The sequence below is a fragment of the Chiloscyllium plagiosum genome, unplaced genomic scaffold (assembly GCF_037043375.1).
Source record: "Chiloscyllium plagiosum isolate Xiang-an unplaced genomic scaffold, Cpla_swu_hap1 HiC_scaffold_42, whole genome shotgun sequence".
In the NCBI taxonomy this organism is placed as follows: Eukaryota; Metazoa; Chordata; class Chondrichthyes; order Orectolobiformes; family Hemiscylliidae; genus Chiloscyllium; species Chiloscyllium plagiosum.
In genome coordinates, this window is record NW_028270180.1 from 45,818,090 (window position 1) to 45,890,178 (window position 72,089).

The 72,089-nt window shown below is 43.1% G+C and overlaps 1 long non-coding RNA gene and 1 gene segment (V, D, J or C); both read right to left on the bottom strand.

Moving 5' to 3' along the window:
* Positions 1-6,675: 6,675 nt before the first annotated feature.
* LOC148137663 (uncharacterized) lies at positions 6,676-7,567 on the bottom strand. The gene is made up of 2 exons (XR_015754113.1): positions 7,280-7,567; positions 6,676-7,140 (listed from the first exon to the last, which is right to left on the bottom strand). It is a non-coding gene; the product is annotated as an uncharacterized LOC148137663 (long non-coding RNA).
* Positions 7,568-10,110: 2,543 nt separating this feature from the next.
* On the bottom strand, positions 10,111-27,827 carry LOC122546063 (Ig heavy chain C region-like). The segment is given in 5 exon segments: positions 10,111-10,536; positions 10,992-11,300; positions 13,247-13,558; positions 16,651-16,956; positions 27,276-27,827. Coding segments are annotated over 5 exon segments (1,338 nt in total).
* Positions 27,828-72,089: the final 44,262 nt, after the last annotated feature.

Genomic DNA, 72,089 nt, shown 5'->3' on the forward strand with positions numbered 1-72,089 from the left:
GTTCATGCAGATCCTCTTTGAATATTGTATCAGTCTGGCTGTTGAAAGACAGCTTTGGAAAGTTGTTTACTTTGGTCAATTTCTATTTAATGAATTGCTGAAACGGTGCAAAATGCATTCTATTGCATTGACAAAACTAAGATATCTTGTGAAATCAGGAGATGTGCACAGTGCAAATAAAAATCCCATTTACTGCTGGCCTGGACAAGACTGGTAAACTTAAACTTGTGCTTGTAGAGAAAGGACTGAGATCTGAAGTGGCTCATTATCATCTAATGTATTGAGTTTAAACTTATGTCTATCTCTAAATTCTTCAAAGCCTTGATCCACGCTGTCTCTGGTACCCCTTATATACACACTCTGTTCTTTGGATCTCTGATTGCTTTATATCTTTTTGTCCATGAGTATGGCCAAGCCCCTTAATTAGCTGTACTTTACTGATAAACTTCCTCAGATGCCCTCTGGTACTCATTCTCTCTTTGAAAGCTTGCTTAAAAACCGCTTTCATGTTTTTGGTACCGGTCCGAACTCTTCTGATACATGCCAATAAACTTCTCCTGTTTGGCATTTGGTGCATCCTTTTCTAGTTTGGAAGGTCGGACTCGAATAAATATAGGGTTAAAGACAGGATTCTTGGCAGTGTGGAGGAACAGAGGGATCTGGGTGTGCAGTACATAGATCCCTCAAAGTTACCACCCAAATGGATAGGGTTGTTAAGAAAGCATTTGGTGTTTTGGTTTTCATTAACAGGGGGATCGAGTTTGAGAGCCGCGAGGTTTTGCGAAAGCTCTACAAGTCCCTGGTGACACCACACTTGGAATATTGTGTCCAGTTCTGGTCGCCCTACTGTAAGAAAGATGTAGAGGCTTTGGAGAGCATTCAAAGAAGGTTTACCAGGATTCTGCCTGGACTGAGGGCTTGCCTTATGAAGAAAGTTGGAATAAGCTCAGACGTTTCTCTCTGGAGAGAAGGAGGAAGAGAGGAGACCTGATTGAGGTATACAAGATAATGAGAGAAATAGATAAAGTAAATAGCTAGACACTTTTCCCCAGGGCAGGATTGACTGGTACAAGGGGTCATATTTTTAAGATATTAGTAGAAAGGTATAGAGGAGACGTCAGAGGTAGATTCTTTACGTGGAGAGTTGTGAATGCATGGAATGTATTGCCAGTGGTGGTGGTGGAAGCAGAGTCATTCGGGACTTATAAGCGACTGCTGGACATGCCACATATTTAGCAGTGAGTTGAGGGGTGTGTAGGTTGTTATTATATTTTACATTAGGATTAAACCTCGGCACACCATCGTGGGCCAATGGGCCTGTTCTGTGCTATACTTTTCTATGTTCTATGTTAAAGCATCTCATAAATGTGAGTATTTAATGTCCACTTTGGCAGATTTAATTGATTCTAATTGGAATGTATCTGCCAAAGCTTAAGCAAAACTGAATCAGCAAACAGCTTCAAACTGTGCACACATCCATCATATAACATTGCTGCTCCTCATTAACTTTTCAAATGCACTGCTCCATTCCAAATAGCGGACCACCCGTTCCCATTCATAGAAATTTGTTTCTGATGGACGGAAGTGGTTGTTTCGGTACTTCTGCCATTTTTATTGAACTCATCTCAAGATACACTTTAGAATTTAACACTCAGGACAAGACTGTTTGTGTTAAGCTTTATCAGTTTTGATCAGTTTTCCAGCTCTTCATGTTCTTGAATATTGGAATGGGACTGGGTTCTATCAGCCCTCTAGGGACAGGCTGCAAGGTCATTAGGTGGATAATAATAAGGGAAGGAAGGAGTTTCAGTGGCTCTCATATTTCCACCTCCGTAATATTTTATTGATCCCAATTTAGGGAAAGGATGACCACTCAGGTGGTCAATGTAGAGTCTGTTCCCGCCAATGCTGGCAGTTTGTTAGCAGTCGGTGGGTCCTCCAATGTGTGGGAGACCTCCTCCTGCATCCTTGAGACATGCTTGCAGGATGTCCCTCCTAATGAAGTACCTTATGGCTCATAACAGGGTATCCCATCTGCATACTGGAACAGTCTCCTGTCCATGGTGGCGATCATTACGGGAACTGGAAATCAGAGTAAGTGAGTGAAAGAAGCTGTGAGGGCTAGAGTGTTCACAACATTCCCAGGACCAGGTTGGCAGGTCCTACTGAGACCATTAATAAGTCATTAAGATCCCCCAATTGGTGCATGGACACTGGGTTGCTCCTACTCCTAGTAAGAGTACTGTGATTACTGCTGTTTCAGTGCTAGCAAGCAAATAGTGACGTGTGGCCATGTGATAAAATCATTTACATTCAGTGCTGAATACTTGAGACTTTTTTGTGAGAAACTTTATAATTCTTCTCGATGTTCTTAATACACTTTTTGTTTCATACAATGGTGATTTTGTCCATAGGATTACAGAGGAAAAACAGACCATTTGGCACAATCAGTTCATGCCAGCGCTTATGTTCCACTCAAGGTGTTTCACATCTTTTCTCATCTAAATCGCCCATTGTAATTCTCTATTCCCATCCCTTCCAAGTGTTCGCCTAGTTTCCTTGAAATACATCTAAATTATTGATTTCTACTATTCCGTCTGGTCACATATTCCCCGTTCTCATCATTCTTTCAGTGAAGAGGTTTCTTCTGAGTTCCCTTTTGAATTTCTTGAGGTACCATCTTGTATTGACAGCCTCTAGTTATGTTCTACCCCGTAGTGAAATGTTTTCTCTGTACCTTCTCTTTTCAAAACCTTTCATAATTTTAGAACTGTCAGCCTTCTTTACAACTGAGAAGTGAACAGCACAACAATTCTTCCTTGATATATACAGCCAAAAACTTGTGTAGCATTCTTATAAATCTTCTCTTCACTCTCTCTCATACATTCTATAATATGTCAACTCGAACTGCAGGCAATCCTCTTAATTATAGTCAACTAAATTTCTATAGTGACCCTACTTTCAAATCTATCCCTTTAGAGATAAAGCTTAGAGCTGTGTTTGCATTTTTATGGCCTTTGGAACCTGTAGTGAAATTGTTAGTGACTGATGTAATTGTCTGAAATCCCTTTGTTTGTCTCCCTCACTTAGACGTGCATCTTTGAATAAATGACCTGCACATTATTCCGACCAAGATGTAACACCTTACGTTTATCTGTGTGGATCTTCATTTGCTAATTATTTGAACAATCCGTAAATTAATTAATGATCTCTTGCAACTTCTTGTAGTCCTCAGAATTGGCTGCATTTCAACATTCCTTTCCAATTTGGTGTCATTGAATTGCTACTTTTTTTCTCGTAATTAGATACAATATTAATTTGCAGTTTTACTTTATTTTGTTTTGAATTTTTAGAGAGGTGCAGTAATCCACACGGTAACTATAACAACTTAATGTCGAATGACAGATAGATGAAAATTATTACACACACAGGACTAATTAATAGACTCTATTAACTTCAAGGTCAAAACAGGGAATTATTTTTTACACGAATGATATGGTGAGATTATCCGTAGTGCAATCACTTTTTGTCCATTTCTTTTTGTTGCAGTTTATTCCCCAGGTCTTTCTGTGCTACAGGTATGAAATTGAAAAGGCACCCAACCTCCATTTTAAACTAAATGATAATAAAAAACAGTGTTTATATAAAATGTAACATGATTTATGAAACCATCCCTCTAGGCTTATACATATTCACAGCCATGTAGAGTTATATAGGGAGAGGCTGAATGATCTGGGGCTGATTTTCCTGGAGCATTGGAGGCTGAGGGGTGACTTTATAAAGGTTTATAAAATCATCAGAGGCATTGATACAGTGAATAGACAAGGTCTTTTTCCCTGGGATGGGTGGAGTCTCATTAAACCTCGTGAGTGTAGGTTTAGAGTGAAAGGGGAAAAAGTTGAAAGTACCTAAGGAGTAACTTTTTCATGCAGGGGATGGTGTGTATGGAATGAACTGCCACAGGAAGCAGTGGAGGCTGGTGCAATTTCAACATTTAAAAGGCATCTGAGTGTGCAGACGAATAGGAGGGTTTCGAGGGATATGGGCCAAGTACTGGCAAATGAGACTAGATTGGTTTAGGATACCTGGTCAGCATGGGCAAGTGAGACTGAAAGATCTCTTTCCAAGTTGTACATCTCTATGACACTATGATCTACCCCTTTGCTCTTAATGTACTAGTCGAATCTCTTTGGATTATCTTTAACATTATCTCCCAAGGTTATCTCATTTTCCTTTCTTGCCCTCCTCATTTCCCTCTTTACAATGTCCCTGCACCTCTTGTACTCTTCGGGATTCACTTGATCTCATTTCTCTATATCTAATATACGATCATTCTTAATCTGATCCAGAGCCTCAATATCTTTATTCCTCCAGTGTTCCCTCCTCTTACCAGCCTTATCTTCACAGTAACAGGAACATCACGCCGCCGAACTCTCGTTATCTCACTTCTGAAAGCCTCACTCTTGCCGGCCGTCCCATGAGCTGCAAACTGTCTACTCCAATCAACCCTTGAAAGTTTTTGTCTCATACTATCAAAATTTGCCTTCGTCCAATTAAGAACTTTAACTTATATATAATGCCAATCCTTTCCATAAATATTTTACAACTAATCGAATTATGACCCCGGCCCCAAAAAGCTCCCCTTCTAATAATTCAGTCACTTGCCCTGCCTTTATCACAAGAGTAGGTCAGGTTTGCTCCTTCTGTGATAGTTACATCTGCATATTAATGAAGAAAATTGACTTTAGCACTTACCAAATTCCTCACCATCCAAGCACTTAAGACCATGGCTGTCCCACTTTATGTTTGGAAAGTTAAAATTTGCTATTATTCCAATCCTATTATTCTCACGTATAAATAAGATCTTTCGACATATTTTCTACACAATTTCACTCTGACTACTGGGGGGACTATTACAATCGCATCAAAATAATCATGCTTTTCTTATTTCTGAGTTCCATCCACATAGCTTCACTAGACCATCCCTCAGAAATACCTTGTGTTAGAACAGTAGTAACGTTTCACCACAAGAAAAATTGACTCCAATCTCCTTCTAGCTCTTCCTACTTCTGCCGTACCTTTGATGATGGGAGGGACTTTGAACATAAATTATTCAATTTACTGGTGTTGGTTAGTAGCTGAAAATAAAGATACTATGGGTGACTTGGGTGATGGGAAATAAAAGGTGACATTGTATGGAAGGAAAATTCTGGATAGAAACAAGAATTTTAAAAAACGAACTCCATTCAGTGTTTGGAGTCTTTGTTGGTTCAACCTGTGCTTTGGTCTATAATACAAAATTACAGAAAAATATTAATAGCAATTTAAAATAAAATGTTAGGATATTGGAAGAACAGCTAAGAGCTTCAAAGCTTGACAGACGGCTTGTGGGAAAGGACATGGAAAGCAGCAGGGTTTCCAGAACTTCTCATCTCTGCCTTCCCTGATCGAAATCAATCTGTGATTTATAATTGTTGAGGATTGTTATTCGTTAATATCGGTGTGTCAGATAGATTTCAGTCTCAGGGAGGTGTGACCTGCTTCTTTGTTTTGTGATGAACTCAGGGGAACATACAATAGTAAGGGGGTAAACCCAAAGGGGTGCAGGAGCAGAGGATCCCCCGTGTGTATGTGCACAAATCAGGGAATGTACCATGATACATGGACAGAAGAGCAAATAAACCCTACTTCATCACCCTACGCTGTAGAGAACAAACACAAAGCAATTATGTTAAACTGAAATAAAAAGTCTCTTGTCTCACCTGGAATGTTGCATCTAGTTTTAGGTGCCATGTTTTTGAAAAAAAAGCAAAGTTATGAGATTGGGTGCGTGACTGATTCACAACACTATTCCCGGGATGATACACCTCACCAACTCTGAGAAATTGAGAATGTTCCCCTCTGCTGATAGTTTCCAGACTCTGTGACCAGTTGCTGTGATTGGTTCTCAATTCCGTCTTGCGTCATATAGATCTCAATGGCTGAATATTTCAAGTACTCATGAGCTGTGCCTTGCCTGATCACAGCGCCCTCTGATTTATTATTTTTGAGGGTTGCTGTTCAGTAATATCCCTGTATCAGACAGATCTCAGTCTCATTCCCTGGGATTTGACAGGTATGGTGTGTCAAGTAGATCCCAGGAATTGCGCTCCATGAGATTTATGTGTGAGAAAAACTCCAGTTCTGAGAATCCGCCCTTGGATTGTGCACGTGTTGTGTCTGAATACCTGACTGAACGTTGACATTTTTGGCTGATGAATGTTTCGTTGGGCGCTTTAGGTGGCGATTCCTGCATTACTAACCCAGGCTGCCCTGACATTGGGAGTACTTTTAGTTTAGACAGTGTAGAGTAAACTTTCAAACTCCGTTGTCTGCCTTTTTTCGGCTTCTGGTGGAACCTATAAAATTATCATGAGGTGACCCGAGGCCGTGACCCTTGGTGCATAAGCGGAAATGTTCTCTCATCATTCTGCCTCTGGAGTGTTCCATCAGGCATATCGTGTGAAAGATGTATTTACATCAGTGGGCTGCATGGTAGCGCAGCATTAAACTAAATGACTGGATAAAATACAACCAAACAGAACAAGTGAAAGTATTTGGCTGGGAAAGGAGTAGGATGTGGGTAAATGTATTATTACTGACTGGCCTTGAAGAAAGAATTAAGCAAACTCAAGATTAGTGCATATTCATTCGAGATTTATTAACCATTTCAGAAAGCATTTTTATCCAAAAGGTTTATTTAAAAGCTAACAGAAGTGAATATAATGGCTGGATGCCACATTGAGACGAGAACACATGCGCTGTGAGCTGGGAATTTTCTGTACATTAGTAACAGTCACAAGAAAGGGAATACAAAGGCTCATCAGAAAGGGTAGGCAACCATTCTGAGTAAGGAACAAATAAAAACAAAACAAACGGGCTTCAAACAACTGGGAAGCTACAAATTCTTCCAACCACAACCATCTCAAAGATATAAAAGTAAAAAGGAAAATCCATCAATAATTGTCTCAGTTACACGCTGATAAACTGAAGTAATCTCACTGTTAGAGTCAGCAACAGGACAGATTGGAGATTGGGAATTCGGAGACCTTGATAAGCAGATCAGGAAAATCAAAGGGGTCCACAACTCATTCACTTAACCTGGAAAAGAGAGAGAAAGCAATGACGCAGATGTTTATGATCAGGGACTTGCAGATTAAATGTTTATTCAATGTCACACTTCGAGATTTCACAAAACATATTGGGCTGCTTGGCGTGAGAAAGATGTGATTATTCTCACCTTCACCAGAGTGACGGCAGCGCTGTATAAAATACTCAGGAAGAACAAGGTGATGAACGTGGAAGCAGTTGTCCAGATGTTGCTGTTATCATCCTCATAGTCTTCAATCCAAGTGCGATCTATTGAATCTATGAATATAAAGCCGAGAGAACGCATTTAGATTGTTTATTGATCCAGATCGATCTATCTGCATCCAAGTCATGTAATTGGAGACCATTACATCTTCATAAAGCAGTCAGGGATTTCTCAAGTGTGACTCTTATCTGTATCTATTAGTGCATTATTGACTCAGCAAGAAATTACAAATACTAAGTGCACATGTTCTTTCTTCATTGTCCACGTCAGAACGTTTTAAATTATTTTTCTTTTCATCTATTATTTAAGGATATTATTATTTGAGGAATGCTTATTACGAATGATGATTTTAATTATAGGCTGTGACAGCACTTTAGTTGAAAATTGTGGCCAGCACTGAATAAAAGTTCAAATGTGATTCTCATCTTTTGTATTGGTGACCAATTGCTTGGCAAATCATGATTATAAGTGACATCACAGTCAGGACATTGCTTCATATTTTTGTTTGAAGGATCTGTATATTTAGGAATATGCTTTTGTACGTGTGTCCCTTAATTTATTTGATCTACTGCTTGGTGTGTTTGGTTTTCCTTTCATGTTTATGTATGTGGTTATAAGAGTCTCTTACTTCACTCTTGCCCATGTTGGAGTCTGTGCATCAATAAACATATTCCTGTTCCTTTACTGCTGGTGTGCTCATGTGTTTGTGCACCTAATCTTTTGTCTTTTCACAGTGTGTTAGCATCATCATGCTAATATGCCACTTGTTGCTACCTATGCTTATCTTGTAATGTCTTTGTGAGTGTTCACTTTTCATTAGTGCTCTCTAAAACGTGTGGTTATGTGTCTGTTTCAGATCCTACCTACACTGGGTTATTTTCATGTTTATGCTTAATGAATGTTAGCATGCAATGTTATGTTTTGATGGATATTTATATTTATATGATGATGTTTGCTTGTGTGGCAATCTTTCCCAAACCATCTCCTGATAAGCTTGTTTGTGCTATTGTTTGTGGATGCTTGCTGATCCTTGTGCCCATTATCCTTATTTAATAAACACCCCTCTATTTGTTCATCTATGCACTTGTGTGTCTGCATGTAAGACTCTGAATTTGTGTGTGCGTGTGATATTGTATACATGCTGATCAATGTGGTTTAATAATAACTAATTAAGCTGCCTCTGTCATCGTATGTTTGTGATTCTGAAAATGGGAAAATAATGATATTAATGTTTATCTCTGTGCACTTACGTGCCTGTGTGAGTTGACATGTGGGAGGACATTTTTCGGAATTTGTATCTGTGTGTTCATGTGTGTATGTCTGTATGCATTGTGCTGTATGAATGTATATGTATTCATGTCCATTTGTGTGTTACCTTGTGTCTATGTTTCTCATGGTTATATGTGAGTACTCCTGTTCATTTGTGCAAATGATTTTGTATGAGTGAGTTTTTGTATGAGCTTAGGTGAGTGTTCAAGTACCACTTGCATGTGTGGCTCTGTGCGAGTATGTGTGTGTGACATCTTATCTATATGCACATTTGAGTGTGCACATAAATATGTGTCTTTAGGTGAGAGCCCGTATATGTGTCATTACGTGTGTATTTGCGATCATCTCTCTGTATCTGTTCTTATACCAGACTGCAATTTTTATTATTCTAATTTATTGTTCTAATTTTAATGCATTGCCCATAATTAGATTTGACCTTGGTGTTACAGGAAACATTTCCCATCGTCGTGCAGAGATAAGCGTTTTATGAGCAACTCTTCTGTTGCAGTGATAGAACTTCTGTCTCTGAAAGAAAAGGCGTGAGTTCAAATCCCCACGGCCCCAGAGATAACATTTCTGAATATGTTTATTAGAAAATGTCTACTTGTGTTCCGTATGTGAAACAAAATGATATCAGGTATTCGAATACCAGAATTGATCCCATGTGTTCCAGAAAACTGAGACAAAACTATGGAATTCAAACTGGGACGATGCAAACACCAGTTTCGGATTAATCATTTGTTAATCATTTGTTAACAGAGCCAAGCGTGTCTAACATGCTTCAAAGGTACTGTTTTGCATGGAAATGTTAAATCTTTGGACAGTAAGCAAGAAGCTGACTGTTCCTGTTAGCAACTGGGTTACATTACAGAGGACATCCACCATGAAAACTCTGCACAGGGAGCAAGAGGACAGACCATTCATCGTTCCCCTCCCCTCTGCTCCACAACAACTTATCTGTTGATTCTCTTTGGTGTGAAAGTGAAGATACATTCTGTCAACTCATGCACTGGCGCAAAATCCCTGGCAGTTCCCCAGAAACAAAGTTTACATTCAAACTGTTCTGCACTCTTTACGATTGGTATGTTCCAATCAAATTTAATTTTAAAGTGTCTTAAATTTACATTTCCAATTGGTGCAATTTGGCAGTTTAAAACTGACATGAATTTTGTAAGAATGTCCAATTGGGGGAATCAAAACACCAAGTTCAAAACTCGTGCCCTACCCTTGACATAAAATGGACATTGTCAGATTTTGTCACAGAGGGATTTAGGATGTATAACGTCCTTGGCGGAATCCTGCAATGAGTGAGCTTTACTCTATCTCTGACCCAGGGTGTATCTGAGCAGAGAACATTAACTGCACAAGACACTCATTCTAGACCTGTTAATAATCCACTTTAACTACACAGATGCAATGTAAGTCAGAGTGAGAAACAACTAATTCAGTATTTAACTCACAACTGGAGGAAAAAAATACTTCATTACTTCTGTTGAATTATTAAATGCAACTTTGAGATTTTTATTGACATGAATTAACAGTGTCCATCAGTGCAAGTGAAATGTTTACAAAACTCGGTTTACCGCTGGATTTATCGACTGTTCTGTTGATGATCTTCAATGGAATCGCTTCATGTCCCACCACACAGGGGTAAGAAGCACCGCTGGCCCACTCCTCCGCTGTAATGGATAACAGGCTGTAGATGAAGAAGGAAGTGTTGTCGCTCTCTGCCATCACCTCGGTGTTCTTGTAGTTACTGGGATTCACTGGCTTGTCATTGTTTGTCCACTTGACGAAGATCTCTCGGGGGGAGAAACCTCTCACTAAACAGGTGAGGGAGAGAAACCTCTGAGCGGAGATTTCTTCTGTTGGTGGCAGGAGGACCGACACTGATGGCTCCAGCGGATTAATCACTGCAGAATATTTGAGACATATATAAATCAACCAAAAAAACCCTGAACCGATATCACAATTTCACTAAATATTAAAATACGCCATGTTTAATTTGGGATTTATTCACTTTCGTTTTCTAAAGGAGCAGAATGGTACGCATACTGTCCAGTAAAACAAGGAAAGTTTAATGTGAAAGTTGCCTCCATGTTTCCAGCCCACAACAAGGGCATTCTGTCCATTTGTCATTGCTGATGGTGACGTCACAACCCAGGCTTCTTCCCACCTTATCTGACTTAATCAGAATACAATATCCTTTGGTCCATCATTTTCTGAATCAGCTACTTAGCTATCCTGCCTTCAGATGCATCATTAATGCCCCCAACGGTGTTGGTTCATTTCCAATCAAAGCCTATCATTGATGGAACTGGATCTGGATTACACATGGGATCCTTTGTTCTTTAATCTCACCGCTCACCTTTCTCCTTGTGGATGGAGTCTCTCAGCGGAGTCGGTAGATTCTGATGGTACACCACACATTCAAAAGTAACGCCACTCAGCCACGCTTCAGTAGAAATGTCAAATTTGCTGATCACGCTGTCGGGATTCTGTCCAGGCTGCTCAGCAATCTCTGATTTCAGAGGCTTCTTTTCTTGTCTCCAGGTCACATTGACTCCAGAAGGAAGATTGGACACAATGCAGGTTAACGTCACCGTCGCCTCCAGTAAGACTTGTTCTACTGGCGGTGGGAGGATTTTAACGGTGTTAGGGTGGCACTCGGTATCTTCTATGAAACAAAAATCAAAGTCAATGAAAAATGCCCCTTTCTGATACAAACAGCCAATCTTCAGATTACTCCTTCACAGGGTGAAGACACCACCTTCAAAATGGCAACTCCAACTATTCTGAAACGATGCTTACTATTGTTGATGTATTTTGATCTGTGAAAGTATTTGTTATTACCTATAACATACCCTGTGTAATTATTCCTTACGAGCACTGGCTTTGTAACACGCGAAACCTGTGAAAAAAGTAAAATCATCGAAGATACCATCATGTAACCCATGGAATTATCTTTCTTTCGGAGTTTGTCTCTCACTTAAGACCATCTATTGATACTTGTGACAAGAATAATCTGAATATAATGAGTTCATTTCCATGTTCATAACCTTTAGGTGCAAGTGCTGCTGGTCACACTGACTGCCAAATCACATCCCAAATTTTGGACAGATTATAATAAATAATAATTATTCTCTTCTCAGAGTTCTAAAGTGTTACAGGAGTGGTGAACAGCCATGGAAATTCTGTTCATTATATTTAACGTGATCAAAAATACTTTGCGTTATTGGTGTGATGTCATTCTCTAATTTATGTCATTGTTCCTCGTGGGCTGTGTTTGGAATAGATCTGAAAACAAGACATTGAGTACAGCATTGGATATCGGGAAGGACACCCATCTCCTTAAGTCTTTCCCTCCATTCAGTTAGTTCATGACTGGTCTGTACTTTCACTTTATTTACCAAGCTGCATTTTTAAATTTCTTCATAGAGCAGGAGAGAAAAAAACAAAACAAAAGCGTCTTAAATTAATCTACAAACGCGATGGAAATGTCACTAATTTTATAGACATCCACTACTCACTGTGTAAACATCGCCACTCCAAACCAGGCTAAATCAGCCTGTCTTGAGTTCCTAGTTCATTCATCCCTATTGTAGCATTCCCACCAGAATTTATTCTCCTGCCTTATCCACTAATTACAGAGAGCATCTTCAAGCAGCTCAGTGAGATCACGTTTATCCCAGTTCATCAAATGTGATAGCCACTTGGTCTGTGGTCTGATCCCATAAATGAAGTTAAAGAGCTCAGTTCCAGATAAAAATCGATGTCGTACAATGTCCAATAAACAGGTCATTCCTGAGCAGGGAATGAAGCATTGAACGCATTTTGATTTATTTTCAAGTAAGGGTCACTGCATATTTTCACTACGTCAATTTGATAGAGGATCAGAATAAGGTTGTTCGGCCAATCCAGAGTTTAGATCAGAACGATGCTGGAAAAGCACAGCAGGTCAGGCAGCATAAGATGAGCAGGAAAATCGACATTTCGGGCTAAAGCCATTCTCCTGCCTTCTCCCCGTACTAAACAAGAGCCGATCTATCTCTGGCTTGAGTACACACAATGGCCTGGCCTCCACAGCCCTCTGCAGCAACATGTTCCACAGACTCATCACCCTCTGGCTGAAGAAATCCCTCCCCATCTCAGTTCTAAACGGTGCCCCTTTGATCCTGAGACTGTGCCCTTGGGTCCTAGTCTCGCCTACCAGTCAAAGCATCTATTCCACATTCACTCGACCTCAGTCTCTCAGTATTTTCTATGTTTCAATCACATATCTCTCCAATATCCCCCCTCCACCCCAAACTTATCCTTGAAGCAGCTACCAGGCAAGCATTCAGCACTCTGAATGCCTCTCCCAGCATGGTCAGGCAACAAACTATTTAACAAAGCTCACTGTCTATATATCTATCTTCAACAGAGAGGAAACATGCTTTTCTGACTTGCCAAAAGGTTGAATTATGAGCAATGCTAATGTAACACTCAAACTGAAATGAGATACGTGGCATGTTGGGAAATGAGAAGCTGTACCGTGCTGTTTACTACGCCTGATAAATTCGTGTGTTTGATTCACATCAGAGTTCAGATTGATTTGTAGCTCTCTCAGACTGTGTCTCTTACCCTGGAGTGCGGTGATGTTTTTACTTTGAGTGTTCTCTCCATGAGTGACCTGGCAGGTATAGACCACACTGTTGTACCATTCACCATAAGGGACCATCAGCCGACTCGTCACCGAGAAGTTCCCGTCCGCCTTACACACGGGAGACGTGAAGAAGCCAGAATCCAAGGGTCGGTCATTTTTCAACCAACTCACGGAGATTGACTTCGGATGGAACTCGATGATTGAACAGACGACGGTTGCAAACTTGCTGCTTGCGATTTCTTCACCGGAGCTCACAGTTAGGAGAAGGGTTGGTGGGAGAATATCTGGACCTTTAGGAAATACATCACAAACATTATCTGACGAATTTCATAACAAATACAATCAGTTCTCATATATCAAGGTTTCTTTTGGTTAATGGACACAGGAATAATAATTGTGCAGAGTGCTGGAGAAGCTGGGATCCACACAGAAAGATCAGCAGGACAATGTGAAAGGCTAAACTTAGAGGACACAGCAAGGGAGTCAAGGAGGCATAGAAACTATAGGCCGGTAACATCAGAAGGGAGAGAGCAACGTTGGATGGTATTCGTTTTAATGACAGAGTCTGATGAACAAGGCAGACGAATTACTGGCATAAATGAAGATATGATGCCGTTGCTATCACGGAGACATATTGAGAGCCGGGCAGGAGTGGCAATTCAATATTCCAGGGTTTAGTGCCTTCAGGCGAGACAGGGAAAGATGGAAAATGATGGGGGCGGGGGTGTGCGGTACAGAATGTTGCTTCTGTCGCAATTCTGACAAGAGTATTTTAGGCTGTAAAGAGAAATGAAATCATGGATACCTCCTTGAACAAAGGCAAATGGACAGTACTTCAAAACCAAAACACAGCTAACATAACTACTGGGAGAGCACGATAGACCTTACTATTGGTCCAAAAGACCAAGTGCAAATACATGGGCAAATTTCAGAGACATGCAAATTAAATAGGGGAATGAGAAAAGAGGTTTTTAACTTCCTCAGCATAGGCTTGGATATTCATTTTGTCAAAAATTAGAGGGAGCACAATTCTGAAAATGCCCCCAGGAGAATATTTGAACAAAGTATGTGTTTAATACAGAGAATTTTAATCCAGACCTTGCAAGAGAAGGGTGAACCTGAACTTAACTTTAGGGAATGAAGTCTACCCAGTGGGTAAAACATCAATGGTGGAGCACTTTGCAGACAGTGATGGTAAATCAGTTGGATTTCAGATTGTACTGCAAAGAAATAGAAATTGGCCCAATGTTCTGAAAAGGGGAAGGACAATTTTAGTAAGATCAGGTAATGACTTGACCAGAGTGGACTGGAAGCTGACACTTATTGGTAAATCTGGGTCAGAGCAGTGTGACACATTTAAGAAAGAGATAGGAAAATCACAGGGAGGTCATTTCCCAGGAAGCCACTGCGTGGTATCAAGAATGCAGCGGGCTCTGGACACCAAAGGGCATGGAGGGGGAGATAAAGAGAAACAAGGGAGGCTTCCGGTCTATGCTGAAATCTCAAAACAATAGAAACTAATATGGAGTACAGAACGTGCAAGGGGGAGTTTGAAAGACAAAGGAATTAGAAGAGCAAAAGGGACCATGAGAAAATAATAGCAGTCAAAATAAAGGAAAATATTTTTAAAAGTTACAGACTCATTCATAATAAAAGAATTATTCGGGAAACAATAATGCCCATTAAGTGTTATTATTGAAGTGGAGCCGGAGGATTTGGTTGTGGTCAAAACGAATGTGTTGTGTCAGTGTTCACTAGTAAGAGGGACAGTGTGGGGACAGAAATCATGGAGGGGTGTTGTGATGTACTTTCAGAAATTAGGACACATGACGTGATGTTCTGTGTTGTCTTGCTGAATGAAAAGTGGTTATATTTCCAGGGCAAGTGAAAAGTATACCATGCGGTTAAGCGATGCAAAGGATGAAAAATTTGGGTCGCTGACAATAATTTAGAATTCCTGTCTGGTCACAGCAGTTGTGCCAAGTGAGAGTAGATCAGCCAACGTTGCACTGTTATGCAGGACGAAGGAAGGGATAAATAATGAAAACACAGATCTGTCAAGCTAGTCTCAGTTGTAAGGAAACTATTGAGAAGTGAAATTAGTCTTCATTTGCAAGATTAATCAACAATTTGCAGCACGGTTTTATTGAGAGGAAGTCACGTGTAACAATTTGATAGTAGTTTTCATAGAGAAAACTCGATGTCCAGATGATAGCAATAATCAGAGCCAATGGGATCCGAGTTAATTTGACAGATTGGATCTAGAACTGGCTGAGTGATGGGAGCAGGGGTTAATAGTCGTCGGGTGTCTGCGTGACTGGAAATCTATGACTCCTGGTGTTCTGGTAATCTGTAGGGATTAGTGTTGATTTCCGTGCTATTTCTCTTACATACCAATGATTGAGACTCAAATTTAGAAGGATTAACCAGTGAATTCACAGATGAAATGAAAACTGTCATGTTGGTAAGTCATGAGCATAATGGCTTTAGATTGCAGGAGGATATAAAAGGGTTGATTGTATGTGAAGAGAACAGTTGCAAATGGAAATTATTCTGAATAAATGTAAGGTGATGTAATTCGGCAGAAGAATCTGTGAGGTATGATGTTTTGAATGGTGGAACCCTGGAAAGGCCTGAGGATCTTTGGTGCATGTACCCACCGATCCCCTATAGTACTGTGTCGTCTGGATAAAGAGGCTAAGAAAGTGGGAGGATATTTGCTTTTATTAGCCGAGACATTGACAATGAAGAGTGGTGAGATGATACTGGAACTTAATAAAACACTGGTTAGGCCATACTGAAGCGTTGTGTGCATGTTATCGAAGGAATGTGATTACACTGAAGGCAGTATTGATGAGATTTGCCAGGGTCTTGCCTGGGTTGGAGGGTTTTAGTTATGAAACTAGTTTATATAGACAGGGGTTTTCCTTGGAGCAGAGGAGAATTAGAGAGAAGATTATCATGATGTCTAGAATTTTTTTCGGCATAGACAGGGTAAACTGGATGAAACCTTTCCCCTTGATGGAGAGATCAATGCCTCAGGGGCACAGGGTGAAGGTAAGGCCAGGAGGTTCCAAGTGGATCTCAGGGGAAAACAAAATCAAACAGAGGGTGGTGTTAGCCTGGAGCTCAGCACCTATAAGTCATGTAGAGACTGAGCCCCTCATTATAAGTATGAAGTATCCTTGCAAGGGCAAGTCACACAAGGCTGGCACATGAGACTGGAATAGTTAGGTGGCTGTTATTGATAGGCGTGAATTGGGTGGATCAAAGGGTCTTTTTCCTGTGCTGTATAAGGTGAGTCTGTGAAAACGGTTATAAATAATGCCTTATTCATGTTAATCACAGATTATCTGTTTATCTCAGTTCCGACAACACGTACCTGGACATGGCATTTCTTTGCTCTTGTGTGTCCCGCTGTGTTGAACCTCACAGGAGATTTTGCTGGGGCAATCTACCGCTGACCCGGGCAGGGTTAACTGGCTGCTCAGGGTGTAGATTCCCTTCTTGTTTCTCACTGATGGGTAAGTCTTCAATCCAGTCGTGATTAGCTCCCCACCTTTCTTCCAGGTTACCTTGGTGACGTCAGGGGAATAGTCCATCGCCAAACAGCCAAAGATCACAGAACCGGTGTTGTGCTCCTGACAGGAGGAGACCAGGCCATAAAGCGTGGGGGGAGACGGTGTCTCTACAACAGAATGACCAATTGAGCATGTTAGTTTCTGTTAATTTGACCTTATCAGTTACTCAAATGTATCCTCGGCTGTTAACCTTTTTCCAGTATGCTCCCGCTGAAGTCGACAGCATAACTGGGGTTTATTTTTGTTTCCTACCAGTTGCTGATCATGATCATTGGTTCCCTCTTTAGAAACATGCCCTCGATCTTGACCATTGTCATATAATTTCGGAAGAAGAACATCCTGATCCCACCCCAGTAACTGTTTGAAGATCTCACCAACTGACACTTTCACTGGATTGCTGTGAAGAGCAGAGAAGTTTCACAAACTACAAACCAAGGAAATGCAGATTCATCGAAATTCTCCAGTGTGTGCAAACAGGCCATTTGGCCCAACAAGTCCACACCCACCCTCTGAAAAGTAACGCATCCAGACCCATTCCCCTACCCTATTATGCTACAGTTAACCCTGACTAATGCACCTAAACTCCCAATCACTGAAGACAACATTTGCAATTCCCCCAGCTTGCACATCTTTGGAGTGTGGGAGGAAACGCACACAGACATGGGGAGAAAGTGCCAACTCCACACAGACAGTCACCCGAGGCTGGAATGGAACCCGAGTCCCTAGCACTGTGAGGCAGCAGCACTAACCACGGAACCAGCGTGCTGCCCCACGAGGTGCCGTGCTGCTGGAAATACCCAACAGCTGGCAGTACCCCCGGAGAGAAATCAGAGTGAATCATAGAACATAGAACATTACAGCGCAGTACAGGCCCTTCGGCCCACGATGTTGCGCTGCCCGGTCATACTAATCTGAAGCCCATCCCACCTATACTATCCCATGTACGTCCATATGTTTGTCCAATGACGACTTAAATGTACTTAAACTTGGCGAATCTACTACTGTTGCAGGCAAAGCATTCCAAACCCTTATTACTCAATGAGTAAAGAAACTACCTCTGACATCTGTCTTATACCTATCTCCCCTCACTTTAAAGTTGTGTCCCCTCGTGTTTGCCGTCCCCATACTTGGAAATCAGGTCCAGTGAGCCTTCCTCACTTATCAGTGCAAGGTAGAATGTTCTCTCTGGGAGGAAGGTCACTGCAGCAGCAGCATAGGCAGGAGCTGAGCACTGGGACGGGGAGGATGGCTGTCACGGCTGAACTCATGCCAATTTTCTGGAAGTTGAAACATCTTATTTACAATTATCTGAATTCTGGAGGCCTCTGAAAAATGGAGGACCATTAAGGTTCAGAGACTTTGGAGTGTTACAGCTGAGTATTTACGTAAATATGATTTGAGAAATGAACAAGTAATCTTTAACTTTAAAAACTATCAAACTGACACACAGTTCACCACCAAACCTCATGTCTCAGACTAACCACTGCACTTATTCTGTCTAGACCTAAATTCCCACTCACATTGACAAACCCTACCCTGCTATACACCCATTCATGCCCGGAACACACAACCCCTATCACACGAAACACATCCAAGGCAATCCATATTGGTTCCGTAGCTGAGCAGAGAGATCTCGGTGTCCATGTACATAGATCCCTAAAAGTTGCCAGTAAGTTTGATAGAGTTGTTAAGAAGACATACTTTGTGTTGGCTTTCATCGATAGAGGGACTGAGTTTCAGAACCACGACGTTAGGCTGCAGCTGTACAAAATTCTAGTGTGGCCGCACTTGGGAGTAGTGTGGACTGTTCTGGTCACCACATTATAGAAAGAATGTGGAAGCTTTGGAAGAGTTGAGAGGAGGTTTACCAGGATGTTGTTTGGTATGGTGGGAAGGTTTAATTAGGAAAGGATGAGGGTCTTGAGGCTGTTTTTATTTGAGACATAAAAGATAAACAGAGGGTGGACAGTGAAAGTCTTTTTCCTTGAATAGTGATGGCGAGCAGGAGAGGACATAGATGACAGATGTCAGAGGTTGTTTCTTTACTCAGAGAGTAGTAGGGCCATGGAACGCACTGCCTGCAACAATAGTACACTCGCCAACTTTAAAGGCATTTAAAAGGTCATTGGATAATCATATGGATGAAAATGGAATCACGTAGGATAGATAGGCTTCAGATTGGTTCCACAGGTCAGCGCAACATCGAGGGCTGAAGGGCCTGTACTGCACCATAATGTTCTATATTCTATATTCCAGATGGACATATGATCTCAATCCCTTTCACTCATTTACACTCCTGCCGCCCTGCACCTGGCCCATGGTGAATCTGGCCCTGACTGGATCTGGCACCATCATTTTCACAACCTCGGACAAAAGCCCACTACCCAAGACATGACCTCAGCCCTTGATCACTGACCTCTCACCTTACCCAAGTCAACCTGTGCACATTGCATCCCAGCTCCTTTCGCATCTGTCCTTTACCACCTACCATTTTGCCAGACTCCGAGCTTTGCATTTTGACAACACGTCCCCCTGTCACTTCATTACAGTGACCTTCCACCCCCGAAACATCCTGGCACTCTGCCCATCTCTACACTAACCAGCCTGACACACTGCCCACCTCCACACTAACCAGCCTGGCACACTGCCCACCTCTGCACTAACCAGCCTGGCATCCTGCTCACCTCTCCATAAACCAGCCTGGCAAAGACAGACCTCCTGCATTTCAGCTCAAACTACCCCTCACCTACCAAGCACAATTCGACCAAATTATCCTGTGACCATTACCATTTACCTTGATGCCACCTTGCCAGACAGAGTGCATGCAAGCTTACCCAGCAGCCAGCCAACACCTCACAGCCTACCAGCCCAAACTCTCCCACATGCCCAATCTAGCCCCTCACTTGCTCACCACCTTCCAACTTTGAGCCTACTCCACCATAAAGTCAGTGAGTCATAAAGTCGTACAGCACAGAAACAGTTCCTTTGGTCCAGCTCATCCATGCTGACCAGAGTTCCCAAATTAAACTAATTCCACTTGCCTGCCTTTGGCACATATCCATCCAGACCTATCCAGTTCCTGGAGCTGTTCAAATGTCTTCTAAATGTTGGACCTATCTCTGCATTTACCACTTCCTCTGGCAGTTCATTCCAATGTTTTGGACAGTTACAACATGAAGCCCCAACTCCTGCACTCAGTGCTCTGACCAATGAAGGTACATGTGCCAAACGCCTTCAACACACTAGCTACTTGAGACAACGCTTTCAAGAATCTTTGAGTCTGAATCCTCAGGGTCCTCAGTGTTCAATATCACTACCCAGTGCCTTACCATGAACTCTGTAAGACTCTATGAGTCTGGACCCTCACGGCCCTGTGTTCAACATCACTACCCAGTGCCTTACCATGAACTCTGCAAGACTCTATGAGTCTGGGCCCTCAGGGCCCTGTGTTCAACATCACTATCCAGTGCCCTACCATTAACTCTGTAAGTTGTGACCTGATTTGTCTTCTCAAAAAGCAACACATCGTATTCATTTAAATTACACTCAATCTGCCACTCCTCAGCCCATTGGCCCAGCTGATCAAGATCTCATTGTTCGTTTAGATAACTTTCACTGCCAATTATACCACCAATGTTGGTGTTACGTGCAAACTTACAAACCATGTCCCATTCAATGTTTTCATGGCTTTCAACCAATATTGTACCCTGTTTGCCTTTCTCCCACATATCCGGAGCATTTTTTTAAGGATTGAAGGAATCTATCTCCTTATTGAAATCATTTAATGTTTTGTCCTCAATCAATTTCTGTGGTGGAGAATTCCAAAGGTTCACCATTCTTTTGCTGAACAGTAAACAATCAGGTTCAATGTTACCGGTGTGTTGGGAAGACTGGTGAGCAGCAAGATTAATGATGATCCCATGAATGGAATAGCATTCTAGAGGGGCCGAGGGGCCTTCTTCAGCTTCCAGTTTGCATGCTGACATGTCCCTTCAGCAGCATGTTCCAAAGCTGTGATCCTTGAGGATAAGGGCGCACATGCATGTAAATGCTTCACCTGAAAGCTCTCCTCCAAATTAGACTTCAACTTGACTCTCAACTATTTCTCTGCCGTTTCCTCTTCCTCAATCACAGCCATGGGGCCCACTTCCTAACAGCGCTGTGAATGTGCTAATACCACACAAACTTCAGCAATTCAAATAGACTGATGATAACTGGTTTCTCAAGGCGATATAAAAAGTCTGACACTTCCACACCTGTCTAGAGATTCAAACAACCACTGGAAGAATTGAAAATTATTTGAGGCACGTGGTTTCCTTTTGTGTGATTTGACTGTGTTTTCACTGAATGAACAGAGCTATTTCTTAACCATACAATAGGAAGGAAGCTTCCTGCATTTTTAGCAAGGCAATCACACATTATATTTCTTTATTCCAGGGAGATACAGTGTTAAATTAATGAAATATGATGATTGGGATGTTTCAATTGGAAATTGTCAGAGATTTAAAGTTTACTTTCATGAGCAATTAATTCCAGCCTCATTGTGTCACAGTACTCACAGGAATGTCTTTCAGAAATGGTGTCTCCCTTTGTTACGGGCAGTCGAATCAGTAAATCTGGGATAGTTTTTGCTTGTTAATCAAAGGTGTTGAAGAGTTTTAGCCAAAGTGAGACCTGTGGATTTAGCTCACAGATGCTCCATGATCTAAGTAAGTGGTGGAACAGCTCGAGGGGCTGAGTGCCCTCCTCTTGCTCCGACCTTCCTATCATTGTGTCATTCATTAAGCTAGCACTGGCGGTGAACACTTTTTATTAAAATATTTCAACAAATTAATTGTTTCACACATGCTTTAGAAAAAACTTCTGTTGATTATTTGGAACGGGATCATTGACATTCTCTATTTGAGTGATCAAAATAACTTCCACCCAATTACAGCAGCCACTGCGCTCTGGAGTGTGGTGTTACTTCATAATAGTTTCTTGTGAAACGACAGCTCGAGATCAGGGCGCTCCAATTCAATGATTCTCTGATATTTAATATCTCTGAACATTCGCAATTTGTTCAAATGTATCTTATGTCTGAAGAACGTGCTTCATCGAACACAACATTTTTAAATGAAACAACAAACTTTAAATGCTAGAAAACCAAAATAAAGACAGAAATTTCTGAAGAAACTCAGCAGGTCTGGCAGCTCCTGTGGAGAGAAGGCAAGGTTAACCTTTCGCATCCAGAGACCCTCCCCGCCCCTTCACCAAATTGTTTTCATGTTTTTGGCACAAGAGCTCACACCTGTTGAGATAAACAGTGATTACATTGGCTTGACTCCTGTTGGAAAAAGAATTCTTAGCAGAGGTACTGGATGGTCTGAGATAGCAATTGAAGACCATCTGAAAAGCTTTCACCATCTGCTGCAAGTGTTGGATTCAGCGGAACTCCCACCGTACTGAACAATCAAATTCAGCTCCAGCACCGGTTTAATATAAAGTAAAACAGCCTAAGCATAATCTCATCAAATATGCTTCGAAAATGATTCATTCTGGATTAGTTATAAATGATATTGTTAGAACAGCAAGTCAAAAGCTGGGATTTCTTTGAGCACTTACTCCATTAACCCCATCTAGCGATACCCAAAAGCTTGTGAACAAACATTGATCTGGAAAAAGCTGCTAACCACCAAAATTCTGTTTAATATCTAAGAGACACAAGTCAGGACAGCGATTGAATAGATTTCATTGGCCTCTGTGAGTGGAATTCCAACAAACACCCAGACATGTCAATCTGCTTTCTTGCACTGAAGTAACCTGAAAAGAGATTGTGTTACATACCTCTCTAACAGAGTGTAAGTGAACACAGGCCACCTGGCACAGAATCAGGGACTCTACTACAACATCACAACAGACCTGAACACAATGAGCTTGACACTATCACGGAGAACACAGCCCAACTGTTTTGACAATACATAAACCATGTTAGTTATTATCACCTTCCAACAACCAGGGATTGTTCCAGAATTTTTGTACAATGAAAGTAACATTTCAACATTTATCCAAGAATGCTTTGACAGCAGCTCCAAATTGTTCAAACTCTATGGGAACTACAGCGGAATAAATCTAGGAATTGCATTGCCATCAATTCACTGTCACTGGATTCCAACCTCGAACTCCCTTCCTCTTTCCCCTGTTAATGTTGCTGCACCAGACGGTCTACTTAGTTTGGAAAAGATTAAAATGTTTTGAAGTGTAATATGACCGTTGCCAGTGACATTAAAAGCTGATAATAGGTTTTCAAATAATAAGATGCAAAAAAATTCTGATTCTACATTGTGCCACGAAACATGTCCTGCAGAACTGAGGCACAAAGAAAATATGCAGCATATTTCCCTCTGCCTCACTCAATCAAATATCTCTTGTTGCCAACAACCAATTTCAAAACTCTTGCTATCTGCCTTTTGTTCCTGAAATGTTCGTTCTGATTGGAACAACTTAGTCAGGGCTCTCAATTCTGAGGCACCTAATCGAATATTGTATTTCTGGCAGATAAAAGTGGTTTTGAAGCTCAAGATAAAATTGAACTGTCTGAGATTCAGGTATCCGAACTGGACAATCTACAAATGGTCAGGACCGTTGACAAGTTAGTCGGAGATAGCACAGAAACAAACTGCACAACAGACTTAATCCTAGAGGATAGATTGCTCAACTCCTCACGTCAAATATATTCACTGTAATTGAACATTCATCAGAGGAACTAACCAGAGGATTAATGTGAATGAGAATGTGTTCACAATGAACATAAATAACCACTGAGTTAATAAACTTAATAAGTCATTGTATTTAACAAAATTATTGAGGTGGGAAATATCGCCAAATAAAGCACAGATCCGGAGGAAATGGATTATTCTCTAAATTATTTTTACATATTCTTAAAACGTTCCTTGAACTGTGGAGATTTTGCATGCAGTGCATAAAGTCAATACTGCATTCCAGTGTGGAAAGCATTTCTGTTGAATGAATTAGGGCAAGGTCATTTTCTTGTTAACTGCTTTTAATAAACGAAAATGTTTAAAAAGGTATGAATTGAAAACATGCTTCTGTCTGGAGTTGCCCGATTTAGCGGATGTCTAAGTAAATGTGGGCACTGCTGCCTCACAGATCCAGGTACCCAGGCTCGGTTCCATCCTCGGGTGACTGCCTGTGTGGAGTTTACGCAATCTTCCCTGTGTCTGTGTGGGTTTTCTCCCACAATCCAAAGATGTGAATGTCAGGTGAACTGGTCATGCTATATCATCCATCGTGTTAGGTGCATTAGTCAGGGGTAAATATCGGGCAGGGGAATGGGTCTGGGTGGATTACTCTTCAGAGGGTCGGTGTGGACTTGTTGGGCCAAATGACCCGATACATACTGCAGGAAATCTAATCTAAATGATTGTCACACTTAACTAATGTGAGCAGATTCCTTCCGATCGCTACATTGCAATAAATCGGTCAAGTATATTTATTAAAATAAATATGACTCTATTTTAAGTTTCTGAATAAACAATGTGCTCTGTTATCCTCTAGTTCATGTCTTCTGCAAATTTGTGAACTCTGCATCCATCTGAACACATCGATGTAAAATGAATTCTCTGCGTTTGCAGCAAGCACTCCCATGGTTTGAAAATTAGGGTTCCTACAATATAGAAACAGGCCATTTGGCCCAACAATTCCACACTGACCCTCTGAACAGTAAGTAGCACACCCAGACCCATTCCCCCTAATTTATATTTACCCCTGACTAATGCACCCTAACCTACACATCCCTGAACACTATGTGCAATTTAGCGCAGCCAATCACCTGACCTGCACATCTTTTGGACTGTGGTAGGAAAACAGAGCGCCCGAAGGAAACCCACGCAGACTCCACACAGGCAGAGAATGTGCAAACTCCACACAGGCAGTCACCCGAGGATGGAACCGAGCCTGGGTACCTGGATCTGTGAGGCAGCAGTGCCAACCACTGAGACACCATGCTGCCCTGCGAGTTCATGAGTGGATTATTTTAATTCATTCGAAATTTGGCCTTGGTCACATAATTCACGATAGCAGTTGTTTCTGAAAGAATGACTCCTCAGTTGATATTTTGTTGGAAAATGTAACTATTTATTTAAAATGCACAGATTGGGAACACCCAAAGCACTGTGCAGATTAAATAATTCAGTTAATGTTTTATTTTTATCCTGTAAATCCAGTTTAATCAGGGACATAACAATTAATTAACTCAAGTTACGTGTGAAACTGATCAAAGCAGTGAAACTGACCTGTTCTTCATAGAATTGAGCAGAATTTCCAAATGGTCTTTGCCAATGATCTTTTCCAGCCAGAAAAATATGTACGTAGTGTACAGCGGAATTGAAAGGTGTTTCTTGATCAATTATAAGACAGTCATGGCATTTTTGCCCAAGAGCAAGAACTATTAGAACATTAGATTTTTGGAATTCTATTTATATTTCTCTATGACTTGTAAACTGTTTAAAGACAGACCTTGCGATTGAACTAGATAGTGGAGTTCTGAATTTGGATTGTAAAGCATGGATTAGATTAATCCTTAATTATTACGTTTAAGTAAAAATGGCGCCCAAAGGTATCTGTTTTCCCTTCATTTCTAAAACCTTTGCGATTTGTCTTTCACTTAATAATAGGCTTTATGAAATGTCATCTCGCATGCTGATCGCATTGAATGAGGAACCTGGAGCGGTTCACTGTCACCAACCGTGTTAACATTGCAAAAACAATGTAGAAACCAACAACAGTTTCCCAAATATAACATATTTAATGTTAACCAAGCACAGTCCCTCCTCAACAGATCAACGATCACCAGATCACAACATGGTGTGTTTGCAGCAGAACTAGCTCTGCAAACATTTTCAACAGAACCAAGAACATGATGTAACCTCACAAAAAAAAACCAAATTGAAGTCTAAAAAACCTGCTCAGAATCCAGCAAACTAATGATTAAATTGAATAGAAATAACAAGTCATAACAGCAGCCTTGTTTGTGAGGGGACTTAACACTTTAAGCTGTAACGTTTCTGGCAACAGTTCAATTTATTTCCAACCTGTACACCCTTCCTGATCGTGACAATCTTGTGCAGCGCACAGTAGAGCGGTTGAAGGCATATATTGATTAATCACTTCATGGTCAAAACAAAATTACTGAATGGACAAATATTACCACATTATAATTTTAAGTTAGTTTCAATTACATAATCTGACCAATTCTGCAGTTTCAGATTTTAGTCCCAAATTTTATTTTGAATGAGGCTACTCAAAACAAAATTCAGTTCGTTTACAATTAGAACTGAGTTTTTTTTTTAAAAAAGTCAATGCATTAAAAACTCGTTTTTTTTCATTTCTCACATTTCCGGGTTTCTGCCGTAATTGTTATTCAGACCGTTACAAATGGATGTAATGTTTTCAATCAAGCAGAGAAAAATGTGTCATATAAGTTTAACAAATGCAGAAATGATTCATGAAAAACCAAAGAACTTCACAAATATTGGTAATGAAAAGTAATCCAGAGAGTCAATCTCCTCACCAGAAAGAAAACACCGATTACAGAAAGCATAAAAACGCTGATCAATTTCACAAACTGAATAAGATCCAATCAACTCAATTCAATAGAATCAAGGAAAATAAAATCAGAATCCAATCAACTCAAAACAACAGATTTGAATGAAACATAATCAGAATCCAAACAATTCAATTTAACAGAATCAAATAAAACAATTTCAAAAGCCAATCAACACAATTCAACAAAACCAAGTAAAAACAAAGTCAGAATCCAATAAACACAGTTCAAACCGAATCAACTAAAACAAAGCAGCCAAAATCCAATCAACTCAATTCAACAGAATCAAGTAAAACAAACTCAGAATCTAATCAACAGAATGCAATATAGCACCGCAAGAAAAGTTTATGACAGTCTCTAACCTGCTTGTCATCAACTAATTAACAAAATAAATGCGAAAATATAATCAGGGTAAGAACATATATTCAAGAAATTAATAATGATATTTTAGCATATTTTAATCATGTTTAGTAATGTCTCGAACATCTTTGATTTCTTCGCGTTTGTTGTTGATAATAAAACTCACAGTCACTGACATTAACCATTATTTATAGCTGACTGATTAAGAGACATTAGGTGTTTTAAGTAACCCAGCCACACAGAATGCCCATCTGATCAAAAAGAGATTCACCGAGCAACTGACTCCATCATCCCCATTGTAACTATTTGCTGAGCCTTAACTGAAGTCTGTAATCAGTCTGAACAAAAATCAATCCGAACCAAACCAAACTCAGCACAGAATCTGAGTTTCATTTAATTCAGAAATTAGTCACATGAATAGAAAGTTTTTAAAAAGTCACTAAGAAAATTCAAGGGTCTTACCTGAAGTCACTGTCACCATGGTCCCTTGGCCCCAGTAATCAAGATCGTAGTTATATCACTGTGAGACACGTTCTGTCAAATACTATTACAGACTGTAAACTGTAAAATGCAGAGAATGTCTTCACTTCCTAGAAAGCAGTGATTCAGACTCCTCTAAAAATGATTCAGTGTGTTATTTCAGCTTTTACGATCCATTGTATTTTGAAAGCTTGGAATACTTTTCCAGGTTTGGTCTGCATTTAACTTGACAATCAACACGAAGAAGGTAGAACAATTATACATTTGTACAAACTAGCACTACTGGATTGCGTTTAAATTGCATCTCACATTATTTCTCGCTCCTGCCATGGTAGAAATCACCAATTTGAGACAAACACTTGTCAGTGGTTTTTGTATGAGGATGTTGCTGTGCACAACACTGTGACCCACTGTAGTCTTGCACAGTAATAGATGGCGGTGTCTTCGATCTTCAGGTTCTCCATGTCTAACACGAAAATGTTGTTTGAAGTGTCTTTGGACGCAGTAAATCGACCCTTAATCGCTGGTGCATAGTTATTGTCCGATGAATCATCGTAGCTAACCAGCCACTCCAGACCCTGTCCGGGAACCTGTCGGACCCAGCTCATCCAGTAGCTGCCAAGATTTAACCCGCTGGTTTTACAGGTCAGTTTCAGGTTGCCTGAGGGACGCCCAGTCTCTGCCTCTGGCTGGGTCAAAACAACCTCCGACTGGACACCTTTAAAAAGAAAACAAATAAACCATGAGCATTAATGCTGATGAAATGATGGCTGAGTCTTTTATATTCCTGCGGTAGACTAACATTGAGACAGTCACAAAGAGAGACTTGAACAAAAAACATTCACATGATAAGAAAGTCAGTAACAAACTGAGAAAAATTGTCGACACAATCATTCTGATAACTTCTGGGAAGCGGTTCTGCTAAGATCTTTCTAAACTGATCCGACCCAGGAGTGTTGAATTACGGTCCAGTGCCCAGGATTTACATGGCCATCGGAAGGGGCAGGCTTACAGCTTCCGCATGTTGGTTTCCTGCTGGAGGCTCAGACAGGATCCTGGTATCAGCTTGGACAGCTCGAACACATGGGGTCATGTCTTTACATGAGGTTCTGCTTAAACATGGACACATACACATCTTGGGATATTGGTTTTGCTGAATAGCTTCTTTGGAAGTAAATTTGAGTAGCTTCAGGTCTGTTTCACATGATAGTTGCATGTAGTTTGTTTAAAAAAAAAACAAATTCAACTGGAAGTTAGCTCCCTTTTTTTTCTACATTCATTCACAAGCAGACAAAACTAAAATTAAAGTTCAAACATATAACTAGCTAATAAAACAGTTGAGCTTTTCTTCCCTGGATACTGCAAGTCTCTGTCGCACTCAAAATAACATGTAATTCATACTAAACATTTCAAAATTCAATTTAGGCAACTGAATACAGAGCGTGTCCAAAGTGATTATATTAAGAATATTCAATTAGAAGTTAACTCCCTTTAAGCCCACATTCCACTACAAGCAGATAAAGCTAAAAAGAACTTCAATAATATTATTAGCCAACAAAAGGAATGACTTTATTTTTGCTGTCACTCAAAGTCTCTCTCACATTACCAAATAACATACCATTTCTAATCTGCGTTTCTAAATTCAGTTTCGGCAACCTAATATGGGGCATGTCTAAAGTGATTATGTTCAGAATGTGAGTGTATGTCACTAAACAGTTTGGACCCGGAGATTAGAAGCACCTCCTTACATTGCAGAATGTCTCTCCCTGCATCTTTTTTTTTTCAAATTGCTCCGACACTAAAATGCATATTTAAGGAAAGCTGTGTGCCTGAGAACCAAAATGTGAGTCCGCAGTGATACATAACACCGAGGTAAACTTTTGAAAGAGCATCTAATGAACTAGAACAAGACAGTCCATAAGTTTTTTTTTAAATCCTCAACGTCTAAACCATTGCATGTAACAGTCTGGGTGCATCAGGAATGTTTGGTTAAATTAGAGAGTATTACAGTAATAATTACCACGAATATAGGTTATAAACAGTACATTTCTCTGCTCACTGATAGCACTGACAGGGCAGTTAACTCATAAAAATCAGCAGACATTCGCTGTTACAGTACACCAGTGTTAACCATGTATAAAGGCCCACTCAGTTTTAATGAGATACATGAATCAGAGAATGGTGTAACAGGTGATGTGAGTTTGAACCAATTCAATTTTGTTAATTTACTTTGAGATGATAACAAATGTTACTGCAATGTGGGATTTTGGATCCATTAACTTCATATTCAGGAGCTTTAAAGATACTCAATAAACAGGCTGAACTACCAGAACGTCACTGCATTCAATGTCCTGTTTTCTGATAGTCATACAGTGAATGCTGTATTCAGTGACTTTCCTTTTAAAGGGAGAAATGCCAAGTGAAATGCATCCATTGTGAGTAAATGGGAAAATATAATTTGTTTGGTAGGATTTTACTTTAGTTGATTCATTGTCCCTTTAATCGGCCAGATACAATAGTTGGCAGCAATTAAGCTGACTGCAGAAAAGGTCCTTGAGTTCCCAGTTTCATTTACTGGAAGCAGGTGGAGTTTCTGCAGTGGATCAAAGATATTTTGTCTCACTGTTGACCAGTTTGTGGAAAGCCAACTGCAAACCATAACCACCAGCTCCGCAGAAACAAATCGACTCAGCAACAATGCTGGAGAAAAGTTTATTTTCAGTTGTGTAACTTGGAGAACTCATCACTCCTCTCATTGAAGGAAATATTCGCAGAGTCTCAGACACAACCTTAACATCAACAGCTCATTCAAGGATCACTACAGCACCGTCTCGTATTGAGAAAAAATTATCAATAGCCATAGAGTCATGTAGTGATACAGCATGGTTACAGACCCTTCGGTCCACCCAGTCCATGCCAGTCCTAATCCCAAACTAAACTAATCCCACCTGTGTGTACTTGGCCCATATCCATCCAAACATTTGATATTCATTTACTTATCCAAATGTCTTCTAAAGGTTGTAAGTATGCACTGCCAGATCATCCCACACACAAACCATTCTCTGTGTCTCTGATATCCTTTTTAAAATTTTTCTCCACTCATTGGAAAAACATGTTCCCTATTGTTGAAATCCCCCACCATAGGGAAAATACACTAATGCCTGGGTCAAAAATTGAAAACAATCCCAGCTCCAAACATTTACAAAATATCACTGTGGATCTTCCTCGAATCCAAAAAAGATTGTCGCCTTTGATCAATGATTTGTAAAATTTACTCACGTATCTACTGTGATAGACGTTTTCAAACAATTTCTTAAGTGCAAATGGTTCACATTAATCGGATTAAAGTAACATTTCGTGGGCTACCGCACACACAAAAAAAATAAGTTTGTTGACAAGAATTGCTCTGAGAAAGTCTACGATGGATTCTTTTATCAAAAAAAAATCATTTCCAATGTTGTGAGCGCTCGTCTATTTTCTGTGCAATGGTCTGAATTTTAAGTTGAGTGACTGCAGATGAAACTGGCTGATCTGGGTAAAAGTACAGTTTGTGCCTTTCACATTGTTAATGTATATTGCTGACTTTAGTTGAGTAAAGTGATGTTATCCCAGGCATCGTCTGGCACCATTAATTATACCATTAATTTCCACATCACTAGCCGAAGGATCAGGTGGATTTTATTGATATGTGATATTTTTGAAACGAAAGCTTCGTCAATTTCCAGTATGAATCATGTCAATTAGAGCCATTCACCTTTCCACTCATGGCTTTATAAACTTATATGAGGTCACCGCCCCCCCCCCCCCTCCCCCCGAAATCTCACCCTCCAGTGAAACAATTTCCAGTCTATCTGGATTTCCAACATGATTCTGTTCCCTCACATTCTGCTGTGAAAGCTCCTCCTGCCACCCCAGATCCACAGAGAGCGCCCCTTGTTACTAGTTTAAAGAAATGAAAGGAACTTGTCCCATCATATTGTTCAATTTTAGTTGGCTTCAAACACCATAAAAAAATAAATGTTCATGTCATTGCTGATTTATGGGAGAATTCCGTGTACACAGTATCTGCTGAAATGCCTGCAGTACCATCCTGAATCTGGTTCGCAGGTTCATCTGCTGCTCACAAACGCAACCAGACATCAGGGAATAGTGAACATCGCCCACCCCCACTCCTCCACCCTTCCCCTCTGTACTTTGCACTTTGTGAAATCCGTGTTGTCATTAATCAGTTAAAAGAAAGATTTTTTTTAAACTTTCTTAATTTATGTTGCTGATCTTGGCTGAATAAAGGTATGTTGCTGTCAGCATTTCTGGGGAACATGTCTGCATTTTTTTCATGTCAGTTTACAATGATATTAAGGCAAGAATAGTCAAAATATCCTGAGGAACAACGTTTAGAAATGGGCCTATTAGTTCCTCTGGGCTGTACCAACTGTTTGAATATTGATACAGTTCTGCCCCTACTTTTTCCCCATACGCCAGGATTTACAGCATTGGAGATCATATCGATGTTGATAATGGATTAGACCCTACACAATGTTCCCGAATGTTTACAGTGCTATCACCTGCAGGGTTATGGACAACATGCTATAAAGTGGGTGTTGGCTGGAAGGCTCTGTCTTCACGTGATGGGCGAATGGGCGAAGTGATCTCTCTCTTTCGTGAAAACTTCCTACTACTCGAAATTCATCTTGTGCACAAAGAGAGCTCTGTGCTCAGCAGCCTGAAGGAAGAAGATGGCTCGCTGACGTCATCTCAGGCTGACGTCATGAGGATCAGTAAATCCTTCTACGCCAGTCTGTATGACGCGAAGCCGACCGACAGCGCGGCCTCCCAGTCGTTCCTGTCCTCTGTCACGGAGGTCTTAGACGACAGAACACGGGAGAGGCTGGACCAGCCGCTATCTCTGGATGATCTGACCAAGGCCCTCGAGTCCTTCGAAAAGAATAAAACTCCCGGAAGCGACGGCTTCCCGGTCGAGCTCTCTTCCGCTCTGTGGGACTTGATTGGCCAGGACCTGCTGGAGGTGTATGTCAGTATGCTTCAGGCAGGTACCATGAGTGAATCCATGAGGAAAGACATCATCACCCTCGTCTACAAGCGGAAGGGGGAGAGGGAGGAACTCAAAAATTGGAGACCAATCTCACTGTTGAATGCAGATTACAAAATTCTGTCAAAGGTAATCGCCAACCGGGTCAGGTCTGCTCTAGGGTCGGTGATTCACCCTGACCAAACTTGTGCTGTGCCGGCCAGGAAGATCGCTGAGAGTCTCGCACTCCTCAGGGATACGATCGCCTACGTGCAGGACAGAGGGTTGGACACGTGCCTGATCAGCCTGGACCAGGAGAAAGCCTTTGACAGGATATCACACACATATATGAGAGATGTTCTCTCCAAAATGGGCTTTGGGGAGGGAATCTGCAATTGGATCAGACTGCTCTACACCAACATTGTCAGTGCAGTCTCAATCAACGGGTGGGAATCAGATAGCTTCCCAGTCAGATCTGGAGTCAGGCAGGGCTGCCCCTCTCTCCTGCCTTGTTTGTGTGCTGCATAGAGCAATTTGCCGAGTCCATCAGGAAGGATGCGAGCCTGAGAGGGGTGACTATTCCTGGCAGCGGGGGCCTGCAGGTTAAGGCCTCCCTGTACATGGATGACGTCGCCGTTTTCTGCTCGGATCCACTGTCCATGCACAGACTCATGTGCATTTGTGACCAGTTCGAACGGGCCTCGGGGGCCAAGGTAAACCGTGGCAAGAGCGAGGCCATGCTCTTCGGGAACTGGGCCGAGCAATCCTCGATCCCCTTCACCGTCAGGACCGACCACCTGAAGGTGCTGGGTATTTGGTTCGGAGGGGCTGGGGCGTGCGCCAAGTCTTGGGAGGAGCGTATCAGCAAAGTGAGGCAGAAACTGGGCAGATGGAAGCTACGGTCGCTCTCCATCGCGGGAAAAAACCTGGTCATCAGGTGTGAGGCACTGTCATTGCTGTTTTCCGTTGCACAGGTCTGGCCTATTCCCAGAACCTGTGCCGCTGCAGTCACCCGGGCCATCTTCCAGTTTATATGGAGGTCAAAGATGGACCGGGTCCGAAGGGATTCACTGTATAAAGATCTGGGCAACGGGGGATAAAATACACCCAATGCCACTCTCACCCTGATGGCCACCTTTGTGTATGGCTGCTTCAAGCTGTGCGTGGATCCCCGGTACGCAAACACCAAGTGTCACTACGTACTGAGGTTCTACCTGTCCCCGGTGTTGCGAAGGATGGGCCTGGCCTCGCTGCCGCGGAACGCTCCGAGTAGTTGGACCGTTCCGTATCACCTGTCCTTCGTGGAGAAATTTATCAAGAAAAACAACTTTGACCACAAGTCCATTAGGAAGTGGTCAGCACGTAGTGTCCTTGAGACCCTTCGGGAAAAGGAGAGGGCGGATCCTATCGAGCGGTTCCCTGAGCAGACTGTCAAAGCCATTTGGCAGAATGCCTCATCGCCAGAACTTTCCAACAAGCACCAAGACATGGCTTGGCTGGTGGTGAGAAGGGCTCTCTCTGTGAGATCCTTTATGCACGCCCGGACTCTCAGCCGCACCGCACGCTGCCCTCGAAGCGGCTGCGGGGGGGACGAGACTGTCACCCACCTCCTTCTGGAATGTGCCTACGCAGAGGAAGTCTGGAGAGGAATGCAGTGGTGTTTGTCAAGGTTCGTCCCGAGCAGCGCCGTGACGCGGGACTCCGTGCTCTACGGTTTGTTCCCCGGGACGCACACCGAGACGAACATCAACTGTGCCTGGAGGATCATCAACTCGGTGAAGGACGCTCTCTGGGTGGTCCGAAAACTGCTGATCTTCCAGCTGAAAGTGTTGACCCCGACTGAGTGTTGCAGACTGGCACATTCCATGGTCCAGGACTATGTGTTGAGGGACGCGCTGAAGGTTGGGGCAGCTGCCGCCAAGGCACGGTGGGGAAAGACCACTGTGTAAAGTCTGCCTGCCGAACGAAGAACAGGGGGCCCATGCAGTCATTTGGGCTCTGCTGACGCCTCAGCTAATTATATGGGCATATGATCAAAAAGTGTACAGGCATGTATAAAAATGATAAGGTTTGATTTCTGTATGTACATGTTTACATATGTATGGCATGACCAACTGTACAGACCATCAAAGTATTTTATGAATAAAGTATACTTTTGAAATATAAAATAAACTTTCCTACTTTGTCACCAGGATGTTGCCTGGAATGGAGAATAGGACGTACGAGGATAGGTTGAGAGTGCGAGGCCTTTTCTCATTGGAAAGGCGAAGGAAGAGGGGTGACTTGATAGAGGTTTATAAGATGATCAGAGGAATAGATAGAGACTTTTTTCCCGGGTACAACAGAGTGTGACAAGGGGACATAAATTTAAGGTGACGGGTGGAAGGTATAGGGGGGATATCAGGGGTAGGTTCTTTACCCAGAGAGTGGTGGGGGCATGGGATGCGCTGCCTGTGGGAGCAGTAGAGTCAGAATCAATGGTGACCTTTAAGCGGCAATTAGATAGGTACATAGATAGGTGCTTAAGCTAGGACAAATGTTCGGCACAACATCGTGGGCCAAAGGGCCTGTTCTGTGCTGTATTGTTCTATGTTCTATGTCTCGTTCAGAGGCTCCACTTCACATGATTCATACCAGAAATATTCCAAGCATTAGTTTCAATGAGATCAATACACTCCACCTGATAGTCTGGCTAGTGATGTGGAAATTAATGGTCTAATTAATGATGCCAGACAATGCCTGGGACAACATCACGTTATTCAACTAAAGTCAGCAATATACATTAACAATGTGAAAGGCACAAACTGTACTTTTATCCAGATCAGCCAGTTTCATCTGCAGTCAGACACAAAATTCAGACCATTGCACAGAAGATAGACCAGCCCTCACAACATTGGGAATGATTTTGTTTGATAAAACAGTCGATCATAGACTTGCTGAGAGCAACTCGTGAATATTGCTTGATTTCTTTTTGTGTGGGGTAACACATGAAATGTTATTGTATTCCGACTGATGTGAACCATTTGCACTTCAAGTTATTTGAAAACCTCCTTCACAACAGATATGTTAGTAAATTTTAGAAATTATTGATCAAAGGGACAATTTTTTTTGGATTCCAGGAAGATCCATAGTGATATTTTGTAAATGTTTGGAGCTGTGATTGCTTTAAATTTTTAACTAAGACATTGGCATGAAACTCGCAACCACTGTGAACCTGGAAGGCGATGGTTCAGAATTTAACAAGGACCTCGCAAGGTTTGTGGAATGGACCAACGAATGATTCATGAAATTTAACAAAGGCATTTCTGAAATGATTAATTTAGCTAGGAAGAATGTCGAGACACAAATTCACATCTCTGTTTGCATTTCAATATACTATAAATTACTTTTCTATTATATCCTAAAATACTTGTGTCTTTGTTCATATTTAATACACTCTATCTTGTTCCGGTGTTAAGATAGTTTCTTTATTTATTTCACTCAAGACTGTATGCTGTATTTTTGCCTCAGTATTGACCAAACTCGGTTTGGTGCCAGCTTATACCACTTGAGCTGCTTTTTCAGGAAGTGAGTCTCTCCACCTGTTTTGTCAAAATAATCTGTTCATGCTTAGATCAAAATAAATCCTGTTAATATCATCCCAAATTCAGGCTGGGTTATTTTGTATTTATTCATTGGAAATGAACAGAATATGACCGGCCTGTTCTTGGTGGAGTGGGAGAGGGAGTTAAAGTGGTCAGCCATGGGGCCGTGGGGTTGGTTGGCATGGGTGTCCCAGAGATGTTCTCTGAAATGATCCGGAAGTTAGTGTCCTGTCTCCCTGATGTCGAGGAGACCACAGCAGGTGGAACAGACACAGTGGATGACATTTGTGGAAGTATAGATAAATTTGTCCGGGATGTGGTAGGATCATTTGGGACCTTGTCGGAGGTGAGGGGGGAGGTGTGGGCGCAGGTTTTGCACTTACTGTGATGGCAAGGGAAGGTGACAGGGGTGGGGACGTGTGGGCTGGTGGAGGGGCATGGACCTGACGAGGGAGTCGCGGAGGGAATGGTGTCTCCGGAATGCAGATAGGGATAGGGAGGGAAATATACCCCGAGTGATGGGGTCTGTTTACAGGTGGTGGAAGCAGCGGAGGATGATATGATGTATGTGAGGTTGGTGCGGTGGAAGATGAGGACCAGGAGGGCCCCCTGTTGCGATTGGAGGGATGGGGTTCAAGGGCATCGTCGACCACATGGGAGGGGAAATTGCAGTCTTTGAAAAAGGAGGTTATCCGGGATGTTTTATGGTGGAACTGGTCCTCCTGGGAGTAGGTGCGGTGGAGGCAGAGGAATTGACAATAAGGGATGGCATTTTTACAGGAGGTTGGGTGGGAGGAGTGTAGCCCAGGTAGCTGTGGGAGTCAATGGGCTTGCAGTAAATGTTTAGTCAGTCACAGGAGATAGAAGTGGAGAGGTCTAGGAAAGGGAAGGAGGTGTCCAAGATGGTCCCTGTGAAGTTTAGGTCAGGGTGGAAGGCTTTAGTCAAGTTGATGAACTGTTCAACCTCCTAGTGGTAGCATGAGGTGGCATTGATACAGTCATCAATGTAGCGGTGGTAAAGGTGGGCAATGATACCGGTGTAGCTGTGGAAGATTGACTGTTCCACATATCTGACGAAGAGGCAGGCATAGCTGGGGTCCATACAGGTGTCCATGGATACCCCTTTGGCTTGGAGGAAGTGGGAGGATTGAAAGGAAATGTAGATGAGGTTGAGCATGTACTGCTTGGGTTGGCGTGACAGGAAGAAACGGAGGGCTTCGAGGCCTACATCATGGCGCTTGGATGTGTACAGGGCCTGGACATTCTGTTCTCTCTGGGGCTTATCAATAGCTTGCAGTTATTATGGAACTGCAATGGCAATGGCTGGGAACTCGGAGAGACCAATGTTTAAGTCTTCTGCTTGAAGCAAATTTTGACCAGAACATTTAAACACCACAAAGTTCACTGTAGGAAATGCTAGGGCTGCAACTTTTAATAATATTTGAAACTTTATTAAAAATAGGAATTTTTAGTCATAGTTTCTGAAATAATCAAGAAAAGAATTAACCGTTAGAACAAGCTCTTTCAAAGAGAGAGGATTTGCAAAGATTGAAACCATACAGTGCTGTGCTTTATTTGAATTCAACGTCGGTCAGAGTTCGATACAGCCAAGGTGATCTCTTCATATATTGATTCTGTTAATCTGACACACCAACATACTGTATTATTTGTTTAGTTGATCAAAATTTAGGAAACAGATCAAACAGAATGTATTCGGCTGGGAAGGTGATGGATACAGAAGACAGAATCAAAAACTGGGAACATTAAATCTGAAGAGAGAGTAACAAGTAGTACAAGATCAAAGACATGACAAGATGCATGTCGATATGTCCCAGACGTTAGTGAATCGAATGAGCTTGTTAGATAGTCGAGAGACTCGTCCAATGATGTCCTGGAATCAGACCGTGAAACAGAGATCGAAAGGGCAATTTGCAAATGTCACTTCAATGTAATCACTTCATACTCTGTGTCCTGATATAGGCCACATTGGCAGATGTTTCCGCTAGATTCCATCCCCTGGGTTTATTTTCTGATCAGAAGTGAGATGTGTGGCTTGCTGCTGGCACATAGAAACAGGAAGTTGTGTGCCAGCTGAGAATGATACATCAGGCGCTACTTTCCGTATTATCAGCACAAAGTCTTCCTGCCTCTGAGGGGGAACACACACTGACAGTGTCAAGAACAAACGGACAGATTGCTGTTGGTTTCAACACTGTATTCAATACCATTCCATTTCCCAGAATGAAACAGAAGAGACACAAGATTATTTCAGCTAGAGTAAATTATCTGTCAGAGAGATAAGAAGAGTTGTCATCGGGTGAAAGGAGCTAAGTGACAATGTGTAGTTTCACTCATAAACCTATGTTTAAAAGTAGAAAGCTTGAGGGAAGTTAATAAGTAAATCTAAGAGACAGCATTCATTAAAAGTTGAAATTGTAAGGTTTAAGCAATAAAATTCAGCATGGCTTTGGTGGAAGTGATATCATATCGGAAGTGGTTGATTCTGTTTTTCGGAGAGGCAATGAGATGTGATATCGGGTGTAAAAAGTGGATGTAATGCTTCTTGACTTCAATCAGGTTTTTGACTAGCTCTTACATGTTTAATATGGTAAGGGTTCATGGGATCTGGTGCAGTTTGGCAAATTATTCGAAGGTAGTCATTGTGAAGACATCTTGTGTCCAGTGGCTTACTACATGACTGGTTGCTGGATCCTTTGATGTTTGCAGCGTATATGAACAGTCTAGTCAAGAATGTAGCAATTTTCATCAGTAAGTTCAAAGATGAGGTGAAAAACGTTTGGTTTTGCAATTAGTGAGGAGGAAAGCCAGTGTGACATCGATGAGCTTGCCTGTCGGAGAGAAGAATTGAAAACAGAACATTACATCCTAAAGTCTGTGAAGTAAAGTATTTTCGAGACTAACAATTTAAGCGAATATACGATGCATTGTTGGAATCTACACAATACAAAGGAAAAGCGATCTTCTGTTGTGAATATCCACATTATGGAGTGGGGGTTGGAGTTATAGTCTGGAGATATTGTAGCTAGACCATTAATTCAGGAAACAGGGGTCTGAGCCCACAGTGCTGCCATATCAAGACATGAATTAAAGTTGATAATTAAACAACTCATTGAAGGAATAAGCTCCACAGATATTTCCTTGCTCTGCTTTGGAGAGCACAACACATCAGCACAAAAGTCAAGGCTGAAGCATTCACAGCAATCTTCAGCCAGAAGTGCCAATTGTCTGATCCATCTCGGCATCTTTCATAGATCACCAATATCACAGATACCTGTCAGCAGGGAATTCGCCTCTCTCCATGTGAAATCAAGGCACTGTTGGCCGGTGGGGGGGGGGGGGGGGGGGGGCGGGGGGGGGGAGGGGGGGCAGGGGTTACTGCAAATGCTATGGAGCCTGACAAAATTCTGGCAATAATACTGATGACTTGTGTTAGCCCGGTACAGCTAAAACACTGGCATGGACAATGTGGAAAATAGGCCAGGCACGTCCTGTGCACAGAAAATAGGTCAAACCACCCTGGCGAATTACTGCCCCATCAGTCCATGCTCAATCATGAGTTAGATGTAGGGAGGTGCTATCAAGCAGCACTAGCTCAGCAATAACCTGTGTAAATGTGGGTTACGCAAGGCCTACTCAGCTCATGTCTGAATTACAGACTTGATTTAAACATGGACAAAGAACTGAATTCCAGAAATGAGGGGAGAGTGACAGCCCTTCACATTAAGGTCACATTCGACAGAGGGTGATATTATGGAGCCTAGCAAAACTGGGTTCAATGGGTATCAGGTGACAACCTCCCTGCTGCCTGCAGTCATACCTCACACATTGCAAGATGGCTCTGCTTGTTAGAGGGCAGTCATCTCAGCCAAAGCAAATCCCTGTTGGAGTTCCTGAAGAAAGTGTCCTTGGCCCAATCATGTTCAGCTGCTGCAGCAATGACCTTTCCTCCATCAGAAGGTCAGAAGTGAAATCTGCATTAATCTCGCACTTCTTAGTGACTCCTCAGTCCACATTCAAACACAACAAAATTTGGACAATTTCCAGACTTGAACTGACAAGTGGCACATAGCATTCACACGACAAAGCTGCGAGACAATGACCATTGACAATAAGAGACAACCTAACCAAAGCCCTTGACATTCAATCGTGTTACCTTCACTGAATCCCTCACCATTGACAACCTGGGTTTTATTGTTCATTAGAAATTAAGCTGGACACTCCATATAAATACAATGGTTGTACGAGCAGGCCGGAGGCGAGGAATACTGCAGCGAGTAACTCACCCTCCTGACTCGCAAAGCCAATTGACTGTCTAAGAGACAGAGGTCAGGAGGCTAATAGCACAGCTCGCCCCTTGACTGGATAGGAGCAGCTTCAACTGCACTCAAGAAGCTTGGAATTGTCCAGGACAAAGCATCCCACGTGATCAGTAGCACATCCACAAGCGTCCATTGCCTCCAAATCTGATTCTTAGTACCTGCCATATGCACTATCTAAAATCCTACACTGCAGTAACTTAGCCACTTCCTTAGACAGTACTTTCCCACTACCACTTGCATCTCGAAGGACAGGAGCAGCAGATACATGGGAACAGCACCACTGTAAGCTCCTCTCTAAAACACTCGGCATCCTGACATGGAAATATGTCACCGATCCTTTACTGTAATTGGGTCAAAATCTGGAATTCCCTTCCTCAGGCCATTTTGGAACATGTTATTTCAGAAAGGCAGCTTACTGCCATCTGCTGAAGGACAACTACGGACAACTAAAAGCAACCACCGTGTTCCAGGAGTTAATAAAAAACTAATTGAAGCTAACATGACAGTTTGATAAAGTGGTTGAGGAGGCATTATGAGTATGTAATAAGCAATCAAAAGGTTTGAAGTAAAGTTCCAGAATCAGTCCCTACCATGGTAGCTTCAATTAATAAAAGAGTTTGAAATGAAAATGCTGGAATAATGAACGATAATCACAGACCTACCAAAGGTTTGAAGCATGTTACATGGTTCAGTATTGTCCTTCAGAGGAGGTCGTCTGACCTTCCTACCTGGCCTGCACTACCCGTTCAACAATAAGGTGATGGTCCTTTCCTGTGCCGAACCTGACTAAGAAACCCATCAGGAGAAAGTGAGGACTGCAGGTGCTGGAGATCAGAGTTGAGAGTGTAGTGCTGGAAAAGCACAGCAGATCAGGCAGCATCCGAGGAGCAGGAAAATCAACGTTCCAGGAATAACCCCTTCATCAGGTATCCTAATGAAGGCCTCATGCCCGAAACATCGATTCTCCTGCTCCTCGGACGCTGCCTGACCTGCTGTGCTTTTCCAGCACTACAGTCTCGACTGAGAAGCCATTTGGCTGTAATAAAGCTTCTTAAGAAAAATCAACCATAATTAGCCGAGCAAGATGGCAGGCCTTCAAAAAGGTAGCTGATGATCACCTTCTTGGGATATGTGACTAACTTTTTCATAAGTCAGTGAAGAATTCAAAAAATGCAAATGACGGTGAGTCAGGCTCTTCAGACAGAGTCCGGTACACAGTTTAGATTGATGACTGGATACAAAGTCTCCTGTGACGTTGCTGTGAACAGCAGGAGAGTTCTTGCCAGTATTGCACTCCAATATTTGTTCATGAGGTAAAGTGTCAGATTGATTGCATTTCTGTTTGTGACCGCTTTCTGTGCATTCCCAATATTAGGATCACAGCGGTGACACCATGACACCAATATTCCCAAACTCCAGTTTGATGCTGGATGGACGGGGTTTGGAATACCATCGTTTGCCCAGGGTGAAATTTGATTTCAAAGAAAGCCTGGAATCGGAAAGAAAGCCAAATGGTGTCCATGTAACCCGAGTCAATGGGAAAATACAAAAACAGCTGGTTCACGAACGACAAGGCATCTGTCACCTTTCCATGGTCTGGCTAAATTGAGATTCCAGACCCACTGTGTTCTGAAGTGGCTTTAGCAAGCTATTGAATGGGCAGTTGGGGATAGGGACTCATTGCTGACCCTTACCAGAAAGTGATACGTGTAACAAAACCTCACAACAACTATATCAATTAAATGTAATTGTTGCGCAGTTCCCTGATGTCATTTCAAGTATTTCATGTGAATATTCTAAAATGCACTTTGAGTGATGTTGCACCGTCTAAACGGACTACAATATAAATTAGTGGGACATTCAGAGTAGGAGAAAGTGAGGACTGCAGATGCTGGAGATCAGAGCTGAAAATGTGTTGCTGGAAAAGTGCAGCAGGTCAGGCAGCATCCAAGGAGCAGGAGAATCGACATTTCAGGCATTAGCAACACATTTTCAGCAGCGACATTCAGAGTAGATCCAGTTCAACATTGAAGTTTAATTGCAGAATTTTCAGCACTGAATATTTAACCTAAATAAAAGTTTTAAATTGTGTTTATCATTCAGAAATAAATAAAATCTGTTGCAATTCGTCTTCATAAATTGGTATTCACTTCTGAAAATGGTCACCATTCTTAAAATAAACTTGTTTCGATTTGAATCTTACCAACAAATCACTTCTTTCATCTGGCTTTGCTGTTCCCATCACTTCATTGAAACCAATTAAGCAGTTATGTAAATAAACACAGAAATAGAATTCTCAGAATAAATTACAGAACAACAAAACCGCAATTTATATTTCCCCACAAGCACAGCACACGAATTGTGGAAAAAATGCAAATAACTCAATGGATTCCAATACTAATTGATGTTAGGACTTTTTAATACATAATTTGTATAATTGTTGAATGACAGAGGTATCAATTGTCATGTTTAGTCAAAGAAAACCTATAATTAAGTGATACATTGGCACAGCTAATATTTCTGTCTCTCTTTTTCTCTCTTCCCCTCCTGCCTCCCCGATTTTCCTTTATATCTGATGCCTTGTTTTGCCTCTCCACAATCGGACAACGTTTTCCTTAATAACATGAAGCCAACACCTCACCAACATATGCTCTCAGCCAAATTCATCCATTTCTTTTGAGAGATTTGAGTCAGTACAATCAGATTTTCTCAAAAATCTGTCTGAGTATTGAGTGATCTGGAAATGCTTGATCGGAAAGACTTTACTGTGATAGTGTTTTCATTGTAACGCAGCAGTATTATTCTTGGCTGAGGAATGTTTAATGGTTCAGCGCAATGCATATTTAGTCTATAATTAACTTTTACTGCACATCTCATGGAATGTTTAATATTGTAGAGGGTGATTTATTCTGTGTCGACTCTGTGTTGTACCTGCTCTGGAAGGGTTTTTTTTTTTGGGAATCCTGGATGCGGATCTATACTGTGTCTAAACCAAAATGTATTTGACATGTTTGCATTGGACAGCACAATATAGAGGGAGATTTACCCAGCACATTACATGAGCTGTACAATCACAGAAAACATTTGATGTAGCCGTGTAAAGGGGCTTGAACTCCTACCCACTGTCTTTCTGATTTTGAAATGCTTGATACCAGAATAAAAAGGGAACAACACGATGCATCGGAACTTTGTTATACAAGTAGATTATCATCTACAGGCACAGACATACATACACACATAAGCAAATCATCTATTAACAACCCTTGCAGTGGTTAATGGATAAGTGCAGAGAGACCTTTAATATGCAATGTGTGTATTCCATGCAATGCATACCGACAATGCGTTTGATATGGTAGTTTAAATGTAGTTTTGATCTGTTTTTAACCTTTTCTGTGATAGCTGTGGTTGTGTTTGACAAATATTCAACAGAACTGGAGGACTATAAATGCAGTCAGAATTAGAGGCAGAATGCAATGCCATCAAACAGGGAGAAAGGCGATCCCTGTCTTTTTTCATGATGAGGAGGCATTGAAGCAGCTGGGCTTCAAACATGAAATGGAGGTTAATTTAAATGAGGCCGAGATAATTCTGAAAAGACTAACTTAGAGCAAAGGTCAATGATAGAGAACCAGAAGCAGCCAGTTCAGCCAATGGGGTTTGGTCTTCCAAACAATGTCATCATGGCTGAACTGATAACCCTCACCTCCACTTTCCAGCGTTTTAACTGTCAGCATTGATTCAATTACCAATCAAAATCTGTCCATTTCCGCCTTCAAAATACTGAATGACCCAACCTCGACAGTTTTCTGTGGTAAAGAATTCTACAAATTCTCTACATTGTGGGAGACAAAATTCTCTTCTGCCCGAAATTTGTGACCTCTAATTCAGAGATTCTACTCCCTGGTCCGAAACTCTCCCACAAGGGGAAACAACATTTCTGCATTTACACCAAGTTTCCTGAAAATAATAGATGTTTCAGAATGTCAGTACTGCATCTTCTATGTTCTAATGAGTATAGGCCCAAACGACTCAATCTCTACTCTCAAGACAGTCCCTCCATCTTTAGGATCAGTCGACTGAACCTCGTGTGGATTGTCTCTCTGTCCAGTGTACCTTTTCTTTGTGATATGAATCCCAAGAACAGGTCACAGTGTTCCAGCTGTGGTAAGAATACAGCTTCTTTTCAGTTTTAACAAACATTATAGTGATACAGATATCCAGCACAGAAACAGACACTTCGGTCCAACTGCACTGACTAGATATCCCAATCTGACTGAGTACCATTTGCCAAACATTTGGCCAATCTTCCTCTAAAAGTTACCTGTTCATACACCCATCCAGGTGCCTTTTAAATACAGTAATTGAACGCGCCTCCACCACTACCGCTGGCAGCTTTTCCCACATACACGTGAAAAGGCTTCCCCTCAGGTTCTTTTCAAACGTATCTCCTCTCACGTTAAACCGCTGTCCTCTAGTTTTGGACTCTCCCGCTCGAGGAAAAAGGCCTTGGCTATTCACCATATCAATGCCCTGCATGATTTTATAAGTCTTGTTCAGGCTACTCCTTAGCCTCCTTTTCTCTCACTGCAGGGAAAAGAGAAGCCCCAGCCTATTCAGCCTCAGCTTATACCTTAAACACTCCAGTTCCAGCATCATTCTTGGAAATCTTTTCTACACCCTCTTAAGTTTCACAAAATTCTTCATAGAAACGGTCAGCCAGATTTGGCTATAATAATTCTAAATGTGGCCTCACAAATGTTCCGTACAGCTGAGACATGACATCTCGACTCCTACACTTAACATTATGACCAATGAATGAAAGCTTGCCAAACACCTTCCCCATCCTGTCTCCCTGCAACTCCACTTTCAAGGAATGATGCATCTGCACCCTTTGGTTTCTTTGCTCAGCAACACTCCCCGAGGCCCAGCCATTAATTATATAAATCCTGTCCTGGTTTGCTTTACAAAAATGCAACACCTACATTTATTTAATGAATCATGGGTTCATGAAAGGCAAGTCATCTTTAACTGATTTATTGGAATTCTTTGAGGTTGTAATGAGCGTGGTAGACAATGGGGAACTGGTGAACGTGGTGTATCTGGATTTGCAAAAGGCATTTAGCAAGGTGCTGCACAAAAGGCTGCTGCATAAGATAAAGATGCACAGTATTACAGGCAATGCATTAGCATGGACAGAAGAATGGTTAACTAACAGAACGCAAAAATTGGGGATAAATGGGTGTTTTTCTGGTTGACACTCAGTGGTTAGTGATGTGTCTCCGGGATCAGTGTTGAGAATGCAACTGTTTACAATTGTTGGGACTGCAATTGGTTACAATTCAGGGAGATTGCTTCGAGTTAGAGACCAAGTGTAGTGTGTTGTAGTTCACAGAAGCAACTTAAATGAGTGATGGAGCAAAGTGTGCAGAAGGATATAGACAGGTAAAGGGAGTGGGCAAGGGTCTGGCAGATGGCGTACAATGTTAGTAAACGTGAGGTCATCCATTTTGGAATAATAACAAAGTGGACTACTTTAAAATGGTGAAATATTACAGAATCCTGCTGTGCAGGAGGACCTGTGTGTTCCTATGCATGAAACACAAAAGTCTGGTTTGCAAGTCCAGTAGCTAATTAGGAAGGCAAATGGAATGATGTCCTTCATTGCCAGTGGATAGAGGATAAAATTAGGACTTTCTGCTGGAGCTGTACAGGGCGCTGGTGTGGCCACGCCTGGAGTACTCTGTACACTTTTCATCGCCTTACATGAGAGGGCACTGGGGTGGGGTTTGCTGAGGAGTTTGACTCCGTTGATTCTGGAAATGAGGGGGTTGGCTTATGAGCAGACTGGGATTATACTCATTGGAATTCAGAAGAATGAGGGAGGGGATTGTAAAATTATAAATGCGATAGATAAGACAGAAGCAGGGAGGCTCAAAGTTTGTGAGAAGATTTGTAGCTCGGGTGCACGTTGTTGTGGCTCTGTTCGCCGAGCTGGGAATTTGTGTTGCAGACGTTTCGTCCCCTGTCGAGGTGACATCCTCAGTGCTTGGGAGATCCTGTGAAGCGCTTCTGCGATGTTTCCTTTGGCATTTATAGTGGTTTGTATCTGCCGCTTCCGGTTGTCATTTCCAGCTGTCCGCTGCAGTGACCGGTATATTGAGTCCAGGTCTATGTGCTTATTGATTGAATCTGTGGATGAGTGCCATGCCTCTAGGAATTCCCTGGCTGTTCTCTGTTTGGCTTGTCCCAATAGCAGTTTGTCCCAGTCGAACTCATGTTGCTTGTCATCTGCGTGTGTGGCTACTAAGGAAAGCTGGTCAAGCCAACGTCTTCACCCAAAGGGTTGTGAATCTCTGGAATCCCCTGCCTAGTGAAGCAGCTGAGGCTAATCTGTTGAATGTTTTAAAGGTGAAGATAGATTTGTGAACAGTAAAGGAATGAAGGGTTATAGTGAGCGGTGGGTAAGTGGAGTCTCAGTCCATTCAAAGATGATCCATGATATTATTGAAAGGCAGAGCTGACTCATGGAGTCAGATGGCCTACTCCTGACTGTATTTCTTATGTTCGGATGTTGTTATGTTCTAACAGGCCTCCAATTCAAAAAGTAATGCTCTCTAACTACTAAATAAAAACGGAAAGAACTGTGGATGCTGTGTATCAGAAACAAAAGCAGAAACTGCTGGAAATGCTCAGAAGCTCTGGCAGCATCTCTGGTGTGAAAGGCTCACCAGTTTATGGTTCCCTTGTTTTTCCATACAACTTTCTTCAATAATGCTGCCACATTAGTCATTCTCCAGTCTTCTGGCATCTCATCTATGATTATCAACGATACAAATATCTCAGCAAGGGGTCCAGGAATCTCTTCCCCAGCTTCCCACAAAGTTCTGGGAAATACCTAAAAAGGTCTCCAGGATTTATTTCCATTTTTCTACTTTAAGACCTCCAACACCTCCTTTTCTGTAAAATGAACTTATTTTAAAGAACTCATTATTTATTTCCCAAGTTTCTTAGCTTCCATGCTCCTGTCTACTGTAAATATTGATACAAAATATTTCCTTAGTGTCTCTGCCATCTCCTGTGGTTACATGCAGGAAAGCCATGTTGATCTTTAAGGCCTGTATTCTCTCCTTAGTTATTCTTTTAAACTTAAAATAATTTTAGAATCTTTTCGGATTCTCCTTAATTCTATTTGCCAAAGCAATTTTATGTCCCCATTTTTTCCCTCATGATTTCCTGTTTACGTATACTCCTACTGCCCTTATACCCTTCTCAGGATCACTCAATCCCAGCTATCTATATCTGATGAATGCCCCCTTCTTTTTCTAGACAGGAGTTGCAATTTCCCTCATCATTGAGCTTTTCCCATGCATTGTCCTTCACACAAACAGAAACATACCATCACTGAACTCTCATTGTCTCATTCTTAAAGGCCTCCCACTTGTCAGCCATCCCTTTACCTGTGAATAACCTCCCCCAACCAACTTCTCAAAGTCTAATACCATCGAAACTGGCTACACTCTAATTTGAAACTTTCATTTTTAAATCAATGTTATCCTTTCTCATCATTATTATTAAACCAATAGAATTATGATCACTTTCCCTGAAGCCTGCCCCTATGGACACCTCAGTCACTTGCCCTGCCTTGGTTCCCAACAGAAGGTCAAGTGTTGCGAACTGTCTCGTAGGTGCATCCACATATTGAATAACAACGGTTTCTTGTACACACTTAACCACTTTCTCCACATTCCAAGATCTTAACACTATCCCAAACTCTGTTTGGAAAGATAAAATTCCCTACCGTTATCTTTTTTTCTTACAGATAGCATAATCGCTTGTAAATTTCCCACTGACTATTATGAGGCCCATTTTACATTCCCAGCAATGTCATCACCTCTTTCTTATTTTTAAGTTTCATCCATATAACTTTACTGGGCAGTCTCCAAGAAATATCCTCTCTACATCCAGCTTTAAGGTTCTTTCTAACCAAAAACACCACTCCATCTCCTCTCTTGCTCCTCTGTCTATACATTCTCCAGCATCTATCTCCTGGAACATTAAGCTGCCAGTCCTGTTCATCCCTGAGTCACATTTCTGTAATGGTAATGATATCCTTGTCCCACATTCCCATTTATGCCCCATGTTCATCTGTCTCACATGTCAGGCCTCTTACATCGAAGTAAATGCAGTTTCGCAGTCTTACCTCGCTCTTGCCAAACTGTTGTCTTCCTCGACCCCTAGAATTGCTCACCACATCTCACCTCAAACATTTCTCTTTTCTCACTATCTCGTTGGTTTCCACCATCCCCCTTACTAGTTTAAAACCTTCAGCATACTGCTAGCAAATTTGCCCACAAGAAAATCGGTCCCCTTCCAATTCAGCTCCCTCTTATAGAGGTCATTTCTATCCCTGAAGAGATCCCAGTGATTGAAAAATGGGAATCCTAACCCCTGCAGCAGCTCCTCAGCCACACATTAGCTGCTCTATCTGACTGTTCCTAATCTCAATATTCCATTAGTTTTTAAACAAACCCCAACATGACATTTGCCATCCTTATTGACAGTTGAAATTAAAAGCTAACATTTTGTGGTTCGGAGATGCTGACTCCTTGTAGATTTCTGAATTCAATCTCTATCTTGCCCGTTAAAATGCATAACTTCACTGTTTATGTCTGTTTTCATTTATTTAATCCACATTACATTATTATGCAAAGCTCCTTGTTCACTCTCTTGTCCTATCTGTATCCTTCCACAAACTTCTTTTTGTGTCATACTCACCACTTGTCTCCGCTCCAATTTTTGAGTCATTCGCAAACTTACCTACAATATACTCACTTTCCTCATCTAAGTCATCAAAATACTTTGTAAATTTTTTTTTGTCCCCAGAACAGATTTATGTGGTACTCCACAGATTGACATTCTGTAAAATAAAACTCTTAATCAAACTTTTCTGATTGGGATTTCAAAGATCCTCTCTCCGTGTTAATACAGTACCTCCAAAGCCAAGGCTCCTATCTTATTCAGTAATCTTATGCATGGGTGCTATCAAACACCTTCAGAAAATCAAAACATATTACAACCACGGTTTCCTCCATTTTCTCCAAGAATTCCAATACTTTTATCAGGCAAGATTTCCATTTTATAAAGCCATTCTCAGTTTTCTGCTGTAACATCCTTTTTTAAACACTCAACCATTTTTTTCAATAAATGATGTTAAACTAAGTCGCCTCAGTCAATCTTTTGTGTGCCTTAATTTTTGTGAGTGAAGGTGTTTGGCCTTGATTTTTATGTCCTCTTTGTCTACAGGAGTAGTCCCAGAAGACTGGAGGATAGCAAATGTGGTTCCCTTGTTCAAAAAGGGGAGTAGGGATAGCCCTAGTAACTATAGGCCGGTGAGTCTCACTTCTGTTGTGGGCAAAGTCTTAGAGAGAATTGTAAGGGATAGGATTTTTCCACATCTGGATAGGAATAATGTGATCAAGGATAGTCAGCATGGTTTTGTGAAGGGCAAGTCGTGCCTCACAAACCTTATTGAATTCTTTGAAAAGGTGACGAAGGAGGTTGATGAGGGGAAAGCGGTAGATGTGGTATATATGGATTTTAGTAAGGCGTTTGATAAGGTTCCCCATGGTAGGCTACTGCAGAAAATACGGAGATATGGCATTGAGGGTGAGTTGGAGGTTTGGATTAGGAATTGGCTGGATGGAAGAAGACAGAGGGTAGTAGTTGATGGCAAAGTTTCTTCATGGAGTGCCGTCACTAGCGGTGTTCCGCAAGGATCTGTTTTGGGACCATTGCTGTTTGTCATTTTTATAAATGACCTGGAAGAGGGGTTAGAAGGTTGGGTGAGCAAGTTTGCGGATGATACGAAAGTCGGAGGAGTTGTTGACAGTGAGGAAGCATGTGGCAGGTTACAGCAGGATATAGAGAAGCTGCAGAGCTGGGCAGAAAGGTGGCAGATGGAATTCAATGTAGCTAAGTGCGAGGTGATTCACTTTGGGAAGAATAACAAAAAGATGGGGTACTGGGCTAATGGTCGGATACTTGGTAGTGTGGATGAGCAGAGGGATCTTGGTGTCCATGTACACAGATCTCTGAAAGTTGCCACCCAGGTAAATAGTGCGGTGAGGAAGGCATATGGCGTACTGGCTTTTATTGGTAGAGGAATTGAGTTCCGGAGTCCTGAGGTCATGATGCAGTTGTATAAGACTCTGGTACGGCCGCATCTGGAATATTGTGTGCAGTTTTGGTCGCCATACTATAGGAAGGATGTGGAGGCATTGGAACGGGTGCAGAGGAGGTTTACCAGGATGTTGCCTGGTATGGAAGGAAAATCGTATGAGGAAAGACTGAGGCACTTGGGGCTGTTTTCACTAGAGAAAAGAAGGTTTAGGGGTGACTTGATTGAGGTGTACAAGATGATTAGGGGGTTAGATAGGGTCGACAGTATGAACCTTTTCCCGCGTATTGAGTCGGGTATTACAAGGGGGCATAGCTTTAAATTAAGGGGGGGTAGATATAGGACTGATGTTAGGGGTAGGTTCTTCACTCAGCGAGTCGTTAGTTCATGGAATGCCCTGCCAGTAACAGTGGTGGACTCTCCCTCTTTATGGGCATTTAAGAGGGCATTGGATAGGTATATGGAGGATAGTGGGTTAGTGTAGTTTAGGTGGGCTTGGATCGGCGCAACATCGAGGGCCCAAGGGCCTGTACTGCGCTGTATTCTTCTATGTTCTATGTGTTGGGTGAAGGGTCTACTATCAGCCCTCACTTCCAACTGCTAGAGAAGCATTGTCATCTACTGTGAAAATCTCAACAAAATGTATCTTTGTTCGTTTACTGAGAAAACAATTCCACAAATGTTCTAGCTCATCACCTTCTGCTGGCGCTCCCAGATTTTACGAAGCAATTCACTGAAAGTTGACAAGGCTAATTAGCATCAAACCAAGATCAATATTTGAGCAGAAATATCTCAATTCCTGGTCACGTATTTTTGCTCATCTCTTTTTAGAACATTAGCTTCGACAATGTGGAGTCTGTGTGGGTGGAGCTGTGAAATACCAAGGGACAAAAACATTAGTGGGTGTCATACAGAGACCCCCAGACTGCAGTGGTCATGTTGGAATAGAATTAAACAGGAAATTCGAAGATGCCCTCCACCGCATCTCCTCCACTTCCCGTTCCTCCGCCCTTGAGCCCCGCCCCTCCAATCGCCACCAGGACAGAACCCCACAGGCCCTCACGTACCATTCCACCAATCTCCAAATACATCGTATCATCCTCGTCATTTCCGCCACCTCCAAACGGACCCCACCACCAGGGATATATTTCCCTCCCCTCCCCTATCAGCGTTCCGAAAAGACCACTCCCTCCGAGACTCCCTCGTCAGGTCCCCACCCCCAACCAACCCAACCTCCACTCCTGGCACCTTCCCCTGCAACCGCAAGAAATGCAAAACTTGCGCCCACACTTCCCCCCTCACTTCCCTCCAAGGCCCCAAGGGATCCTTCCACAAATTCACCTGCACCTCCACGCACATCATTTACTGCATCCGCTGCACCCGATGTGGCCTCCTCTATATTGGGGAGACAGGCCGCCTACTTGCGGAACGTTTCAGAGAACACCTCTGGGACACCCGGACCAACTAACCCAACCACCCTGTGGCTCAACACTTCAACTCCCCCTCCCACTCCACCAAGGACATGCAGGTCCTTGGACTCCTCCATCACCAGACCATAGCAACACAACGGCTGGAGGAAGAATGCCTCATCTTCCGCCTAGGAACCCTCAAACCACAAGGGATGAACTCATATTTCTCCAGTTTCCGCATTTCCCCACCCCTCACCTTGTCTCAGTCCCAACCCTCAAAATCAGCACCGCCTTCCTAACCTGCAATCTTCTTCCTCACCTCTCCGCCCCCACCCCCACTCCGGCCTATCACCCTCACCTTGACCTCCTTCCACCTATCGCATTTCCAACGACCCTCCCCAAGTCCCTCCTCCCTACCTTTTATCTTAGCCTGCTGGACACACTTTCCTCATTCCTGAAGAAGGGCTCATGCCCGAAACATCGATTATCCTACTGCTTGGATGCTGCCTGACCTGCTGCGCTTTTCCAGCAACACATTTTCAACTCTGATCTCCAGCATCTGCTGTCCTCACTGTCTCCTTAAACAGAAAATTAGCCAAGCTAATGATATGGAGACATCTGTGATCATGGGTGATTTTAATCTGCATCCAGATTGGACAAATCAGATTAGCCACAATGTCTACTTGGGGGAATTCCTGGCCTACATATGGGATGGTTTCCTTAACCAACATGTGGATGAACCAACTAGAGAGCAGGCCATCTGAGACTGGGTACTGTGTAATGAGAAGGGAATCATTGCCAATCTAGCTGCGTGTGACTCCTTGGGGATGAGTGACCATGACATGATACAGCTTTTTTTATCAGGATGGAGAGTGAGCCAGCTGATTTGGAGACTAGGGTGCTGAATTTTAATAAAGGAAACTATGAAGGTATATAAGGCATGAGTTGGCGTTGATAGATTAGTGGAAGTTGCTTAAAGGTGCGACAGTAGATAGGCATTGGCAAATATTCAATGAAATCATGGGGGAACTTCAACAACTATTTATTCCTGTCTGGTACAAAAGCAAAATGGGTAACAGGGCCAATCCATGGCTTATAAAGGAAATTAGATAGTATCCAATTGAAGGAAGAAGCATAGAGATTGTCCAAGAAGAATAATAGGTCTGATTTTTGAAAGCAGTTTCGATTTCAGCAAAGAAGGACGAAGGGATTGATTCAGATGGGGAAAACACAGTAAAAAGGAAAGTAAGCTTGCAGGGAACATGAAGACTGACACTACAAGGTTCTACAGTACGTGAAGAGAAAGAGATTGGTGAAGACAAATGTAGATCCCTACAGATAGAAATGGGGAAATGTATAACAAAGGACAAAGGAACAGCTGAGCAACTGAATACATACTTTAGTTCTGTCTTCACAAAAAAGGACAGTTGTACAGGAGGTTGGCCAGGCTGCAGTTGGAGCATGTATTCAGTATTGGTCACCTTGCTCGAGGAAGGATGTTATTAAACTGGAAAGAGTGCAGAAGAAATTTATAAGGATGTTGCTCGCACTCAGTGGTCTGAGTTATAAGGAGAGGCTGAAAAAGCGAGAACTTCTTTTCTTGGCAGTCTAGGAGACTGAGAGGGGACCTTACAGAACTGTACAAAATTATGAGAGGCATACACTCGGTCTTTTTTGCCAGAGTTGGGGAATCGAGGATTAGATGGTTTAAGGTTGGCGGGGAAAAGTACAAAAGGGAACCTGAGGGGCAATTTGTTTACACAGAGGCTGGCACGTGTATGCAATGAGCTGCCAGCGGAAGTGGTTGAGGTGGGTACGTTAACAACATTTAAAGGCATTTTGACAAATACATGGATAGGAAAGAGTTAGAAGCATGTGGACCAAATGCAGGGAAATGGGGTTAGCATGGGTGGACAATTTGTCAGTATGGACCACTTTGGGCCAAACGACATGTCTCTGTGCTTTAGGACTCTCTGAATCGAAGATACAAATTAAGTACCAGAAATCCTGGAGAATGCAAGATTTAGTGAGAGGGAAGAACTGAGGGAGGTCAATATTAGTAGAGAAATGGTGCTGGGAAATTGAGGGGATTGAACCTGATAAATCCTCAGGGCCTGATAAATCTGCATCCCAGAGCACTTAAGGAAGTGGTTCTAGAAATAGTGGATGCTTTGGTTGTCAGGATTCTTTAGATTTTGGTACAGTCCCTGCAGATTGGAGGGCAGCTACTGCCACTCCAACACGCAGAAAGAGAGATACAGAGAAAGGGAATTCGAGACCAGTACGCTTCAGATCAGTAGTGGGGAAAATTCTCAAATCCTTTACCCTTTATGACAGAGCATTGAGAAAGCCGTGGCAAAATCAAACAGAGTCAGCATGGAGTTATGGAGGGGAAATCATGCTTGACAAATCTATTGGAATTCTGTGAAGATGTAACTATCAGAGTTGACAAAGGGGAACTGATCAATATGGTATATTTGTACTTGCAGAAAGCATTTGACAATGCCCCATTTAAGAGGTCACTGTACAGGATTAAGCACATGGGATTGTGGTAAGTGTACTGAGATAAATAGAAAACTGGTTAGCAGAGAAGGAACAGAGGAGGGCTGAAGGGCCTGTGTCAAACAGGCAGACAGTAACTCGTGGGGTGCCACAGGGACTCCAGCTGTTAACAATATATATTAATGATTTGGATGAAGGAATAAAATGTAACATCTCAAGGTTTGCAGATGATACCAAGTTGGGTGGAAGGGTGAACTGTGACGAGGATGCAGAGACCCTATGGCATGGTCTGGACAGATTGGGTGAGCGGGCCAATCAATGGCAGATGCAGTTTATTTTAGATAAATGTCAGGTTATTCACTTTGGAAACAAAAGGAAGGTGGTGGATTACTACCTGACTGGCTGCAAATTGGGAGAGGGGAGTGTGCTGCAGGGCCCATATGTCCTTGTGCACCAGTCGCAGAAGGTATGCATGCAGGTGCAGCAGGCAGTAAAGAAGGCAAATGTTATATTGACCTTCATTGAGAGATGTTTCGAGTACAGGAGCAGGGATGCGTTGTTATAGTTGTACAGGGCCTTGGTGAGGCCACACCTCAAACACTGTGTGCAGTTTTGGTCTCCTTTTCCGAGGAAGGATGCTCTTGCTCTGGAGGGAGTACAGCGAAGGTTTACCTGACTGATTCCGAGGATGGTGGAACGAACATATGAGGACAGGTTGTCTAGCTTAGGATTGTTTTCACTGGAGTTTAAACGAATGGGAGGGGATCTCATTCTTACAGGACGAGACAGGGTAGACACAGGGAGGATACTCCTGATGGTGGGCGTGTCCAGAATCAGGGGACACAGACTGAGGATTCGGGGTGGATCATGTTGGATGGAGATGAGGAGACATTTCTTCACCTAAAGAGTGATGAGCCTGTGGAATTCATTACCACAGGAACTTGTTAATGCCAAAGCATTGAATGTACTGAAGACGCGGCTACATGTAGCATTTAGAGCAAATAGGACCAAAGGTCATGGGGAGTAAACAGGACGAGGCTATTGAGCTGGATGATGAAGAATGGCAGAGCAGGCTCAAAGGGCTGAGTGGCCTTCGCCTGCTCCTATCCTCAATGTTTAAGAGGATATTGTCCTGAGAAAACCGTGGACATTAGTGCTTTCCCGTTTACCTCAAAATATCACTCATCACCCCACCCGAAAAATAAAGTGGAGACGTAACCTCTCAAATTTCAATGTCACAGCTCCTCCCAAGAGTCAAGGTGTGATGGTTGAGTGCACCTTTGTTCATTCTTAACACAGGATGTCATTTTGTTCTGTGAGTGCTTGTGTATGACTGTATTTGTGTGTGTGTGTGTGTGTGTGTATGTATATGTGTATTTGTGTGTGTGTCTGTGTGTGTGCGCGTGTGTGTGTATGTCTGTGCATATCCATGGCTATGTGTCTGTCTGTGTGTGTGTGTGTGGGTGAGTTTGAATGTGAGTATGAGTGTGTGTCACGCGCGCGCGCGGATGTGCATTTCTGTGTCCGTGGCATTTTGAAGCACATCATATTTCCTTGAAACTACTTTCTTTGTCAGAGGCCACCAGCATGCTCCAGTTGCTGGAAGGTGCTCTGATGTATTTCAGATTGCGTTCCTCCATGCAATGTAACTTTGCTGCTTGGCGAAGATACTAATTCATAACAGACAGCTTTTATCACCAGTTTCTCACTCATACTTATATAGTGTAATTTTATGCCTTTAGTTTTAGCGTCTAAGGTGATGTCTGGTCACCCTGATAGCTCATGTCAAACCAATGGAAATCTTCCCATTCATTTCTCTCAGCCAATAGGGACTCTCTCCATGTATAGTCGATGTTCAGAGCTGTCATACCATTCATCAGCATTCCTGAAGCGGACCCATTGGTCCATCACTGGCTGCCTGGCTGTAGGAATCTCACCATGCAGGAAGTAAATTCACACGTCACATACTTCCATTCTGTTGACATGTCCAAGACACACTTGTTGGATGATGTAGGAACTCTCCATTTGAGAGGACACAGAATTCAAGAATTTGTCAAGTCACTTCCAAATCTCAGCATTCCAACTGGGATACCCTCGCCCACATCTCAATTAACCCAACAACCCCTGCAAGTCTCCATACAACAGCCTTTTCACTCCTCCCTCTGCATGTTCCAGGACGACAACACTCCTTGCAAGTGCATCTGTACCTCACAGCTTACTTCAGACCAGACCAGACCTCCGAGGGAAAAGGAGAAGGTGAGGACGGCAGATCAGAGACAAACAGTGTGGCGCTGGAAAAGCACAGCAGGTCAGGCAGTATATCCAAGGAGTAGGAGAGTCAACGTTTCGGGCATAAGCCTTTCATGGAGTTTCGTGCCCAAAACACCGACTTCTCGGTCAGGAGTGAAGACTATTTTTGGGACAAGGTCGGCTGTTGGAATTGGGCAGTGAAAATCAATAACTTCGTCATCATTCTAATAGAGGGCGATAATTCAACATCCTTGTGGATGGATTATCTCATGTTATAAATAAAATACAATGAACATCATTGCTATGTGAATCATGAAAGAATTGGAAAACATTAACGGAGAGGTAACAAGGTCATAAAGTCACCAGTTGAAACAGGAGAAGAAATCAAAGAGAGCAGAAAAGCAAGTTGAAGCAGAATTATCAGAGACCACATTTGATTGAATGGCTGAGACAAAACAAGAACAGATGGAGAACTAATGGATATTTTTAGTTCAGAGAAATGGACTCAGTTACAACAGAAAGATGAAAAACTGAAGCAATTGCATTGAAAAGCAAACACAGAAGAAGAATCTGAGTGCATTCCCAAATGTGACTAACTTCAACATGATGTCTTGATGAGACATTCAGGCAGATGGTAAAGTGGGAGAAATTCATTACCAGGGACTTATAGAAAGGAGGTGTGGCAGGTAGCACATCAGTCACCTGTGGGTCATTGTGGGAGTGAGAAGTCCTCCCGGCAAAATACAAAAACATTTTTACTGGCCTGGACTTCATTTAGGTGGAGAAGAAAATTGCCAGAAATATCACACATGTCATGTAACCGGAAAGCTTCAGGCAACAATAAAACCGGCAACTTTAATGCCCATCCCTGCATTTGAGGAACCTTTTACAAGGGTCTTACTTGATTGTATAGGACCCCTACACAAAACAAAAAGTGGGAATCAGTATTTGTTAACAATGATAGATGCGTCCATTTGATATCCACAGGCCATTCTATTTGTGCAATACCACTGCTAGAAAGATTGTAGAAGAGGTACACCAATGTTTAACTCGATACAGACCACCCACAGAGATACAATCAGGTCAAGGGTCAACTTTACATCAAATGTATGCATGGAAGGGTAGCTTATCAGAGGAGAAAGTGATGACTGCAGATGCTAGAGATCAGAGCTGAAAATGTGGCTGGAAAAGCGCAGCAGGTCAGGCAGCATCCAAGGAACAGGGGAATCGACGTTTCGGGCATAAGCCCTTCTTCAGGAAGAAGAAAGATTCCTGAAGGAGGGCTTATGCCCGAAACATCGATTCTCCTGTTCCTTGGATGCTGCCTGACCTGCTGCGCTTTTCCAGCAACGCATTTCCAGCATGTGTAGCTTATCCACTGCTTACCAACAAGCATGGTAAGGGAGTGTTCGAAAGGTGGCGTTAAACTTTAAAGACCATTAGTGAGCTTAGAGAAGACCATATCGAGGGCTTATTGTCAAGACAATCCAAACGACTGGATAAAGGAATTCCATTTGTACATCAATGAGTTTTGGGGCATGAGCTGAGAGGACCACTGAAAATAAATAAGGAGAAATTAGTGAGTCAGAGTTCAACGAACCACATATTTGAACTGTTAATGATTAAATTGAGAGGGGGAGTTGGCTCCAATTATGCAATATCCTTACACACTTACGCCAAAGAAAGTTGGCATATGTTCAAAGACAGACTGAACGGATGTTCCAAAAACAACAGCATCAAAGTGAGTTGCAGCAACTGGAGCTCAGCCATAGCAATGGTGTCAAAGCCAGACGGTACCCATGGTTGTGTGCAGACTGTGGCAAAGTTAATGCAGTTGCAGAGTCTGATTCATATCCGATTCCACATTGGGAAGACTGTATTGAAAAAGGTAGGACAAGCAACTTAGATTTGTAATTTGTACTTGCTCAGAGGATACTGGCAGGTACCTTTATCAGAAGGAGTGAAGACTATTTCGGCTTTTGTTAACTTAGAGTCATGCCAGTTGGTATGGAAAATGTGCCAGCCACATTTCACAGGGTAAACAATCAAGTCATTCCTGGGTTATCCAATTGTATGATGTACATCGACAAACCTGTGCTCTTTTAGTCACACAGGGTAGGAACATTTGCAGCCTTTATTGGAACTATTTAATTGACTTTGGGAGGCAGGCTGGTGATAAACGTGGCTAAGCGTGAATTCATCAAAGTCCGAGTCATGTGCCTGGGCCATGTTGTCAGGCATGGACATATGGTCCCAACCATAACATTGACAAAGAGAGCAGGACTATGATTCCTGGCAGTGAACAAGTTTACCAGAAGTTTGTACAAAATTGTAGTAATGTGGTTGCTCCACTGACTGACTAATTGAAGAAGTGCTGGATATTTTAGCGGACAGTAGAATGTCAGAAGGCATTTGCCAGCCTGAAAGCTGTGTTAACCACTGGCCTTGTGTTAGCTACACCTAATTACACAAAGCTACTCGAGATCGCTATTGATGTGGGCGTTGGTGCTCTATTCTTACAAGACGGCGATGAGAAGATAGGAAGCCCCATTGGTTATTTCATCAGGAAACTGAATATTTATCAGAAATATTCCATGATTGAGGAGACCGTGAGCTTGGTGTTCCAACATTTATATTGTTAGTAATGGGTCTTGTACAATTGTCTGTACTGATCATAACCCATTAAAGCTTTTGGAGAAATGTAAGGACTGCGCTTCCAGATGGTTTGCATGGAGCTTATTACTGCAGCCATTCAATTTGAAACTTATACACGTGGCAGGATGAGAAAATGTAATTGCTGACGTGTTGTCACAACTTGGATGATGTAAGATGGAGGGATTTGGTTGCAGGAGTAAATGGACAGAAACAGGATGCAGTAATGCATGGTTACAGTTGATGCAATTTGCGTATATTGTCGCGTAATAATAGATTAAGACTAAGGGTTTTAAAATGAAATAATCTTTGTCTCTTATTAATGTTGCAGTAGAATTACAACACGGGTACGTAACCAACAATGCTGAAACTTGCCCAGGGATGTCCTGTACACACAAAGAAAACAGAACAGATTCCACCCAGCCAATTAACGCCCCATCAGTCTATTCTCGATCATTAGTAAAGTGATGGCAAGTATCATGAACAATGCTATAAAGCAGCACTTGCTCAGCAATAAGCTGCTCAGTGATGCCCAGTTTGGGTTCTGCCAGGGCCAGTCAGCTCCTGACCTCATTACAGCCTTGACTCAAATATGGACAAAACAGCTGGATGCTTGAGGGAAGGTGAGAGTGACAGTCCTTGACATCAAGGCTGCACTCGATTGAATGTGGCTTCAAGGAATCATAGGAAATCTGGAATCAATGGGTGCAAACTCTCTGATGGTTGGAGTCATACCTGACACATAGGAAGATGGTGGTGGTTGTTGGAGGTCATTCACCTCAGGGCCAGGACGTCTCTGCAGGAGACCCTCAGGGGAGTGTCCTCGGCCTGACCATCTTCAGCTGCTTCATCAATTGCCATCCCCTCCATCACAAGGTCAGAAGTGGGGATGTTCGGCGATGATTGCACTATGTTCAGCACCATTCACGACTCCTCAGATTCGAGTGTCCATGTTCAAATGCTACAAGATCTGTACAATATCAAGTCGTGGGCTGACAGGTGGCAAGTCACATTTCCATCAAAAGTAAAAGACAATCCAACCACTGCCCCTTGGCTTTCAATGGTGTTACCATCACTGAATCCCATAATGTCAACATCCTGCGGGTTATCATTGACCAGAAACTCAACTGCACTTACCACAAACATAGTAGCTACAACAGCAGGTCAGAAGCTAGGAATACTGCAGCAAGGAATACTACAGCCTGTCCACCATCTACAATGTACAAGTTGGAAGTGTGATGGAATACTCCCAACTTGCCTGGATGGGTGCAACCCCATCAACACTCAAGAAGTTTGACACCATCCAGGAAAAGCAGCCCACATCCACAAGTATATACTCCCTCCACCACACATGCTCAGTACACACTGCTGCGACGATCGACATGATGCATTGCATAAATTCATCGAGGATCCTCAGACAGCACCTTCCAAACCCACAACCACTTCCATCTAGAAGAAGAAGGGCAGCGGATGTGTGAGAACTGCACTATCTTCAAGTTCTCCTCCAAGTCATGCACCATCCTGACTTGAAAATATAATGCCGTTCCATCACTGTCACGGGGTAAAAGTCTTGGAATTCCCTCCCTAATGGCATTGGGGGTTAACCCACAGCAGGTGGACCACAGTAGTTCCACCCAGCAGCTCACCCCCACTTTCTCAAGGGCAACTAGGGAGACACATAAAATGCTGGCCAGCCAGCGACACCCACAACCCATAAAATGAATAAAAGATAATAGTTCATTCTGTGTGAGAGAGACAGAGATCGAGAGATCGAGAGAGAGAGAGAGAGATCGAGAGAGAGAGAGAGAGAGAGACAGAGAGAAAGACCATCTCTCTCTCTCTCTCACTCTGTGCGTGCGTGTGTGTGTGTGTGTGTGTTAGAGAGAGAGAAACACTATGCCTGAGAGTTTGTGTGTGTGTGAGTGAGTGAGAAAGAGAGAGAGAAAAAGACCATGCCTCTGCGTATGTGTGAGAGAGGGTGACAGACAGAGAAAGACCATATGTGTGTGTGTATAAGAGAGAAACACTATGCCTGAGAGTGTGTGTGTGACTGAGTGAGTGAGAAAGGATCACCATGCCTGTGTGGGTGTGGGTGCAAGAGAGAGAAAGACCGTGTGTGTTTGCGTGTACATGAAAGAGAGAGAAATCATGCTGGCGTGTGTGTGAGAGAAAGAGAGACAGACAAACAAAGACCATGTCTGTGCATGACAGAGGGAAAGACCATGCGTGTGTGTGTGAGTGTGTGTGTGAGGGAGAGAGAGAGAGAGAGAGAGAAAGAGAGAGAGAGAGACTGTGTGTGTGTAAAAGAGAGAGAAACACTATGCCTGAGAGTGTGTGTGAGAGAGAGAGAGTGAGTGTGAAAGAGAGCGAGAAAAAGACCATGCCTCTGTGTGTGTGAGAGAGAGAGAGAGACAGACAAACAAAGACAGTATATGTGTGTGTATAAGAGAGAGAGAAACACTATGCCTGAGAGTGAGTGAGTGAGTGAGAAAGAGAGAGAGAAACACATGCCTGTGTGCGCAAGTGCGTATGTGTGTGTTTGTGTGTGTATGTGTGAGAGAGAGAGAAATCATGCCTGCGTGTGTGAGAGAGAGACAGAAAGACAAAGACCATGCTGTGCATGACAGAGGGAAAGACCGTGTGTGTGTGTGTGTGTGTGAGAGAGAGAGAGAGAGAGAGAGAGAGAGAGAGAGAGAGAGAGAGAGAGAGAGACAGAGAGAGAGAGAGAGAGAGAGAGAGAGAGAGAGAGAGACTCTGTGTGTGTGAGACAGAGACTCTATGTGTGTTTTTGTTTGTGAGTGTGTGTCAGGGGGGCAGGGGGAGTGGGGTGTGTGGTGGTGTGAGGATGTTGTCACTTTAAAAAGGTTACTTTGGCCTGTGTTTTTTTGAAGAGGGATTGTAAAGGCAGAGGTGCCAAAGAGTCTCGAGTGCCTGTAGGTTTTTTCTTAAAAACAGTTTAACAATGGAAAAGGAGTGGCCAGTTCAGGTTCTTCTAGTTTTGAGTGAGCTGCAGCAATTCCAAGATGTTTTGAGTATCAGAAGGTTGCAAGCTTCAGTAATGATTCCTAACTGAGCACTCGGACATTTCTCTGGATGTTGTTCCCTCCGCCTGTAAGAATATGAGTTTGAATTTACCTTTTTGCCAAGGGGTGTGTTTATGAGATGTTACAACATTGGATCAGGAAATGGGTAAGTTACTGTATCAAGTAGTCGGTTATGTTTTCCAATCGTTTAGTTATTCTTAATGCCACTTTCTTTTGTTTGTGTTTCAACCGTAGTGTTTAAATAAATTCTGTTTGGCTTAATGCAGAGTGCTTTATCCAACAATCACACCTGGAACATCAATGTTACATTTCCTTTAAACAAAGAAAACCTTATTTGCCCTAACTATGCCCCTCATGATTTTACAAACCTCTATAAGGACACCCCTCAGCCACCAATGCTCCAGGAAAAACAGCTGCACCTTCTTCAGCTTTTCCTTGCCGCTCAAACCCTCCAACCCTGGCAACATCTTTGTATATCTTTTCTGAACCCTTTCAAGTTTCACAGCACCCTTCCTTTAGGAGGGAAACCAGAATTGCATGCAGTATTCTAAAAGTGGCCTAACCATTGCCCTGTATAGCCGCAACATGACCTCCCAATTCCTATACTCAATGCTCTGACCAACAAAGGGAAGCATACTCAATGCCTTCTTCACTATGCTGTCTTCCTGGGACTACACTTCCACGGAACTATGAACTCTAAGGTTTCTTTGATCAACAACACTCCCCAGGATATTACCATGAAATGTGTAAGCCCAGCCCTGATTTGCCTTTCCAAAATGCAGCACCTTGCATTTATCTAAATTGAACTCCATCTACCAACCTTTGGCCCATTGGCCCATCTGATCAAGATCCCGTTATACTCTGAGGTCACCTTCTTCGCTGTCCATTACACCGACAATGTTGGTGACATCTGCAAACTTAATCCATATACCTTCTATGTTCACACCCAAATCTTATAGCAGTGGATCCAGCACTGATCCTTGTGGCACTTCACTGGTCACAGGCCTCCATCCGATAATCAAACATCCACCACCACCCTCTGTCTTCTACCTTCAAGCCAGTTCTGTATCCAAGTGGCGTGTTCTTCCTTTATTCCATGAGATCCTACCTTGCTAACCAGTCTCCCATGAGGAACTTTGTCGAATGCCTTACTTATCTTCATATAAATCACGTCCATCGCTCTGCCTCACTAATTCTCTTTGTTACTTATTCAAGAAACTCAATCGTTTGTGAGACATGATTTCCCATGCACAAAGCCATGCTGACTATCCTTGCCTTTCCAAATACATGTACATCCTGTCCTTCAGGATTCCTTCCAACAACTTGCCCACCGCCGAGGTCAGGCTCACTGGGCTGTAGTTCCCTGGCTTGTCCTTACCACCCTTCTTAAACAGTGGCACCATGTTTGCCAACCTCCAGTCGTCCAGCACCACACCTGTGACTATCGATGATACAAATATCTCAGCAAGAGCGTTTACCCACCTTTATATATTTTTAGACATCCAGCACCTCCTGTTCTGTAATCTGGACATTTTCCAAGATGTCACTATCTATTTCCTCACATTCTATATCTTCCATGTCCTTCTCCACAGTAAACATTGATGAAAATACTTCGTTTGTATCTCCCCCACCTCTTGCGGTTCTACACATAGGCTGCCTCGCTGATCCTTGAAGGGCCCTATTATCTCCCTAGTTACCCCTTTATCATTAATGTATTTGTAGAATCATTTTGGATTCTCCTTAACCCCATTTGCCAAAGCTATCTCATGCCCCCTTTTTGCCCTCATTATTTCCCTCTTAAGTATACTCCTAATGCCTTTCTACTCTAAGGATTCACTCGATCTATTCTGTCTATACCTAACATATGCTTCCTTCTTTTTATTGACAAAACCCTCAATTTTTATAGTCATCCAGCATTCTTCACAACTACCAGCCTTGCCTTTCACCCCAACAGGAACACACTGTCTCATTATCACATTTTTGAAAACTTAATCATTTTCCAGCCATTCCTTTACCTGCAAAACTCCGCACCCAATCACCTTTTCAAAATTCTTACCTAATACTGCCAAAATTGTCCTTTATCCAATTTAGAATTTTAACAGTTAGATCCTGTCTATCCTTTTCCATCACTATTTTGAAACTAATAGAATTCTGGTCGCTGGCCCCAAAGTGCTCCCCCACTGACACCTCACTCACCTGCCCTGCGTTATTTCCCAAGATTAGGTCAAGTTTTGCACCTTCTCTTGTAGGTTCATCCACATACTGAATCAGAAATTCTTCTTGTACACACTTAACAAATTCCTCTCTATCTAAACCCTTAACACTACGGCAGTCCCAGTCTACAGTTAGAAAGTTAAAATCCCCTACCATAACCACCCTATTAATCTTACAGATAACCGATATCTCCTTACAAATTTGTTTCTCAATTTCCCACTGACTTTGTGGAGCTCTATAGTACAGATCCGAAAAAGTAATAATCTCTTTCTTATTTCTCACTTCCACCCAAATGACTTCCTGGATGTATTCCCAGAAATATCTTCCTCAGTACAGCTGTAATGCTATCCCTTATGAAAAACGCCACCCCACCCTCAGTCCCCGCCTCCTGTCTTGCCTCCTTTTCTATCCTTCCTGTAGCATTTGTATCCTCGAACATTAAGCTGCCAGTTCTGTCCATCCCTGAGCCATGTTTCTGAAAATGCTCTCATATTCCAGTCCCATGTTCCTAACCATGCCCTGAGTTCATTTGCCTTCCCTGTTAGGCCCCTTGCATTAATGTAAATGCAGTTTGATTTATCGGTCCTACCTTGTTCTCTGCTTTGTCCCTGCCTGCCCTGACTGTTTGACTTGCTATTCTTCCCAACTGTACCAGTCTCAGATTGATCTCTTTCCTTACTATCTCCCTGGGTCCCATACCCCCACTTTATTACTTTAAATCCTCCCAAGCAACTGCAGCAATCTCCCTCCAATTCCCTTCCAATTCAGGTGCAATCCATCCTTCTTGTATAGATCACTCCTACGCGAGAAGAGCTTCTAGTGATTTAAAATGTGATCCCTTCTCCCATACACCAACTCCACAGCAATACATTCGTTTGGACACTGCCCTCCCTCCCCTTCCTGGGGCTCTCCATCAACAGTGACCGACTCAACACAGACATCTTCTACAAACCCACCGGCTCCCACAGCTAAACAAGGACAGAATCCCCCTGATCTTCACCTTCCATCTCACAAACCTCCGGATACATTTCATCATCCTCTGCCATTTCCACCTCCTACAAATGGACCCCAACACCAGAGATATATTTCCCTCCACACCCTCATTTGCTTTCTGTAAAAATCATTCCCTCCGCAACTCCCTTGTCAGGTCAAAACTCCATACCCCACCAACCCACCCTCCCCTCCTGGCAACTTCCTCTGTTACCACAGGAATTGCAAAACCTGTGCCCCGAACTCCCTCTCACTTCCCAAATGCCCCAAAGGAGCCTTCCACATCCATCAGAGCTTTCGCCGCACTTCCACACATGTCATTTACTGTATCCGTTGCTCCCGATGCAGTCTCCTTTACATCGGGGATACAGGTCGCCTACTTGCTGAGATCTTCAGAGAAAATCTCTGGGCCACCCGCACCAACCAACCCAACACCCTGTGGCTGAAAACCTCTCAACTCCCCCTCCCACTCTGCCAAGGACATGCAGGTCCTGGGCCTCTATCACTAAATCCTAACCACCCGACACCTGGAGAAAGAATGCCTCACATTCTGCCTTTGGACATTGCAACCACACACTATCAATGTGGATTTCACCAGTTTCCTCATTTCTCCTCCCCCTCAACATCCCCCCCAATCCCAACCCCAACCTTCCAATTGGCACCGCCCTCATGACCTGTCCTACATGTCAATCTTCCTTCCAACCTATCCACTCCACCCTCCCCTCCCCTTCCACCTTTTACCTTTGCCCCAACTCCATCCAGCTAATGAACTTTCAGCTACCTTACCCCAGCACCCCCCCCTTCCATTTATCTCTCCACCTCCTTGGCTCACAGCCTCATTCCTGATGAAGGACTTTTTTCTAAAATGTCTACTCTCCTGCTGCTCAAATGCTGCCTGACCTGTTGTGTTTTTCCAGCACCATGTTCTCGACTCTGATCTCCAACATCTGCAGTCTTCACTTTTTCCTAGACGTTCATCTGCTCGATCCTTCTATTCCTAGCCTCACTAGCTCACAGTATCGGGAGTAATCCAGATATTACTACCCTCGAGAACCTCCTTTTAAAATTCCTGCCTAACTTTCTTTCTCCTCTCTTCAGCATCTCATCCTTTTTCCTTCCTGTGTCATTGGTTCCAGTGTGCACATTCACCTGCTGCCGGTCCCACTGCCCTTTGAGAATATTCTGCCTTGATCCTGGAAACAGGGAGGCAACACGCCATTCTGACTTCTCGCTGTCAGCCGCAGAAACATCTGTCTGTGCCTCTGACGAGAGAGTCCCCTCTCACAATTGATCGCTTGGTACCCGACATACCGCTCGTTACATTACAGCCTGTCTCGGTCCCAGAAACTTGGCTGTTCATGCTGCATTCTCCTGAAAGTCAATTACTCCCTACTTTTTCCAAAACAACATACTTGTTTGAGATGGGGTTAGTCACAGGAGACACCTGCACTACCTACCTCCCTCTCCTACTTTTCCTGGTTTTTCTCCCTTCCTTAAAACTACCATCCGTCAGATGCCCCTAGCTCCTGTAAATTCCTCATTGCCTCAAACTGCCGCTTCAACTGATCGATGCGATCTGATATGATTCAGAACCAAACACACTTACTGCTGACATAATCATCAGTATTAAGGAAACTCTCCCTAATCTCCAACAGCTGACAGGAAGAGCACATCTCTCCACTCAAGGCCATCTTTGTACCTTAACAACCTACAGAAAATAGCATAGTCTTATGCACTAAAAATAAACACTAATCCAGTCTAACTTAATATCTATGTTTCATATTTTTTAATTTTAATCAAAGGACAGATATAAAAAAAAAACAAAAAACAACCAACTCCATTCACTATTAAAAATGACAGCAATATTACACTTAAAAACCATGCACTTATCTGCTCCTGTGCTGTGTGCTCTCCAACATAGTTTCTTCGGATGTCAGTTGTGAATTTTGATATTTGTCAATTTTTCTTCAACGCACCCCAATGTCCGGAAACACTTGAACTCAAACAGCAAAGGCAGTAACTGTGCAGATTCACTGCTGTGTCAGTCGGCAGTGTAGGTTTCTTTCTCTCTGTCTCTGTCTCTGTCTCTCTCCCTCTCTGTCTCTCTCCCTGACCATGTGGTCACTACCTTTGTTCACTTCCTCCTTTTTAAAGCGTCATTGTTTTGATCTTTTCTCTCAAACTTCCAAAACAATGCAACGGCTTAAAAACAGTAATTGTTGCTTGTGGAATTCGAGAAACTCACTTCCAACACCTAATATACCCTAAAAGCGAGCAGTTCTTACAGCCAAAGCTTTTCCGATCCTCCATCGTGGATTACCCAAATCCTGATAGCCTTTGCTCCATCTCCATGGCAATCCTTATCCCTCATCAATTGGTTCTCCCTGTTTCAGTTTGCTTACTTGTCTTCTAACTCTGACCAGTGTAGGGCAGAAATGTTCAATTTTGTTTTTCTTTTAGCAACATTTCGGTTTTGTTCAGTTCTATAACAATAATTCACTATCTTTTTTATAAGACCTTTCCACTTCTCTAATGGCTACATTTAATGCCTTCAGTTGTGAGGAATATTTGTCCGTATTCTCGAAGAAACTGAGCCCATCTTGTACCAACCTGGTTGAATGTCAGACGGATCAGGGCGTCAGGTATCATTCACCCTAGATGTACACTGTCAAGGAAAGCCCAGATTTCAGTCAGGTTTTCTCTTGTTTCTAACCAGCTATTCCTTAAGATACTGAAACTTGACTGTCCTCCAGTCCATTTCTGGAGTTCTTAATCCATGAACCTTCAACCTTCAGTAGGGCCAATGGTGAAATGCCACAGTGGGGGTGATCCCATCAAAAAGGAACTAACTTGCATCAGAGATGCTAAAATGGCTCAATATATCTAATGCAAAACTAATTTATTTGACTTTTATCCAAAATATTAAACCTGTCTCACACAGGTTCATGAACCTGAGCATAAACAGACTCAGTGAACATGGCTTGGGCCTGGATGTGGTTAACAGCACAATCTCATTGCTGTAGTTCGTTATGAACACGTCGGTGTCTCAGCAGGTGGAATGAGTGAGCAAACCCTTCTTACACACGGAGCAGGTGAATGGCCTCTCCCTGGTGTGAACTCACTGATGTTTGATGTCAGATGATTGACTGAACCTGGTCCTGCAGTGAGAGCCCCAGAAAGGTTGCTCATCATTGTGAACATATTGGTGGAACATCAGTTTCCTGGAACCTTTAAAGCACGTCTCACAGTCTGGACATTTAAAAGGCCTGGTTTCAGTGTGAACTCACTGGCCTCCCAGTAGGGCAGAAGAGTGAGTAAATCCCTCCCTAAACACAGCGTAACGAAATGGTCTCACGATTGTGTGAACTCACCGGTGTCTTTGCACATAGGATATGATATAGAATGCCTTTTGATTCGGATCGGGGAACAGTCTGGGTTTGCCGATATATCTGCAGCTGGATGACTGAATGAACGCCTTGCCGAAGTCAGAGCAGGTTCTCAACCTCTACCCAGTGTGATCTCGCTGGTGTGTCGGGAGTTGAAATGATTGCCTGAACTTAATGCCGCAGTGAGAACTCCTGAATGGTCTCTCCTCTGTTCGAATACGTCAATGGCACATCAGTTGCCCAGATTAAATGGCATTTTCCACAGTCTTGTCATTTTAAAAGTTCTTTTATCTGGGTGACCTCTATGGTCTGCCTGCAGTCGAGAAGACTGAGTGAATCCCCTCCCACACTTGGAGCAGATGAATGGCCTTTCCTCAGTGTGAGTGCATTCATGAATTTCCAGTTGAGGTGGGGATTTGAATCCCCCTTCACTTTCCTCATATTCCCATACTTTCTCCCAGCGTGACTGTGATTATATCTTGACAGTTCAGATGATTTCATCCACACACAGGACAGGTGCACAGTTTCTCCTCACTTGGTGTTTTCTCCTTCCAAGTTCAGAGTTGAACAATATACCAATCATAAAATAAAAATCAATCTTTCGAATTCTAATATGATACCTGGTTCTGTTTCCTGACCACAGACTGTCCCTTTCCCATAATCTGTGAAGCTAATTAAAGAGAAGGAAAGTGAGTGAGAGAAGACCACAGTCTGACTGAATGGTCCTCCCTGAGACTTGGCTGCAGGATGAAGTTCTAGGACATTCCTGACGAGGGCGCGCGATGTCTACCCCAAAGGACACAAGTGCGCAGGCGCCGATTGAGCAGATTGGAGCATGCGCACATTGACTGAAGGCCCCTTTTTCAGTCTCCAGACCATGGCGGGGAGGGGGTGGTTCCGGAGGAATAACAGAGCCAGCGGTGGGAGAGGTGGTGCAATCCGTCTTGGCAAAATCCAGTAAAGGCCCCGCGAACCGAATAAGTATTAGCGGGTCCCGCGGTTTCAGCCCTGAATTTAATTCCCGGGACCTGGGCCGTGGCCGCCATTTTGTTTGGGACGAGGCGCATGCGCGGTCATTCTGATGACGCACAGCGAGTGGGCGGGGCCTACGGCCCCAGTGACGGAGACAACGGAAATGGGGCGGGGCCTGTGGGACTGACCCGGGGCGGGGGGGACGACAGGCATTCACAGCTCTGGGGGGACAGGCATTCACAGCTCTGGGGGGGACAAACATTCACAGCTCTGGGGGAGGGGGGCGGCATTCACAGCTCGGTGGGGTGGGGCACAGGCATTCACAGCTCTGGGGGTTAGGCATTCACAGCTCTGGGGTGGGGGGACAGGCATTCACAGCTCTGGGGGTAGGGGGGACAGGCATTCACAGCTCTGGGGGAGGGGGGACAGACATTCACAGCTCTGGTTGAGGGGAGAAAAGGCATTCACAGCTCTGGGGGGGGAACAGACATTCACAGCTCTGGGGGAGGGGGGACAGACATTCACAGGTCTGGGGGGACAGGCATTCACAGCTCTGGGGGGACAGGCATTCACAGCTCTGGGGGTGGAGGGAACAGGCATTCACACCTCTGGGTTGGGACAGGCCTTCCCAGCTCTGGGGATAAGGCTAAGGCATTCACAGCTCTGGGGGTGGGGTGACACGCATTCACAGCAATGGGGGAGGGGGGACAGGCATTCACAGCTCTGGGGGGAGGGGCACAGGCATTCACAGCTCTGGGGAGGGACAGGCATTCACAGCTCTGGGGGTTGGGCACAGACATTCAAGCTCTGGGGGGGACAGGCATTCACAGCTCGGGGGTGAGGGGCACAGGCATTGACAGCTCTGGGGGGGGTACACGAATTCACAGCTCTGGGGGAGGGGCACAGGCATTCATAGTCTGAGGAGGGACAGGCATTCACAGCTCTGGGGGGGAGACAGGCATTCACAGCTCTGGGGAGGGGGGGACAGGCAATCACAGCTCTGGGGGAGGGGGGTAGGCATTCACAGCTCTGGGGGAGTGGGGGACAGGCATTCACAGCTCTGGTGGTGGAACAGGCATTCACAGCTCTGGGGGAGGGGGGACAGGCATTCACAGTTCTGGGAAAGTGGGGGACAGGCATTCACAACTCTGGGGTTGGGGCACAGGCATTCACAGCTCTGGGGGGACAGGCATTCACTGCTCCGGGTGGGGTAGGGGGGAGCAGGCATTCACAGCTCTGGGGGTGGTCAGGCATTCACAGCTCTCGGGTGTGGTGGGATAGGCATTCACAGCTCCGGTGGTGGGAGGGGACAGGCATTCACAGCTCCGGGGGTGGGGGAAGAGGCATTCACAGCTCTGGGCGGGTGGGGGGGAGGCATTCACAGCTCTGGGCGGGTGGGGGGGGAGGCATTCACAGCTCGGGAGTGTGGACCGGCATTCACAGCTCTGGGGGTGGGGGGGATAGGTATTCACAGCTCTGGGGCGGTGGGGGGGTCAGGCATTCACAGCTCGGGGGGAGGGGGGCGACAGGTATTCACAGCTCTGGGGGTGGGGGAGACAAGCATTCACAGCCCTGGGGGTGGAGACAGGCATTCACATCTCGGGGTGGGGTGGGGGGGAACATGACAGGGACAAATAATTCACCAATACTGGAAATGGTCTGAACTTCTCTCCTGTCCTGACAGTGATCACTTTTATAAACGTCTTTTACTGGGGATCAGGAGAGGGCCAGAGAATGGAAACTCAAACCAAACCAAAAACAGTCAAAATCTGATCCAACGCAATGAATCAGGAACTGAATGCTATCGGTGTTTGAACTTGGAAGTAGAATGTTACAACCAGATGCACAGCCTCGGAAAAGCTTTGCACTATCCACAGCAGACAGGACCTGGACAGCATGGAGTTACAGACATCTACAGCACAGAAAAAAGATCCGTGAGCCCTTCGGCAATTTAAATCAAACGCAGAAAAACTCACCTTGCCTCGTAATCTGGTAAAGGGACAGAGGACTCCAAAATACCACTGTTTTTAAAAAAAAATATCAATTTTATTCTTTAATCCTAAAAGTGAACATTAAACATTTTAAAAAGTGTATATTTTAACTGGGGAAAATTAAATTATGACGCGATCAGACAGGAGTTGGGATGTACAGACTGGGAGCAATTGTGCCATAGAAAGGGCACAGCAGACGTGTGGGGCAGTTGTTGCGAGTGATGCACAAATATGTACCTCTGAGACGGGTAAGAAG